This window comes from Phasianus colchicus, chromosome 3, assembly GCF_987193195.1.
Source record: "Phasianus colchicus chromosome 3, bPhaCol1.hap1.1, whole genome shotgun sequence".
Classification (NCBI taxonomy): domain Eukaryota; kingdom Metazoa; phylum Chordata; class Aves; order Galliformes; family Phasianidae; genus Phasianus; species Phasianus colchicus.
The window spans coordinates 38,320,230-38,392,318 of NC_143438.1; the positions used below are offsets into that span (position 1 = coordinate 38,320,230).

A 72,089-nucleotide genomic window follows, 5' to 3' on the forward strand; every position below is an offset into this window, starting at 1 on the left:
GCCTCGTGCACCTTGCAAAATTAATCAAACCTGGTAAACATTGGTCAGAAAGTGCTCCTTTCTGACAAAGCTGCTTTCCTTTTGCCTTAGCAAAGATGTAAAAAATAACCAGCTGGCTCAGGTGGGTGCTGCTGAATGTCCTGCCTGCTGTTGGGCCCTGGCTGTTTCCCTACTTCATCTCTGCATCCTGGTTATGATGTTAATGTGGGCTGTAGTGGTTTCTGCTTGGTTTCTCACTTTCATTTATCTCCAGAGCTGCTACTCCTCCAGATAAAAAATGATTCCTTTTATATAGGTTCACTAATAGCATTTGACTGTACTGGAAATGACCACTTAACCCAACAATTCTGTTCCCTTTAAGTTGATCTCAGCCCCATTTCTATGCCTGGCCAGTCTGTTCCTGAATCCTTTTCTCCCTATAAAAGTAGCACTACCTTTTGATTTATTTCTACCTCTTGCTGTACTCATGCCTTACTCAGCAGCTTTCTACCAACATTTATGGCTCTCTGTGAAAGAGGAATGACATTAAGTCATTGTTTATTCCTTCTTTGCATCTTGGTTAACAGCAGGTGTTTCAACTCTGCAATAATTTAAATACATTTATCTGTTTCTGTAGTTTACAAGAGGTGAATTCAGCTGGAAGCTCATTTCATAATCTTTAGGAAAAATAAATTCAGCCCTTTTCTCAAGGTTTTCATGCAAGACTTCTTCCTCAATGCAGATTTTTGTTCTTCTGGTATAGTATCCTTTCCAAAAACATCTGCAAGCCATAGACATGCACTAGGGTGATATGAAACAAAGCAAAACATGCCCCAAAGGATTTTCCTGTTCTCCTTTGTGCTTCTGGGGTTGACATAATGGTGACTAACCCAGAGCAGCAGGTCATTACTGTAGCCGCAGTTTTTCACACAGAGCCTACCAAAACCCTAATGGGAGTTTGCTGGACCCCTTTCACTAAAAGCATTCAGATGCATTGCTTGAGGCAGCAGTAGGTGCTAAACCACTTGTCTGGGACAGGGAAGAAGGGAGCAAAGGCTCCTTTCAACTAGAAACATGGACTGAACAAAATGCTTCCAAGTGGTGAAAAATGGGATCAGGATGCAGAAGCAGGTAGGGACTCTGCACTGATATTTATTTTTTTCTGAGGTGAAAAAACATGGCCACAACATGCTCTTTTAATTTCTTTTGTTGTAATTTTCAGAAAAAGAATTGAAGTCATATACCATGCTACCTACCTTTCAGCAGATCATATTGTGGTATGTAATTGGGTTGGAAGGTGACGAATTTCAGCTTGTAACGAGTATCAGACTGTGACATCAGAACCTGTTGCTTCTAGTATCAGTTTCTACATCTGGACAAGCAACTGTAAGAAAAACCATAATCACTATCAATGGAAGCGTGCAATCAGCTTAGCAATCCTGGCAAGTGCTCTCAGAAGCCCAGAACAGATGAAAGATGAAATCCACCTGTAGAAGTGCTTTTCTGAATAAAAGTGTTACATGTTTAAAAAAAGACAATACAGTGAAATGATAAATCCCTAGGAAGGTCACGATCCATGATCTTATGGGGTTCTTTCAAGTTTGATAAACAAATACCCTGCCAGCCAGGCCCCCTGAGCAGCTGTGATTGCTGAGCTCCTTGAAAACTCTAGGGTTTTGTCCTTCTGAAATATACTTTGAGCTTTTTTTTTTTTTTTTTTTTTTTTAAATACAAACTGCCAGGGTTTTCTACTACGAATGTGCAGAAGTGGTGATGACAGCCAGGAGGACATACATATGACTAAGTACATAATCATTTCCACAAGCATCTGCTGCTAGTGCTTTCAAGATACATGTAATCCAAGCTGGAGACTATTATGAATAGCATTCATTTTCCCTTGCTAGTTCCTTAGCAGTTTGCAGGTAGGTAGAAAAAGAAACCCCCATTCCACTTAAATTGGTCATAATCTCTCCAAGATTTATGCTACAGAACAAAGAGAATAAACTCCATTGAGTTCAGAATGGATTCACTCTCTTAAAAGTATGAGATGTAAAGTTATAGGAAGGAATAAGATGACTTTTTTCTTTAGAATAAGAGGTAAGTTTAAGTATCTAAAAAAAGTAGATGTCTCAAACAGTATTCCAAATTAATATTCGCATTCATAGAATCTGAAGTGCTCTTCTTCTTTTCCATTCAAAAGAACAAAGCAAAACATATTTCCTACTCCAAATTTTAAATACATTTAAATTATTTTTTCTCCATTTCTCTGGAAGACATTTCAGGCCTTATCACTATAGATAAATAGATTTTGTCCTCTACACCAAGAAAGTTTATACCTGAAAAAATAGTTTCCAAAAGTTAAAGTTTTCTCTAGTACAAGGATTATTAAGTATCATTCTAATCTTGCAGATGATAGTTGTCAGCAGCTAAATATTTATTATATGAAACAAGGGCCTGATTGATAGACTGATATATAATCAATGAATATACAGCTGTCATCATTATAAAATAAACAAGAGAACTTGGCTAAGCAGGTTATTATACCAAAAAGAGAATAGAGCACTTACCCTTATTCTGGGCTTGCTGTAAAACTCCAAAGGAGAGATCTCCAGAAAGAGATCCTTTTCCCGTGGTAGTCAGCTCTTAAATGGGTCTAGGAGAGGTGAAGCCAGGCTCCACCCCTTCCTGCAGCACAGGTGAATTGCCTTCACCTGTGCTCCCAGGGCTGACTCATTGCTCACCTCAGGTGATCAATCAGAGGTTCAGGCCATGATTCAGCGTTCCCATACAACTGAATATATAGCAAATGAGTAAATATCCATGTCATTACGCCAGTATTCAAAATCTAGCTTTTCTTGTGGAATCATAGTTTCATTTGAGCTGGAAGGTGCACTTAAAGATCATCTAGTCCAACTCGCATACAGTGAACAGGGACACCTACAGCTACATCTGGTTGCTCAGAGCCCTGTCCAGCCTGACCTTGAGTGTCTCCAGGGATGGGGCACCCACCACCTCTGTGGGCAACCTGTGCCAGTGCTTCACTACCCTTACTGTAAAACTTCTTCCTTACATTCAGTCTAAATCTCCCTTCTTTTAGTTCGAAACCATTTCCCCTTGTCCTATCACCACAGACCCTGCTAAAGATTCTGTCCCCTTCTATCTTACAGCCTCCGTTTAGATACTGAAAGGCCCCTATCAGGTCTCCCCTGGAGCTTTGTCTTCAGACTGAGCAAATGTAATTATACAAATAGTATTTGATTCTAGATTACAAATAAATGCCAAACTCAGGTTCACATATGCTTTCACATAGATTAAGACTATAGCTAAACCTTGGCAAAACTGTGTATGCAAGCTGGAGCATGGAAAAAGAAAAAATAACCCTTGCAAACATACATCCAGAGCCTTTCCTTTAGTCATCCTATTAAACTGTGGAATAAACGCAGCAGGTGTGCATATAGATGTTCATGCATCTGCTTGATGAACTGTAACTTTATGTAACATGTTCACTGAATAATGGAATCATAGATTATCCTACGTTGGAAAAGACCCATAAGGATCAAGTTCAAGTACACAGAATTTTTATTTTTCCTACTATATTCTGTAAAAATTGGGCTAATGCAAGATGAATTAAAAATATGAATGAACATCACACACTGTGCAGGAATAATGAAGAATTAATGGAACGCTTAATCAAATTCCGCATTTTTACCCATTGATTTCACTAAAATTTCTTATGTGATTGAAGAGTTAAATTTGATGGATCAAACTCACATCTCCAGCTCTTAGAAAACGTCAGATGAACAGTAATGTATCAGCCAAAGCAATATTGCTGAAGAAGCATTAGTTAATGCAAGTATACTGCATCAACTGCCATTTCAGTAGATATCTCTCTAAACCAAAGAAGTGAAGCCAAGACTCAGCCAACAAAGTGATGAGTACCACTGAAATGTCTGCAGTAGGAATCTGCTAAATAGCAGGGACCCGCCTCATTCTTTTTGTGTTTGTTTTCCCTTGCATATGTACTTAGATTAATTCACACGTGATATTAGGCATGCTTTAGGGCTCTGGCTGGATCACACTTTACAACAGCCTGACTCACTGACATTTTGGTGTACACTCTTGATTCATGTCAGCGGGACAGCAGAAGCTCCTGGCATTTTGAGTAGGCAGAGGGAGGAGTAATGTGAGCTATATATTCATTTAATGTGAGAACACAGACTTTTCATTGTAGCCCAAGCTCAGCTGCACTGACTCAGAAGCAGTCCAAAGGTGCTCTCTGAGGACATCAGCAACATCCATCACAGTCACTGCAATGCACACTGGCTCAGCATTGGCAGCAGGCATGTTGGCAACAGGGCTGCAGATCCACCCACACTGTAGCTACTTCCTCCCAGTTCTAGGAAGAGGCAGGGAACAACAGGACACAGCTTCTTCTTCTCTTCACTACTTGAAGCAATGAGCAGGTAGATAAGACACTCCTGATAGTTCAGGACAGTAGCTCAGCCCATCTCCTCCTCTTCTGTCACTCAGTGCCAGGTAGAGCTGCTGAAGTTGAGTACCCTGTCATTTTGTCACCCACTTGGTAAGAGAATGGTCCTTGGCTTGGTGATCTATTAAGTTAGAAGAAAGCTGTGCACTGGTGTTTGGGATGTGGAGTACAGCTCCTTCTCTCAGGCTGACTCCCCTCAAGGCTTTCTTGGTATCATTTCCCAGAGTCACCCCAAGGCACTAATAAATCTTGAAAAAGCTTTGAATGTAGAAGAGGTAAAATGAAGAATACAAAGTCAAAGTATTTAAAGTCTTTGACTCAAAGCGAAAAGAATGTCTGGATAGTGCTGGCAGGCAAGAAATTATGAGTACTAACTCTCCCAGTTCTTAAGAGCAAGTTTGCTAGGAAATATGACCTTCTTTGGGGTCTTAGCAGGATGCTAATGCGTGAGTCTTTAACACAGTTCTCAGTCCTGAGGTGTATCCACTGGGAGTTGGAGTGGATGATCCTTGTTGGTCCTTTCCAACTCAGGATATTTCACAATTCTATGATTTTCTGATGATAGTTTCTTTCAGAACTTTCACCAATTGGCACTCTTATATGCCCATGGAAGAAGGCAGAGCAGAGGCTGAAAGGACCCCTCCTGGCTGTAGGCCCCATCCAAGCCCTGGCACTATGGTGGGGCACTTGGCTCATGCCATTGCCATCATTCCCTGTCCTGCTCCTCCAATGCAGATTGCCTGGCTGAAGATGACGTCTCAGGGCAACACTATATTTATGTCCAGAAGAGCAGTGAAATAAAACAAATATTAGTTCCTTGTAGGTTGATTTCACCCTGTTCCCATAGCTCTGGGATTTTGGAAGTCTGATATGGATATTGTTGAAAAAGGCCTGCTGTCCCAGTATAGCCTACTGCAGGAAGTTTGTAAAAGTAAATTTAATACCATCTGCTTTTCAATGTAGGAAACAGATAAGAGTTGTCTGAATACTCTCTATGAAATAAGGCATGTTTTTTCTCTGGAAGGTGTGAAGGAAGTGAAAGGATCTGTTGGGCTCCCTCCTTTCATGTTTCAGGCAGCAAAGCACCATAGCACTGTCTCATTTGCAGTCCAGGACCTCACAAAGCTGTTGGCCAGATAAGTGTTGACTCTCAATGGAAGAAGGATTTCATCACAGGCACACACACAGAATCATAGAGTCACAGAATCACAGAATCATAGGGGTTGGAAGGGACCTCCAGAGATCATCGAGTCCAACCCCTCTGCCAAAGCAAGTTCCCTACATCTGCCTGGGCATCTGGATACAGGTCTGATAGCAGCTCCACAGCTCTAAATACTTAAGCTGGCTTCCCTGAGGATGTGTTCTCAAGTAGCACTTATGCTGGAGTGCAGAGCAGAGTTGGAGCAATGCTGAATATATAGGTGTAGGTTTTTAATTGGTGTTTGTATGCATCTGTGGACACTTCTGGAACTATGAAGGGCTATTAAAAGAAGATAACAACATCTTTTCATCATCAGAAGAAAGTTGTACAAAACAAATCCAGCTTTGCTCTTGCTTAAGAATGGAGAATATTTTTATGAGAGAATTGGGCTTCTTTAGCCTTCAGAAGAGTCTTCAGTCTGCAGTTAAGTGGAACATGTAAAGGAAACGGAGCCAAATTCTTCTCAGAAGCATGTGCTGAGGGAAAAAAGGCAATAACACAATGCAGAACATGGGAAATTCCAGCCTAACATGAAGAAAAATATTTTGAAGAAGTTCAAGTACTGCAACAGGGTCCCAAAGAAGTCATGGGTTCTCTGTCTTTGGAGGACAGGAATTCTGCTCTAAATGGGCCCTATTTGAGTGAGAGGTTGGATCAGGTCATCTCCTCGCCCCAGTGCCTGCATACACCCTTTTCTACAATGTTGATCACACAGTTTAAAATCAGAAAAAACACAATGGCCTTTCTTAACTACTATTACTCAAAAAAACTAAATGTTTCTTGCATCTGTGGATGTGGCTTATGTGGGGGGGAGCAAAAAGCACATATTTGGTCTCTATCTAATAACTTCTCCATCTGAACTTCTAAGACAACAAACACTTTTTTAAAACACTTTCTTGTTTTGGGCTAAGTGGATAAAGGCTTTGTTGTGATAGGTGCTGTGCAAGGCAGGAGTAAAACACAACGCTTGAATTCATTCTCACATTTAGATCCTTTTTCACTGCTCTATAAAAGACCTACAGGGTCAGAAGTGGGAGTCAATATAATCTACATTTACAGCAAGACTTCAGCATACAAAAAAAATCAGAATCAAGCCTAGGAGTTTGGTGCCCTTTGGTGTCACTTAAATACATCCTCCCAAAGAGAACCTCACCACTGAGAGAGTCCCACCACTCATTGTCTATTCTAGATTAAACTGAAAGCTAAAGGGAAAAAAAAAAAGGGACCAGACAAACAGTGGAGGTGCATTGATTTTAAAAGATAGCTGCCATGTAGCTAGCAGAGAATTATGAAATAAAGTCTGTGGATATTATAAAATAAATGTCTTATAGCTGTTGAGATGAATAAGAAAAAGAAGGATTCTAAATATTGTATCACTAGTGTTAGAAGTTTGAATGTTATAACTTTATCTCCCAAACAATTATTTTAAAAGGCAGATATATATATATTTAAGCATTATACCAAGTTGCTGTTTTCAATCTCAGATCAGGGTGGGAAGAAATGGGCATGTATCCATCTTGCCTTCGGGCCAAACTATTTATTCAGAACTGGGAATACAGACAAACTTTCTCAGCCTCCCTCTCTACAGTGTCATTGTATAAAGCCACACTTTGCAGCTCACTCCATGAAAATGACCAGTAAAAATATCATGCTGTATGACTCCGTTTATCAAGTGGAAAATTATTTTTAATGTACTCCAGAAGAAAGGTAGCAGGTACGTACCAAGCGTTCTTGCCGTCATTATACAGGGGGATATGTCAGTCCATAAATCAATAGTTGGCCCAATGCCATTCACTTCTGAATGGAAACCTGCTATTTTTGCAGAGTTCTGCTCGTAGCAGCTGAGCAAAAACGCTAAGTAGTGTGTAGCTATCAGGAAAAAAAAACAGGCATGACAACACAAATCATGGAGCCCCTGATGAACATCTCTGCACATGGCTGCTTCTTCTAATCACCAGCAGAATTTAATGAGACACCTGCAGTTTATAGACGCTCTTGTTCCAACATAAATTACCCTGAGAGCACAATGTCTTCTTTTAAAAATATTCTTCATTAAACCGTAAGCCACAAAGAGTCCATTGTCACTAGTAACATACTCCTCATTAATTTATAATTGCATGAAACAATATTCTCCCATACATGACATACCACAGATCTGAAGATTAAGTCAAAGCCTGTTAAGATTTCCTAATGGCACAGTTTTGAACTTTTTGGTTTTCATTAATAAAACGATGTTGGAGACCTAGAAACTGATTCCTTGCAATGCTGCAAAGAGAGTGGTTCTTCGTAGCCTGACCCACAGAAGGTGAGTTAGACTGCTGAATGCCATGTGTGCTCCCAGCTTCCCTTCCACTCCCGCATCACTCAGGGCAGTCTCAGCCTTCAGAAAACTAAGAGGTAGCTGGTTAGAAAGCAAGAAATTATGAAGGCAACAGTTACAAAGGTCTGGGGGGTTAGTTTTTCAATCAATGGAATGACATTTGCTTTGTGGCAGAAGATACAGAGAATGGCATCCCCCTAAAAAGAAAAAAGCTACAAAAACGAGCTCATCTGAGTCAGAGAGTTCAGGGAGAAAGAAAAGGCTTGTTGCCAAGAACTAGGGACGCTGTCATCTACCAGGCAAGCAGCTGGCAGTCACTGGCATGGATTGCTGCCCCTACAACATGCCCTCGGCTTTGTCACCTCAGACCAGACCATGGTACAGTCATGACCAAAATCCCATCAGACCTCTCTGATGCTCTGATGCTCTTCAGGATCCTTGGCCTAATTTTGTTGTAACCTGTGAATATATGGAATACTGTAAGACTTTCCTAAGAAGGGTCCTCAGAAATTATTAGCACGCTGTAAATTGTGATCTGTGTGAGCACATATCTACTGCTTGTAGGAGGACACAGAGCAACAGATTTGTGGCATTAGTAGAAGAGCAGTTAATTGCAGCATTAAAAAAGTAATGGAGACTTTGTTCCACTTCTCTTTTGCTGCTAAATATAAGCTGTTTGTCAGGACCTGCCTCTTTGACATTTCATACCTCCTTCCCTCTACAGACAACAACTGCATTTCACACTGTGCCACCTGCTATAAGCAGACCCACCTCCAATGCAGTTAATGGGGCTGTAGCTTTTTACTATGTCTGAGAATCTGGCATAGGCCAGATAAGCTGGCCTGAAAATGCTGTGCCTCCTCTTGGTTTATCAAATGGGCTGTGTGAGGAGCTGCTCCATGTCAGACCACCTGATTCCTTATGAGTCCTGGCCATCAGCACTCCATACAGAAAAGAAAGGAAGGAAGGAAGGAAGGAAGGGAGGGAGGGAGAGGAGAGGAGAGGAGAGGAGAGGAGAGGAGAGGAGAGGAGAGGAGAGGAGAGGAGAGGAGAGGAGAGGAGAGGAGAGGAGAGGAGAGGAGAGGAGAGGAGAGGAGAGGAGAGGAGAGGAGAGGAGAGGAGAGGAGAGGAGAGGAGAGGAGAGGAGAGGAGAGGAGAGGAGAGGAGAGGAGAGGAGAGGAGAGGAGAGGAGAGGAGAGGAGAGGAGAGGAGAGGAGAGGAGAGGAGACGCAGCAATTTTTTTCCCTCCAGCATTATTCAGATCCTCATCTTCAGAACACAAATCTGCTGGAATAAGTTTATTTGAAAAATTATTTTTAATAAAGGAGATAGAACTTTCTCAGCCAAATGTAGTGTGAGGAAATCACACTGATGGAATGCTTGCTAGAGGAAATTTTAAAATAATACAGACCACTGGGAGGGGAAAATTAACATTCAGGTCCCCACTGGTCACAGTCTAGCATCGCTCTAATGACGGACCAACATCTCTCTGAGGGTTTCAAGTGAGTTTTATTTGGACATCTGTTATCTGCTATCTCAGGCTTGTTCCTATTACCTCAGGGCAGCCAGGCATGAAGACAATACTTTAGCATTCCCTCTTGTAGAGAAGGAAACTTATTTTTAATAAGGAGAAACAAGCAAGTGACATCCAACACTAAATTTCTTGGAGTTCTGGCCTTTCTTATAAGACAATACCAAAGTAGCCTACAAAAATGCATGTTTCCATTGTAATAAAGTCTCAGCAGTTCAAAACCTTATTCCTATGGTTAGCGATGCCCTTGCTTGCTCAGTTCGTGCCAAGCAGGGTCATCTCTGCACCTCCTGCACCCAGGGCCAGCCCCATGGCTGCCCTTTGCCGCCACAACTGGGTTGTGCAAGCACGAAGTTGTAAGCTAGGCCATGAGAGCCTCATAAAACCTGACAGGCAACATCTAAGAGACAAGACAAGCCTCGCATCTCCAAATTACCTGAAGGTAACCTATTGACTTTGATATTTTTCAGGTATTTTATTTCCCTTTGCTTGAATTGACAGCTGCCTGTCACTGCCATGACCTCCAAAACATGGAGGCTGAGAATCCCACAGACATTGGTGCATTTATCCTCAAGCAATACCTCAACAAAGTTAAGCTTTACTACTATTCCTTTTCTTACGTGTTTTGAATAGCTTTCGTTTACACCAATTTTTAGAGAGAAAATGGAGGAAAAAATTTTTCTTTGGGTTACTAATGCTTAGAGGCATAGCTCACCTCCTGGCATGCAGCAGTGGGGAAATCCAGGGGATTCCTGGGTTGGAGAGGTGTCCAACTCCTCCTTCCTTCAGGGCGAGGTGCTCCTGCCACAACTCGGAACCTCTAAGCAGGTTCCAAAAGATTGGCTCAGGAAGCTGAGATCAGGTTTGGTGCCAGTTTACTGACTTCCCTTTCAGGCTATAAAGGTGAAGTGGCATCTGGCAGTGTTTCAGGAAAAAGAGCATGATGAAATGTGGTAACACATAGCTACAGTGGGTACAGGTGGGGAGTCAGGTGAACAAACATCAATGGCAGCGTCCAGGGAGCAGGAATCTTTCTTCCTATTGGGAGGCCAAAAGCGGCTCCATCAGGAAACTCAGAATACCTGAGAAGCACAAGAAAAATACGAAGCTTAGCAGGAAATCTGCTCATGATGAAGCCACCGAGTGAGCTAGGGAGGTTAATCACTCAAAGGCATGGACCAGATCCAAGGTAAAGAGGCAATGACCCACCAGTTATTAGGGAAGGCTCTGGTGGTAAACTGCTCTAAAGAAGTGCACTGCTTCAAGCATTATTTTCTGTGGAGAGTTTCCACAGTTGGCTGCTTGGGAATTCTCTAGCAACTCTGTAAAGAATCACAGAATCATAGGGGTTGGAAGAGAACTGGAGATCATCAAGATCAACCCCTTGCTAAAGCAGGATCCCTACAAGAGATTGCACAGGGAACTTCCAGGAAAGTCTCCAGAATATCTCCAGAGAAGGAGACTGTCCCTCTGGGCAGCCTGTTCCAGTGCTCTGTAAACCTCAAAGTAAAGAAATTCTTCTTCACGTTTGTATGGAACTTGCTACGTTGCCCTTTTTCCTGCTTGTCCATGCCACTGAAAAGAGCCTATCCCCATCCATTTGACTTCTGCCATTTAGATTTTTGTAAACATTTATAAGATCTCCCCTCAGTCTTCTCCAGGATGAATGGTCCCGGGTCTCTCAGCCTTCCTCTCGAGCAAGCCAGCCTCTAACCTCTGCTGATGTTATTCCTCCCTAGGTGTAAGACTCTGCACTTGCTCTTGTTGAACCTCACCTGGTTCCTCTCTGCCCATCTCTCCAGCTTGTCCAGGTCTCACTGAATGGCAGCATAGAGCAAAAACTTTTGCAAAAAAAAAAAAAAAAAAGTATCTGCTTTGTGAAATACTCCAGTTTCCCCGTGTAATTTACTGGGAGTACCTGGCTGCCTGGGAGCAGGTAGGAGGCTCTGCACATTCTCTGCAAGGCTGTAAGCATTCCAAAGGATGCAAACCCTGAGGTCCAGCCCATGAGCAACCTGATTCCCAGCAGCCCCATGCCACCACTACCTCCTCCCTTCCAAAAAAACTCATCAGGCCACTTAGAATATTAACATGATGTAATTTTGTTTCACAAGATGAGGTAATACTTTTTTCCTACATTTACAATCAGATAGGGACTGCATTTGCTGATTCAGAGCCTTTCTATTTCGCTGTGGTGCTTGATCCCATGGAAGCCTTGTTCTGCTTTGACTCTGAAACAGATACAAATCTGCAAGGCCACATCCAGAAGCAATTGCTAATCAGACCCTTAATTTGTACTTGATAACGTTCAGCACATACGCACAGCAGGTGGGTGCAGGATTCTGGTGGCTTTGGATTGTGCGAGGAAAAGAAAAAATACTCTTGTTCTGTATTTGGCATGAAAATGATTAATCTTCTTCACATTCTTTTAAGTTAATACATGGGGTATGGAATGTGAGAGACTAACATTTTAATCTTTTCACTGGAGTAAAATAATTAAAAGAATTTCACAAACTCATTTATTTCCACATGAAATATTCTATTTCAGGCATACTTGAAAAAGAATTTCAGAAGTTGGCAATTCAAAGCAGGAGGCTGCATACTGATAACGGGAAATATCTTAGTGCAGCTTCAGATCACAGGAACCCACTAAGCAAAGGAGCCAATTTTTCTTTCTACTTTTGAAGAAAATACCCCTGGTTAGAATGCCAGTCTGAAATCAAAGCACATGCACACTTGTTTTGCAAGAGAGACTCTATAAAAATGGATTGAAAGAGCTGTAGCTTATTTGGTATCTCACAATTATTTACTGTGAAAAGAAAAGCTACCAAGTCCTTCCTTTCCTAATTACCTTTCATTTATTGTATACAAACAGGAGATGTAATGCTGGGCATTTTAAAAACTGTCTGAAGGTGAACTTTCTGCTGACTGTCAAAGTGTTTGATATTCTAGGCCTAAGAGCACCAGAGGCAGGCAGACCTTCTCTCCATGGGGCATCAGAGCAGGAAAAGCTTCTCTCTGTGATGAGTTTTCACCCACAAACATCTCCTGGGACACAACAGCCCATGATTTCCTTGGCAGCTCTTTCAAGATTGTTTCCACACTCACTCAGTTCTTGGACATTTGGAGTTTGGCAGAAATGGAGAAAAAATCTGCAAGGGAATTTGGGGTTCAGAAAGTCATATTCACACCATCAGCATTCTAATTTGCCCTCAACTCAGACTTAAGCCCAGAAGGAACTATTAAATGCTACAATCTTCTGCAGATCACAGAGCACTGACTTTCATAGAGTTGCCCTTTGTAGAGGACCCATAAAAGTTTGTTTGGTTATTTATTTTGTCCACATGCGATTTGATTGTTGATTTGAAGACATCCAGGCATGGAAAGTCCTCTGCTTCTCTTCGTAGCTTATTTCAATAGCTAGTCACTCTCACTTGCTCCTCAATTAAATCTTCCTGATTCTGGCTTCCAGCCATCCATTCCCACTATGCATTTCTCATTAAGTAAGACAGCTAAGAGCAAGTCAGGGTCAGTTACTGGCAAACTATGTCCTCTCTGCAAGAATGTGTGTCAGCATTTTTTTTTAATTGTGAACTCTTTGTACATTTATTTAAATGAATTCAAAATAAAACAAAAACCCACTGACACCACCAGCAACAACAAAAACACAGTGAATTTAATTGGTAGCATTTCATTTCAAAAGGCATCAAGACCTATGTGAGCGTATGGTTTTAATATTTCTCTAGGCAGGCATTATCAAGAATTGGCAAAATACAAAAAGGTATGTATTTTTCTTCTGCTTTGTATATCGAACATCTGCATTCTTTTCTACCTCAAGTGTCTGCTTATGAAATTAGAGAAATCTGCTGACTAAGGAGGAGGCCAGAACAGCATAGGAAATTCAAAAGCTGTTATCAGCCAACCATGTGAAGGGAATGACTGAAGCGAATGAAACAGGACTCAAAGCTTCACCTGTCTCTAGCAAAACTCATAGGGAAAAAAACTCGAAGTCCTAACTATGGCATTCAGCAGCTCTATTTTCTTCTCTGTAGTTGTTTCTTCTTGTCAACTCTACCCTAAAATCAAGATGGACAGAAAAATGCAGGCCTCAGAGTCTGTAAGAAACAGGAATTACCCAAAAATGCAGGGGGGAAAAAAAAAACAAAAAAAAAACAAGCCAGCAGAGAGAAGGAAAAGAAATCTGAGCTTGCCTCCATTGAAATCAGTGGTAGTTTTGATCCCAATGCTAATGTGCACTTTACTACATTGATTGAATTATTTCTTCTACCCATTCCTTTCAGAGCCAATACCTGTCAATGTCTCTCAGCATTTCAGTGTCTCTGCACTGCGGTAGGTCCATCTGGGTTTGGAGGTACGCAAGGACAAAATGAAAACCTGAGGTGAGCTCAAGAATGATTTGTAAATCCACCAGACCCTGAAGTTCACAGAGAAGCAAAATTAGGCCAACAGCCCTAGGGCAAGGGCAGCAAGAGAGAGCAAATATTAAAAAGAAACAAAAACAAAACGAAAAAAAAGTCTCATGTGAATTTCAAAGCAGACCCCTATAAAACAAGCCAGATAAGATATGTTTTAATAACTGAGACATTGGTCTAACTTGATATCATTGTCCTTCAGCAGGCACAGGCAACGCTGTGTGTAAGCAGTCATCCCAGATGAGTGGGTCCCACAAATACCATTACTGCGGTTATGTGGCTGCGCCCTTTCAAACAACTGAATGAAATCGAAGACAACCTACATACATTAATATGTTGTACCTTTTCTGCAAGATGTTCTGGCATCGCATTAAGTGCTATTTCTAGAGATTGCCTGCAGCAGATTTAAATTCCGCTTGGGTTGAATAAAGGAAAGATAATGTTACTTCAATCTCTTCAAGTCATCTGGGTTTTGTTTTGATCATATTTCAGGAATATTCACATGCTTTCCATACAGTCTGTACAAGTATTTTTGTAACATAAAGTTCTCTTTTCTAAGGTCACAGGAGATGAAAGGGCATGAGAACTTATTTCCCCATTTTATCACAAGCTCCAAGCAACAAAACGTACTCCCCAGGTACTAAAAATAGTTTGGGGCCAAATCTTACGTATGGAAATTCCCATGACTTTTAATAAGCAGAGTCAAGAACTACAGGTCTGGTATCTCAGCCACCTCCATACCCCCTTATTAGATTATTCCCGGGGGCAGCTGAGGCTGAAGAACTCCTGGATCCATATCACAGCTCATTGGCGCGCTCTGCCTGATCCTGAGCACGGAGGCTACCCCTAAAGCTGTTCAACTCTCAGCTGGTTGTTTGCATTTACATGCAGCACTATTTGCTCCCATACAGATGGCTCTGCTTGCTTTATATTATTAGTTATCACTGCCACTCAAGTTAAAAAAAGGGAAAGGGGGAAACCAAGTCCTGAGCTATCTAGGCTCCAGCAGCTGGAATTGAATGGCACCATCAGGTTCCCCTGAGCATCTATGCGGGCATATATGATACTCTCTGGCTAAGGCCAAAATCCATTGATGTCATCTAGGATAGAAATGCTCTACCCCTCAATCCTGAGCCCATTTAATCCTAATTCCTTACATTGCTAAATCCACTGGTACCTTTGTTCCCTCCACCTCCACCTCCTAGGATGCTACAGGACTGCTTCCCAAATATCACAGTATATCCTGAGTTGGACCCACAAAGATCATCAAGTCCAACTCCTGGCTCCACATGGCAACACTCACAATTCAAGTGAGAGTGGTGTCGAAACACTCCTTGAACTCCAGCACTTGCCCACTGCCCTTGGCAGCCTGTTCCATGCCCACCACCCTCTGGTGAAGAATCTTTCCCTAACTCTCACCTGATCCTCCCCTGATGCATGCCGTTCCCTCGGGCCCTGTTGCTGCCCTTCTGCTGCCTGTGAGGAGCTGCAGCTGACATCAGGCCTCCCCTCAGCTCCTCTGCGCTGGGCTGAACTACCCAGGGACCTTAGCTGCCCCTCATATGTTTTCCCCTCTATCCATATACACAGTTGAAGGAATTCTCTTTTCAGCAGCAACCACTGAGCTTTGAGCATAAAAGGATAGAGGAGATGATAGAAGTGCTTATGCAGCCAAAGGAACAGCATTACCTATCTGAAATCAGCAGCAGTTTCCCTCACACTTGCATCGTGGAAAAGCCACTGCTCTGGAAGACAACTCCCAGGGTCCCTCTTTTAGAGGTCCCTTCAAATCAAATTATGCATGCATAGCATACTGGCTAACTTCTTGGTTCTTCCTCGGCCAGCACTTGGGGCGATTCATGTGTGGAAGCTAAGGTAGGAGTGTGTAAAATTTATAAGGAGAAGGTGAGGGAAACTAAACATTTATGACTAAGAATTAATTACCTTGATCTCAAAAGACCAAAATGGTGAAAAGAAAGGTTACTTCAGTTCTTGCCAGATTCTCTTTTCAAACGACACCTGGCTCCACACTTAGTCACATCTCTCCTCTGAAGTAACAGAGTGAACAACCTAAGCTGTATAAAAATCATTGCTGGCCCAAACATGACTCACTAGGAATGAAAGCCAGGCTCATTAATTACTTTCTGCAGAGCATTCCCCAAAGTGCATTATTCATGCTGAACTCTTGTGCTGTAGTTTCTGAGGCAGAGGTGGGAAGACCGTCACTGGACTGCAGGCTCCGAGCCTTTGGACTGAGTGTGCACCAACCTGAAGGAGAGGAGGGACGTATACAACGCAGAGCTCAACATGACTGATTAACTGGTGCTAATAGAAGTGCCATCATAACCCTAAAGTGAGACATAATTCCATGTGCAAAGAACTCAGTGGGAAGCAGGCAACCGAGGTGCAGTTATAAATTGTGATGCTCACCTGCTCTCTGCTCTTATCAGAAGCCGGAGCCTCTGACCACATGTTTCCCTAGCCAAGTGCAAGCAGCACTTCATGGCACCATGCTGCCTTCATGTTTGTACAGATCTCCTGAGCTTACCAGACTGAAGCAGTCAAAGGTGATAATAACATTATTTATATCATGTATTATATTTACAAGTAATAGTGAATTACTGCATAAATATCTTAGCCTATGTTCACAAAATAAAATAAAAAAATACTCAGTGCTAAACCTTTGGCAATGAGCATATTAAAAGACTGCTGCATTATTATTCTGAAGCCCTCTCCCTGATGGTACAGAGAGGCATTTTCAGCTGATGTGAAAGAGCCACACTTTGCATCAGATTTCCCTTGGGTACTGCATGAAACTGCACAATAAATGAGCATCACTGTAACTTAAACAGATACCAGCTCTTCAGAGACATGAAAATAAGAACGTTGTGCTGATAAAACATAGCCCTGGCAAGTCTATTACACTCTTCACAAAGTGTAATAGTTTCTTTCTAACAGGAGCTGTCTTAAAAATTAATGATGCATACTTTCAACGTTATGCCATTACTGATGCACAGCTAAGCGAGCTCAGTTGAGATTGCAGCTGGGCATGTGAGTGGGAATGTCCTTGATGTACTGGGGGGTGGGCTCAGCAAAAAGCTTTCCTGCTGCACCTTTGTTTGCCTATTTTGTCTATGGTGATGTTTTATCAGATCTCCCTACCTGTGTTCTCCTGCTCAGTTGCCAGCAAGGCTGCTTCAGGTCTCCATCTTTAGTCAAAAATTGTATATGATAGAACACAAACGCATCTTTTTGACTGAAGTTCGGGAAAAATGCACAAGTAATTTCAGTTGCAAAGCAGAAAAAAACCTTCCATAGCACCTTCCAAACTTTCCAGTTTGAACACTGAATGCAATACTTAAAAAGATGCAATCAGATGTCAACTTTTTTCTTTGAAGATGCAAAGTCATACAGCATTAAGTATTGAACTTCCCATTGTATTATTGCCCCTGACTTACAATGCAGAAAGTAAGTAACTTTTAATTTGGGTTTACTTAAAATTTTTTATCTCTGCAATCACACATCAGACATGTACACCAGTTTTCTAGAGGGCTCGGCAATTTAGTAGAGCATGGTGCCCATTTCCACTCCTCCAGACCAGTAGCAGTCTGGGAGAGGCAGTGAGAACCACGCTCAGAGCCACAGGTTGCAGGTTTGGCTCTGCAGGACGCGAGGGTCAGCATCCCACACCCTGCTGTGACCTCAGCACTAACCAGACACTGGCATTTCAATGGCCAGAGAGTGCAAGCATACCTAGTACTAACAGGCTTAAATCCTGAAACTAATTTTTCTCCTCTACCTCTGAAGGGTGGCTTACACTATTTGAGTTTACACTGCTAGCATCAATCGATTCCTCTCTAAATGAGAATTAATGAAGATGTATACTTATACCATGCTGGGCTGGCCCAGTGCCCAGGGAGCCACACATTTTCCATTACTGGATGCATTCAGTTTCACTGATGGGCAGAATCCTGATTTCATTGTTACTCTTTCCAAATTACAAAATCTACAGAGGCAGAATATCCAATTAGCACTAGAAGACTGAAAAATAATAATCCAGGTTTGGCCCACTGGACCAATTGCTTGGCTTCTCTGGTGGCATTTTGGTGAGGGCATTCCTACAGGAACTGTGAAGTTTGATACAAAATGAAATGCTTTTCATAGAGTCGCTGAATGGCTTAGGTTGGAAGGGACCTCAAAGCCCACCCATCTCCAGTCCCCTGCTGTGGGCAGGGCTGCCCCCAACCAGCTCAGGGCCCCATCCAACCCGGCCTTGAGCACCTCCAGGAAGGGGGAATACAGACTTTTGTCAGCCTTTGAAGTCTGATCTTTCAGGAAATAAAACTTTTGGAACTGAGTCTTACTTCAGTCTTTCTTTCAATGAAAAGAGCACTACTAAGGTATATGGTTAAAAAATGTTCGAGTTTACACAAATTCCAGCTCTTTACAATGCTGGTCATATATGCTACAAGATGCACAATGAGCTCCAGGAGGATATTTAATTTATAGAATGTCCGTTTTTCTTTTTTCCTTATTATTTTCCACTGAATGAATGGCAGAAAAGGAAATGAAATTCACTTTACAGTATTTTTTTTTTCTTTTGAAGATAAAAAGTACACAGTATCAGTTTGAATTATGACATCTCACTCTTTTCTGCTCTTCAGCAAAGGCTGAATTCTGCTTCATGTTCCTCCTCCAAAGTATCTCACAGCTGTGTAGCTCTGCTTACAATAAAAACATAGAATCATAGAATCAGCAAGATCGAAAAAATCCTCCAAGACTGTCCAGTCCAACCATCCACCTTCTACCAATATTTGCCCACTAACCCATATCCCTCAGTAGCATACCTACAGGTTTTTTGAGCACCTCCAGGGACAGTGACTCAACCACCTCTCCAGGCAGCCTGTTCCAGCACTTCACCACTCTTTAGAAGTTTTTCCTAACATCCAACCTGAAATATCAATGCTGCATAGTAGAATCCCAAATGTAACATAAAAAGTTAAATAGGTATATCTTCATCTATTTTGACTGTGTGGGGACAGGTACCTTTTGTAGCATCTCACCATGGGATAGCTTTCTTTCATTCTGGAAGGTGCTGGGGAACATGAGCAACTTGAGCCAATTCTGCTGGAGCTCACTCTTAGCACTTGCTTAAACCTGCTGCAACATCTAATTAAGGTAATTAAGGAAAATGCATTTCACTGGGCCAGCGTGTGCTAGTTAGTTACAGTAAAGTTCAACTGCAGCACTTCTACCCAGATGGCCACTTCAAATAGTTTAATAAGTAAATTCATACACTGATATGCAGTTGAAGCCAGCTGAGCTGGGCTGCACTCACACTGTCTGTCAAAGGTATTATACAACAAGGAGACGCAGAGTAAGCTTAAATCTTTTTTACATAGAGCCTAAAAATAAATTTGTCACTCTTTTGAAAGAAAAAAAAAAAAAGTAAGATCATTGCAAGAAGCTACGTGTGTTCCTGATAGAATTGGGAACAATTTGCACATATTTTCCAGCAAAGTAAGGCTGATTTGTCCGGGAATCTAATGCTGCCCTGGGGGGATTAAGCTACTCAGAGTTTGCATCCAGTTCTGTGCAGATCCCAGTGAAAACATTTATGCTCATCCTGGCTGCAAATTTTTAGGTGAGAGGTTGAGCTGCTGCTCAGCATTGTGCAGACTAGCAAAACTACAGCATTGCAACAAGATAGAACAGTGAATCTTTTTCACAGCTGCAACACATCGTTTTCCTGAACAAATAGGAGAGATGCCATGAAATTCTTCATGGTTCTCTAAGAAGTGAGGACCAGCATGCTGATCAGCATGCAGCCCGAAGTCTTTGAATTACCCCATTCACTCCACTACTCTGTGATACAGAGAGAGGAGGCTTCAACCTGGCTGTTTTAAAACCAACTTTTAACACAAGCTGGTACAAACTCTGCACCAAGGGAACTAAATAGCAAGCTTCCCTGCCTAAATAATTTGTAACTTTCTAAGTTTAGATTTGACATGGAGTTTGAGCACAAGCCAGTTTAAAGAACTTAAGAAGTCCCTTTGGCTTACATCTGTTACATCTGTGGAAAAAAAGAATACTGTCAATTTATGAAAATATGCATAATACACCAGATTGCTCTCTGGAAGTGGGTATTTACTAAATAATGTAAACTCATTACAAATAGTTCAGCTGGAGTACTCTGAATTCTCCAATACTGAAGTCAGAGAAAGCTTTGTCAAATGGAAGTCTGAGTTGACTTGGACATAGAAAAACTGATGAAAGAGCCATGCAAAATGATAAAACCCAGCAGCCATCAAAGGGTGGGCAATATTTTCTGCCTTTTAACCTCTGACCATTTTCTGACTCCCAAGGATTTCTTTAACTTTTTACATTTCCACCTGTTACTGATGCACAACAGGATATTTTGGGGCAGGTGAGTGAGACTGTCTGTTCCTTCCCCCTGAGAAATCCAACCTGCAGACATCACAGACAGAGGCCCTGGGTGAGCCCAGGCAGTGAGGGCACTGCCCAGCTAGTGAGAATTCATTACAGGAGGAACTGAGAGAAGCTTTTAACACTTCTCCATGTACAGCATAAGGCAGCAGTGAAGATCCCTTCAGCATCGATAAACCCCCACAAAGGCAGCCCCAGCACTAACCCGCCTCCCCAAGAGCAGCATTTCCACCACCACTCCTGCACCCCGTGCATTTTCACTCTGTACCAAACATGTTGCTGCATACTTACAAGGGCTGGGAGGGCTAGAGTAACAGGTTCCCACCCACAGCACAGGCTAGAAAGGATTTGGCCATTTAGCACATATGAATTATTCAGTAGTTTATTTGAAGTGGAACAAATTGAATATACAATAATTGTATTTTCTCTTTGGAGTATTATAATAGATAACAAAGTGATGCAAACATTTTAAAACATGAGAATGATGCAGAATGACTTCTGTTAATAAGGAGATATCAGGCAAATGCTGGAAACAGGCAGCACTTAAATAGCTACTATGACAGACAGACCAGATGAAGCACAAGTTTATATAGCATAGCAGAAAGGCAACCTTTCCATGAACTTTTCCATATTTTGAGAAAGAAAAAGATAGATTACATCTAAACAAACCTATGAAAGAATAACTAATCCACAGCATTTGAAAAGTGGCTTTGTATACCAGTTTCCAAACGATGTAAATATGGTTTGGTTTCTTGATGAGTATATTGCTCTTTTTTGTGTTGTGTGTGATGTAGTTTTCTTTTTTATTGTATGCAATAAATTTACAAGTCTGAAGTGCTCACTTTCTTTTAAATGCTGGCACCATCAAATCAGAGCTATGCTAACATTTTCCATTTGAAATAAATAACGATAAACAAAACTTGTTATTGCAGGAGAGAAAAATCCTAACATGAAACATGAGGCAAATAAAAACACAACCATGGCAATATCCAAAGTTCTCATAAAGCATGTGAAGTCTCACTGTATGAATTCCTTTAGGAAAAAAAGATATTGGCAATATATTACCAAAGCAATTGTTATACTACAGTTTTATATTGTTTGAGTTTAGAAATTGGTGTTTGCCTCTTAATTTTCATGTAACACAATAATATTCGCTTACAAACAACAATAATGGGACCAAAATAATTCATATGTAAATTTTTAGCTACATTTATTTTGATAAAATTACTTAAATGCCAGCATGCATTGCTCAAGAATGGTGTTGTGAATTGGACTTTAAAAATCCTTTATATCCAGTAGTTTTATCTGTGGGAATGGAAATTCACTAAAAGATATAATAGGAGCTAAAGAAGATGTAATCAAATCCAGCCTTGAGATTGTTCCCTGACTAAGAAAAACTGCAGTGTTTATTTTCTAACTAACAAGGAGAAGTTATTTAGGAATGTTTTACTGGTGAAACAAAGAGATGCAGATAATATATCAAATAATTGTATCATCAAATATAATTATGACATAAAAATATAAACTTGACACTTCAAAATAACTTGGAACAGCAGTCAGGCATGTATGCAAGTGCTAGGATAGACATAATGTGATTAAAGAATTCCAAACAATTAGCTGAATTTCCAAAACCACTTGAGGATTATTAACCTAAACTGTCTGGGGTAGGTGGTGACACATGGATTCACGTGACTGTATGTATTTAACCTTCAATTTTTCATCCAGAAACAGGTAGCAGTGACATGACATAAACAGAGTAAAGATCACAAAGCTCAGAGATCCTCAAGTACATTAATGGCCTCTTGGAAGCCTGAATGAGGAAAACAGAAAAAGCTGAGATCACAAAAGAAATCAAAAGGCAACTCAGAACAGTACAGCTAATATGCAAACAAAAGTTGTGTAGCTCTGTATTTGTGTTTTCCTTACAGAGTTTGTATCTAGAACATACAAGTTCTTTTTTTTCTTTTTAAAAAATTTTTTACACAGAACAAATGAAAAAGCTATCCTTGATACATACTCAACTTTATCTTTCCTCTAACATTTGAGTTTTTAAATTTAAATCCCTCAAAAAATTGTTTTTTTGTGGTTCTGGAGGCAGCAATTTCCATTGCAGAAGTGTGTTCACAGCTTTTTAACCAGCTGAGATGAAGTCTTAGCTCTACAGAAATGTAAGAGACAGAATCTGAAGAAACCATTCTCCAGCATTTTAAAATAGTTGACCATGCAGTAAATTGGATTAACCGCAATTTGGAACAAGCCTGCAGCAATGAAAAATAGACAGGATAACAGCAGTAATGTGATAACATCTACTCTTTGGAGCAAGGCTCTAACAATTTACTAATACATACAGACCAAAGGTTATTTCCGATCTGATTTGGAAATAAGCTTTCTGGCATTATAAAATAAATTGCTTTGAGTGATTAAAAATGTTCAGAATCTTTTTTTCAATGAAAACACAAATATTTTCACCACATATAATTTCCATGTAAATGTTTTCAAAATTATGTTATGTGTTCCTTCCATAAACAGATCATGCTACGTTTATATAACAAAAAGTTATTACTTCAACTCTATATTTTACATCAAGAAAGCAGATGAAAGATGGCTTTGTTTAAATTTCATACTATATCGTTTCAATTATAAGAGAAATTCTTAAATGTTGGCTTGGGGCAATCCACATTTTAGAAGAAACAATATAATAGTGATCCAGCTCTCATATACAAAACTGCTGAGAATTTTTACTTAATTCCAGTTGTGTGAATCCCCCACGTTCATTGTGTGTACAGTATCCTTACATCAATGGTAGAAATTAATTTCATGTAAAATATTAGTATTATTACTCTCTCAGATGAGTTTTTAGCTTCTCATTTGCTAAATGGAATTTGGCAACCATAACCAAAGGTCAGTATCCTATAACAAAACAAGAGAAGAGCTACAGGAAGAGTTCTGTAGATGAGTGGCTTGGGAACTTCAGCTCTGCTATTTTGAGTATGTTCTTCCCCAGAGAGGGGGGGGGATTGTCTACATACAGATACAAACAGAATGAACAAGAATGTTTTAGTGTTAGAATTAGATGTTAAGGATCTTAAAATATTACATGCTTCTTTCAATGACACTTTACTTGATTTATCAACATATCCCCTTTATTTGATCCAGTAAAATTGGGAAGAAAATTAGAATCACTCTGAATTCCTCAAGCAGTTAACAGGCTGTGAATGTGACACATTAGTAACAAACCAACCCTTTTCAGAAGATAACTGTAAAAAAAATAATAAATGTTTTTACTGTCATGAATTACAAGATCCAAGTCATTTTTGTCAACTACATCAACTGAATTCCATTCTAGGACCTCCTCACCTACAGCTGTTGCTGCACAGTAAATTTGAAAACTTAAAAGTAATTCTCAAGTGTTGAAGAAAAAACATATATTCTGAATGCAAGTGCAGTAATACATCATAAAGAAAAATCAAAGCAAAATTTTTCAGAAATGAAATTGTAGGCAGTGATCCAACAGCAGAAGTTATTTTAGCTCTAGTTTTGTTTTTAAATCACCAATGCCGATGATGAATCCATGCCAATGGTATTCTTAGACATCATATATTAAATATGTGATAAAAGGAATGGTTTCAAACTAAAAGAGGGAGGATTTAGACTGGATATAAGGAAAAAAGTTGTTCTACCATGAGAGTAGTGAAGCACTGAGAGATGGCAGATGCCCTGTGCCTGGAGACACTCAAGGTCAGGCTGGATGGGATTCTGAGCAATGTGATGTAGCTGTAGGTGTCCTGGTTCATTGCATGGGACTTGAACTAGGAGACTTTTAAAGGTCCATTCCAACTCAAACGATTCTATGATAAACAATCCATGGATGGCAATTTGTTCTCCACTGTTTATGCTTTATCTACAATAATCAACTTGGCCATTTGGTGTCTAATCCATAAATAAGAAGAAAGTTGTAATTTAACGTACGTTAAGAAGTTAAAGTTCTGGCCATTCTCAGGAACACGATCTCTGTCAATTCTCAAAAAGTCAGATATCTATGCTCAATATGCTGAAACAGATCACATCCGTATAAGGGTCATGCCTCAAGTGTCTGGCTTTGAAACTAAAGCAGGGCAGATGAAACACTAGATACAGAAACAGATTCGCTGAATAGCAGAATACAAAGGCCCCATATGAAAATCTTCTATGCATACAACAGACTTCCTTCAGGAAGAAAGACAATTGATAGTATCACCTCAGGGAATTTATCTACACTAAGAATAGAAGGACATAAAGTATACCTCTGAGACAACATGCGTATTTGGCTAACTTGTTAGCATTTATGTTGAAGCCAAAAGCTGGATTAAAAGACATACAGTTTGTATTTTGCTTTTTTAAAATTTTTGTATTTTCTATTTAATTTGTATAATGCTTATATTTTTGTACTGTTCTGTCTATGAGACCATTGTTCACACACCAATGTTTTTCTCTGAATAAATATACTTCTACTTACCTCTAAAACAGTGAACTGGAAGGGCTTGCTCCTTCCTGCATATTTTTCTCCTAATTATGTGCAATATGCTACTACAGCAATAAAATTAGTGGTTTTCATACATTATATGTATCCTTAATATTCATAGGGAAAATTTATTCTATTCTGCAAGACAGTTATCAATAACAATCCATGCTGTGGGTTCAAATATCTGGCCATAAAACTAATTTTTTTCATTTTGTATGACAGGCCAGTTTGTCCTTGGATTAGATCTTGGCACCACAAAAGCATTTAGCTACCCTATTTCATGTAGTGGTATTAAATAACATAGATAGTCCCACTGTAATGGTTTATGATTTTTGCTTTCGCTGAGGTTCAAATGAAACTCAGCAGCAGCAAAAAAAAAAGTTTATTTTAGTCTAAAAGAAAAAGAGCAAAGATACAAATTTAAAGCCACGTTCTCAGTAGTAGAATATGCTTTTGTCTGTAACAAAAAGAAAAAAAATAAAGCAATGCTTTATTTGCTAGTGTCCAAAGAAACCAAGGACTTTGGCTTCTTGTTCCAGTTAACCTTGGCTTCTACTACCTCCGTATTTTGTTCTAGAAGCCAGTTGTTTAGTAAAAGTGATTCCTTTGGAGACAGTTGATATCATAATCCATAAAATACAAATATTATCATAGACATGTAATATTATTTGAATAATGAGAAAAAATGAGAGAAATCCTTTAACTTTGTAATGAACATACCCAGAATTTTCTTCAGTACTCCATTATATCCTAAATAAATGGCTTACTTCTTTTGACTTTCTTCAATTTTGAGTAGCCTTCTTCTTCCTGTTGACAAAACAAACAAGCAAAAAAAATCAGGAAAACAAAGCAGTAATACAAGCTAACAGCTCAATTAAAAAAAAAAATCTTCTGAGTGTTCCCAAGCCTCCAGCCGAGGCTCCCCTTCATCTGTGCATCCAATTCACTGGTGCCAGCAGTAGTGTTGCTGCAGCCAACAAGAACTTGCTGCCACCTCCCTAAAGCAGCTTGCAGGGTTCAGGTTGACATACAAAAGTGCAAAGACTCTTCATACTGTGTATGGGTAATGAGACCTCAAATGGTCATTGATTGCTTGAGATAAAATATAAAAGGCAAGGGAACCTGGGTGGAAACAGAGAAAAGTGTGTGCAAAATATGCGCCTTCTGACTTATTTTATGGAGGGATTGCACAGTATGTTCTGCTGGCTAGCACGGATAATACATATCTGTGTAACAAAATACAACTGTACTGAGCTTTAGAGGCTTTAGACTTGATCCTTAGTGATCAGCCTAATCTCTAGATAGTAAAAGCATTAAGAATGTGACTGTAAAGGGAATGAAATGGAAGATATAACTGAGTTTTGAAGGACTGAAATTGAGAAGCAGAAGTGTAGCCTAGAGATAAATACAAGTAATAATTAAGAATAATGAGAAAATTAAGAGGATTTTAACTTACACACTATTGTCATTAGAACAGAATTTAGAGAAAAAGGTCAAAAAACAATTGGTATTAGGAACCTATTTAAATGCTGCTGCCCTTTCTAGTAATGAAACATCTGAAATACATTAAATAACTGAGAAAATATACCTTTTAAAATTCCACATTGATTCATAAATAGCCTTTAGGAGTTCATTTCTACCCAAGTAATGCTGAATTCAAGCATGTAACATGCAGGTAACATTTACACAGCCAATAAGAATACCCATAGTTAAGTAAGAGGATAGAATTTTTGTCTGTACAATTCTACTTCAGAAACGTATTTACATTATGTAACATTATAAAGATTTCATTCTAGTACTAACTTGTGCAGCAAACAAGAGTGTTAAATGCACATTTGAAGTAATACCAGCATAACTGATCATTTTTGCCAAGAGTGAGCTCAGTAATATTTATTTATTTCCCTGTTTTAAATGGAACATGATAAGATGATAAAACTTCATTTTCTTTTTATTTCTTGAGTTCTTGTAGATTGGCTAAGGGTGTATGTGTGTAGGCCTTTTACCTGTCTTTTTCTGGCAGAGCCTTTCTTTTCAGATGCTTCCCTGTTGCTCTCCTTCATTGAATGAGTCAGTTTTGAGGTCACTGTTTCATCACATGTCAGATATTTGTTCCCTGTAGACATCTTAAAGTATAGAAGTTTGTGTTCATTGGAAAAAACAAACAAACACAGTATTTTGTCAATCAGATCTCACCAACACAATGCATTGTGATCTGTAATGTCTATCACTACCAGTGTGAATTGTAATCTCGCTACTCCTCAAACCAGGTTTCATCTTCATATCCTGACTTACCCTGTTCAGCAATTGCTGCATATCTTGTCACCCTAGAAGCTAAAATATGTCTGTTAGATGGCAAAAATCTTATGCCCCTTAATTCCCAGTGGTTTGGCATTTAGAAACTAATAAATCTAAAACACAGTGCACATGGAATGGCAAAAAATGCCAGGACATAACACATCACATTTTACAGGTGAAAACAGAAGCACAACACATTTCATCCATGTGTCCTACCTGCAGGACATCATTCCCATAAAAACTGCACTGAAATCAGCTCAGCTACTTGTATTATCAAAATGCAGTAAGAATCACAGAAAGTTTGGATTGTAGAGAATGCCTTGAAATCGTCTAGTTGCAACTTTTATTTAAAGCAGTGATAACTTCAAAGTTTGATCACATTACTTTGGGCCTCACCCAGTCATGTTTTAAGAATCTGAACAGATAATAGTTCTACTTTTTCATGCAACTTGTTCCAGTGTTTAACTACTTTCACTCTGGAGATGATTTTCCTTATACCAAGGAGGAATCTTTTGTGTTGACTTGTACTTTTAGCAAAATTCAGATTAAACTTGTATTTGCAAAACCTTCCGTGTTTGTCTAACAGAGCACTGCTTCATACACACTGCAGTCAGCACCACACAATCAATGAGGTTTGAGATTCCTTCCAGAGACTGCTCACTAAGATGGTTTTACAGCACTGAAAAGTTCACCCTTAAACAAATCTTGATAGACTGATAGAACAAACTGTTTTAAAGAAATTAGAACTAGTTATTTCACCTTAGAAGTCTGAAATAAAAAAATCTGTCTACCTCAGAGGACAAAGTAAATCTTCCCTTCCAGAACAACATTGGTTCAAAACATTAATACATGTGATAGAAATTTTAGGCAATTATATTAAGAATGATGGTAGAACATGACAAAAATCATCCTCTTTATCGCTCATTGTTATTTCAGAACATGCTGATTTTATGAGAACCAGTGATAGTGACTGTTCTTTACTGTACCTGTTCACAGACAGAGTTGGAATGAAGACAGGTTGTCTTAGCAATACAGTTCTCAGAACAGTAGGATGCTTTGCTCTCATCATTTTTGGCAATGCACACTGTATCATTTAAGACGGATTCATGAATATTTAACCCTCGTCCTTCATTTGATTTCTTTGTTTGTTGCTGTGATAAACTGGAATTTGTCATTTCATCCTCTAATTTACAAACCTGCAAATGTACTTTCTTTGACTGGTGTTGTTTCCTGAGAACTTGTGTGGTATTTTGACTTGCAAAGTTTTTCCCCGCTCTTGAATTGGAAGATGCAAATGTATTTAGTTTTGGACTGATATCAGATTTCTGAAGCACTGGCCCAACATTCTTACGCAGGGAAGGAGAATTTGCCTTATTGTGATTGACTTCACTCAAATTCCAACCTGCAGCTGAGTTACTGGAAGAGTTAGAATTAATCATTTGTCCACTAGACTCTGTCTTCCACTGAAATACAGATGCATCTTGTTTTATATATGCTTGCTCAGTAATTATCTGAAGTGAGCTGCTGTGAGTAGCAGGTTTATAAACTTGAGTTAAGCTGGACTTGCAAACAGTCAACGTAGAAGATTTAACATGTTTTACCGGTGATCGTCTTTCAACATTTTTTCTTTCCTTCCCATCAGTTTGATTTGTGGTGTTTCCATTCATCTGCATCAACCTTCCTTTGAAAATTGGTATAATCTTGCTGATCTTTTTTGGAGAGAGATCAAAGGCGGAGCTTCCAGGCACTCCTAAGGACTTCCGAAGTGGTAGCTCTGATATTCTTGGCCTATTTATTAATTTCTCAGTTACTTCAACACTAATCTCTTCTGCACTTTTATTGCTACTTGAAAAAGTGTGCAGCTTTGGCTCTTTGATCAAATGCTCCATCCAGTGGCTGTTCTCCTTACTGCATGAGGAAGAAATACTAGCCAAAGTCTGTTTCCTTGGAGGTGTCTGAGTCAGGGATACTACACAAACCATCTCACCAGCCAATTTCATAGACTCAGACTGTAACTCAGACTGTATTTCCTGCAATACAAGGAGAGCTACTAAACTCATTTAACTGGGTTTAAAAATCTGATCACCTAATGCATCTCTACAATATATATGATACACACCACAATATATAACCATACAAAATCCTGTTTTGAATTATAATTGTCTGTATCTTTAAACAATATTTCCTTGTAACCATAACTGAAGATTCATTTTCTCCTTTCCCAGTTTTTTTCTTGTTTATAAACTATGCTGGAATATTATATTTCTCAGAAGACTTAAATTACAGATATTATCATAGAACCATTGTCTCAGAATCAAAAGAATGGGTTGAAGGGAACTAAGGAAACTCAAAGCCCACCCAGCCCCACCCCATGGGCAGGGCTGCCCCCCACCAGCTCAGCTGCCCAGGGCCCCATCCAACCTGGCCTTGAGCACCTCCAGGGATGGGGCACCACAGCTTCTCTGGGCAGCTGTGCCAGCACCTGAGTGAAAAATTTCCCACTCAAATATAGATCTCTCCTCTTGTAGTTTAAAATCATTCTTCCTTGTCCTGTCACTACCAGACCATGCAAAGTATGTGTTATTTTGGTTTAGGCGATTCCCAATTAGGCAATGTGCTTTTAAAGGTTCTGCAGGGAGTTTGTCTGATAGGCTCTTAAGACTAATAATGGCATCTGTACTCTGAACAAAAGATGTCTAGGTGCCTATAAAAACTGTAGATGACAAGGAGGAACCATCCTAGCTTTGATCATTGAAGAGACATAAATAGGAACTGTGTTCTGAAAGAGGATTATAGTATTTTAGAATCTCTGCAATTTCTGTCAGCATCCTTTGTTGAGAATTAATTACTTCACTTCTTTTACATACTGCTACCCAAGAAATTTGAGTCTCAGTCTTTGTTAAAGCTCCAATTAAGGGTGTTGTGCCTCCTCTCCATCACCAGCCAGAGTACATCTAACAGCTGGAGTGCTTTTGAATGCCTAAGTTTATATAATTTAATTTTCCTTAGTTTGTTATTTAAAAATAATTTGCAGAATATTTTTAGAACTGTTATTATTCTGGAAGGAGTGTGGGAAAGTTCTGGAAACTTGGCTGTAAAATAAGGATGATAGAACAGCAAATACTGATGGCAACAAATTAATAGTATAATGCTAATTCTAATGCTAATTTCTTTTTTAATGTATTTTTCAACTGAACAGCAATAGAACAATGTAAAGTAATGACACATTGCACATTTTTTAAAAAGTTTATCACTGTGATAAGTATGCATTCATGCTGTCACTGAGTTCTGAATATGACAAAGCTTACTTCAAATCAGGAACAGAATACATGCCATTAGTATTTTTATTAAGAAAAAATAAAAAACCTTACACACGCTGGGGTCCGGGAGAGTTGCTGTGTAGCATAAAGTGCTTTACTTGTCATCCTTACTGGACATCCACACAGATGTGAAAATTTAGCCTTCACATCAGAAATAAAAGAGTTCAACACGCTTCCTGAGTCTGTTCTAGGGAAATACTGCACTGGCTGACTTCGAATGCACCTTAGAGGGTACCTGAATATTGTTCAGGGATGCATAACAAGGTTCTTTGTATTTTCACAATTATGAATCACTTTCCTTTAGAAAAAATAAAGGAAGTATGTCTACAGATTCTTTCCCAAAAAGGTGAAGAAAAACATCTACTTTAAGTGACCAAAGCTTACAAAGTTACAAGACTACAAACATTCTACCCTACCGCAATAATGTTAATAACCTTTAGTCCAGTCTTTCCTAGCAAGAAAAACCTCTTTAAAATAAATATTTGCTCACCAGTTTTACAGAAAAAACACAGTATTAATTTAACTGTTCCTCTTAAGTCACCATTTAGATTGACAGTATCATGTTTACAGAAGCTGAGAAGCAAACTGATCTGACTTTCTATCATTCAATTCTAGCACAAACAGATGTAATATTTTGTTTCAGTTTGACTAATGAAACATTACACTGATTTCTATGAAGTTGTAGAAGAAAATGTGGTGCATTCAGTAATGAAAATTTAGGTCTTAGCTAGGGGAGTGGTAGAGAACATGGAACAAAATTATTCTCAAAGGATACGTAAATAACCTTTCCCCTATTGGCTTGAAGTAAACACTCAAGTATATTTCTCTCTCCTCAGTATCTTCTGGAAGAATATATCCATACTAAAAAACAAACCAACCAAACAGAAAACCTCCACAAATATGCATTACAAATACAAGTTTAATATAAACACAAGGAAGAGAGGGAAAATACAAGAACAGCACTTTTTACCAGATTCTTCCAGTGCATCTGAAATTCTTCATATGAGTGGAAAGGAGATTCTGGAGGAATTCTACGGCTGATGTTTATGATCTGACCCATTTTCATGCTGTGCACAGATGAAAAAAAGATGCTTACAAAGGATGTCATAAAGCTCATTTGAAAATAATTGGACTTTCAAAAAGTCAAGTACTGGAATGGGCCCAGGGAGGTGGTGGCATCACCAACCCTGGAGATGTTCAAGGTATGTTTGGACTTTGTGTTGAGGGACACAGGTTAAGTGGGAACTACTGGTTGGACTGGGTGATCTTGTAGGTCTTTTCCAACCTTGGTGATTCTATGATTATTTAGCATTTAAAGCATGTATATATTATTCTCAAGTTTTGAGAACTAACATCTTTAGTTCATAAGATTGCAACAGAGCAATAGCAATGTTTGCTGAAATACAGAAAGAGGTTGGAACCTATAAGGCTGATTGCTCTCATCTGTAATACCCAATACCACAAAGTGTAGAGCAAATGAAAATGTATCATTACTTCTGACACTTATGATGAAAATCATAGGTGAGGATTGAAACAGTCTGTGACAAAGATGAAAATATTTTTCTTTAAATTTACACTTCCTTCTACAATTATACTCAAAGAAAAGTAACATTACAACAGTAGCAAAGAGTACTAAAATTGAAATATGTTTAAACACATAATTTGTGATTCACTAATTTTTTCACATCTTCCATAACACTGAGACCTAAAAGGAAAATTGTCTGGATGTAAAACATGTGCTCTTGTCACTAGCACTGAATTTACAATTTGAATGGCAAATGTTCCAGGAAATATTTGTTTCTGCTGGAATTTAAATAAGTGCCTACCTTGGCAAAACATAGCACCAGTTAGTTAATATGGAATGACTGTCAATAACTGTTTTTTCATTGCTCTCAAACAGCTTTATGGTGTTAGCCGAAATATCAAAATCTTCCAGCTTAAAATAGAAAAAAGTTATTTGCAAATCTCTATAGTAGTACAAAACTTAAATACAAAAACTAATTGTATATCACAATATAATGAGGTTTATACATTATTCATTCATCTCACAGACTCCTTATGAAATAAGCAAATCATAACTAAGCATTAGAGCCAACACTTCCCAAAGCATAGGTAAAAGGCTTAAAGGCAATTAAAGGCAGTGAAATTTAAATGTTAAGTGTGTTAATAAGAATACAGAACAAGTTTCTCAAACTAAGAACTGTCTCACTTTCATGCAGTTTTTTAAAATTAAACTCAGAAACTAATGTTTGACCGCCTAGGAACTTCATATGTCACTCTGCATAATCAAGTGATTTGAGGTGGTGGATGCTCCATCCCTGGAGGCATTCAAGGCCAGACTGGATGTGGCTCCAGGCAGCCTGCTCTGTTGGTTGGTGACCCTGCATATAGCAGGGGTGTTGAAACTAGATGATCTTTGAGGTTCTTTTCAAATCAGGCCATTCTATGATTCTATGAAGTGCCAAGATCCCAGCAACAGAATTAGAACACATTCTCACAAAAGAAAAATTTGGCTGTTTGGGCCAACTTAACACAGATTTATAAAACATTTTCTCTTTCCATGCTCTATCATGGTTTGCATTTCTTAATTGATAAGAAAATAGTCAATTTTTGTTTTAGAAAAGTATTCAAATAGTCAAATTGACAATGAAGCCACACCACAATCCCGTCCATTAATCCAATTTCAAAATGACACAATGACACAACATTTATGCTGTCTAATTAGGTCACAAAAGAAATCTTACTTTTCCTCTTCTTTAAAAGAATACTTTGGATCCAAAATAATTATTTTGGAAAATAATCTGAAAATCTAACAAATATGCCTCTGCATGTGTGGATGTACTGACATGGCCAATTTTTAGCCTCAGCCATTACTTCTTAAGCAATTTATAAAGCTGCATGACACAGGCTGATCCTGTGTTTTGGAAGCTGCATAGGAATCTCAGCAAATTCCAGAAAAAAACAACATCCATTTACCTTATACATAGTGCTGACATATTACCTGCAGCTTCACTTGTAATATGTTACTCAAAACTGGTTATTTATTAGTGAGATTGTGACTGGCTTTTAGGAAAAAACCTGTTAGAAGGAAATTTAGAAAGTAGTCTTGAATCTGTATGATAAAGATGCTTGGTATGCTTGCTAGAATGCCTCAATATAAAAAATACAGGCGTTACACACCTAAATGATTGTATAGAGTTAATCAATGTGGTTACTTCTAAATACATCAGAAATAAGCTGTTCTAATCCCATCATGGGAATTGTAAGTCACCTTGGACAAATGAAGTTAAATATTGGTAAGATAAATACAGCCATAGAAAACAAAACTGTGTTATACCTTGGGGGGTGGTAACCGAACTGAGCAAGCCTCCACACTGATACAAAGCTGTCTCTCTGATACATTGATGTCTAGAACTAAAATAAAAACAAAGTCCAAAGCCCTGTTCTGAACTATAACTCAACTGTTAGATTGCTAAACCAAACGATTACTTAAAGCCATTGTCAGTTAAAGTACTGAATTTAAAAAACAGATCTCAGTATGGAAATAAAAATTAATCGTATTTTAAGAATGAAAATAAACCCAACAGCTAACTGCAATCTATACATCTCCCTGTGAACTCAGGGCCATCTATGCAACTGGGAGCTTGAAACCTATACATTTGATACAAAAATATTAATTTGCAAAGCAAACATATTTAACATAAAAATAACCAGTGGCTGTACTGAGCCATCAAGCTCAACATTATGCATGCAGATATAGTTAATATCAAAGACTATATGATCAGGGCAAGCACTTATTGAATTTTCTCTGGAACATTCACCCACTTGTGGTGCAGAGTCTGAATGTATTACACTTCCAAATATATATTCTTACTGCAAATTGATGTCAAAATAAGTAACTGTTGTAAACTGAGTTCAATATCCCAAAATATAATCTTCCATCTTTATACTAGAGATTTAAAAATAAATTTAGTTTTGTATTTTCTACAATAGTTAAGCATCACACTTATATTTACGCGCACATATTTACACCTTATTCACTTACACAAGCTTACTCCTAACAGAAAACTGTACTTACCAACTGCATTTTGCCTTCCTATTTGAGACAAAAAATCTCTTCCTTAATAAAACAAAATAGATAAACATTATTTTCTAAACCATTAGCATCTTAACCAAAAAGCAAGCCAGATGTAAGTATATTAATAGCTAAAAATTCACAAGTTTCTTTCTTTTCTAAGAAGAAACTTATACATGGAAGTGTTTTTAATTGACTAAAAGGTTAATAAATTTCTGAAATTCAAAATCAAAGCTGCATAGTACTACTATATATTTTAACACCTATCATGAGTTTTGCCAGATTTAGCAATACATACACGATTAAGCAATTTGCATGCAGCAGGAGCATGTTGTTGTTTGTTAAGGTTCTACTGAAGCTGTATTTTGTAAGAGCTACCATTTAGCCTTCTACCTGTTATCACTAAATAAGCTGATTTCATAGGTCTGTACATTTTGAAGACACTGAAAAAGAAAGATACTACTAATACTGTAGCCAGAAATAGGATAACAGCACATAACACTTCTCTCAGTGTATATTTTGAATGATCTGCATTACTGCTCTGCTTAATAAAAGAACACCATAGTATATGAAATACAACTATTTTCCCATAGTTCTGTACAATCTTATTATACAGCATAGATACACCAGGCAACAGAACTTCCATCTAGAATGACAAAAATGAGTAGGATATGGTACAATCAATGAATATACAGATGTTATAAGATACACCAGAGAACTAAGCTATAGTTACTATATTAAAGCAGAATACATATGATACTTACCCACAGCCCAGGCTCTCTACAAAACTCCAGCAGAGAAAATCTCCAAAAGAGATGCTCCCCTGCTGGTAGTCAGCACTTAAATGGGTCTAGGAGAGGTGGAGCCAGGCTCCACCCCTTCCGGCAGCACAGGTGAATTGCCTTCACCTGTGCTCCCATGGCTGATTCATTGCTTGCCTCAGGTGATCAATCAGAGGTTCAGGCTGTGATTCAGCAGTTCCCATACACAGATATGTGATAGAAAAATGCTTCTGTACTAGAAAAACATAATCAAGCACAATAGTTCCATTGATGAAAGCATGAATCTGAAAAACAAAGTTCTTAGAAGACATTTACTGTTGTAGGGGAACTGTTAGGTCACAGCCTGAACTGGTGATTGAGTACCTGGTGAAGGGGTATGGCTGATCCAGGGAACACAGATTGTTTGCATCTGTGCTCCCCACATGATCAGAAAGGGCGGACCCAGGGTGGAGCCATGCTGGGCTCATATAAGGACCAGCCACAGAAGGTAGAGTATCTCTTGGGTTTAGGCTGCTTTCTGAGGAGGTGTGTTGTATGGCTGGAGAGTCTCTTCCCCACCTAGGTGAGGCCAACTTTTTTTTCCCTGTATTTACCTGTTGGTTAATTTGTAAATACTTTGTTTACTATAGCTAAGAATGTGTGAGGAGTGATTTTATTTCTTTGTGAGCAAAACAGCTATGTGATAATATCTGATTTGGAAATGATTAATTTTCTATGTTATGTTCAGTTAAAATAATTGTTTAGTCTGTTAGAGAGAGGAAAAGAGAAAAAAAATTTTTAGGTTTAACATTTGAATAAAGGAGTAAATAAACAATAAAAGTGTAATTAAAATAAAGTTATAGAAATAATAGAGAAGTTAAAATAAGGAAAACAAATGCAATAATAAAAAAACTGAAAACTTAAATGCTCAATTCTTAATTTGAGTGAGTGGAATACCTTGCACCAGGAGATGACCAGCCTTGTTCCATTTAGGGGTGAGTCTGGCTGTAAGTGTATAGGAGAGACAGGTTTGGAGGATGGCTGGATTAACTTCTTGTGGTGCTTCCAGCTAATAACATTAATGAGAAAAGGAGAAAAATACTTAATGTTCCTTTTGTAAAGACTTTAAATCAGAATCTTAGTAAAGATACTGTTACACTAAGATTTAGCTTTAAAGTAATAGTAAGTTACACCTCTTTTCATCTATATAGCTACAAGTTAGCATAATATTTGATGTAAATGTCTAGATTTTGTCTTGTTAGAGTATGGGGCACTACAATTCATTTAATGTTTTCATGGAGATTATAACTCCATTAAGGGGGAAAAAGTGTATAGACTTATCTATTAGATATCTTCCATACAATAGCCATAGCTTCCAAAACTTAGGTGTATTAAGTTTGTGTGAAATTCCTCTTGCAATCACTGAAGTAACATGTGTGCAGAGCTTTGTTCACCTGCCATACTACTTCTGTGTTTGACTGTACTGTATAGCATTCTGAATGAAAATAATACCTACAGCTGGCTGCACCAGAGCTACTGGCTTTGACTGCAATTAGTTTTTGGGAGTTAGTAATTTCAGTACATCCACACATACATTTATAAAACCCACAAACAGTGCATACTAAAGGATAGTAAAGCACATGCAGAATGGCCTGAAACAGCAACTGCTGTTATGCTTCTGGGTTCTGTTTCTTCTCTAGTCTTCAGTTTTGCTTCTGAGCCACCCAATCCTATGTGGGGTGGGGAGATATTCAGCTCTCTGAACACCTCATCAACAGAACCTACAGGACATGTGGGTAGCTTCACACCACCAGAAGGATTCTTTGGTTTGTCTTTGCTTCAAGGTCAAATGTTAATGCTTTTGAGCAGGATTAGGACCCCACTACAACAGAGGAACACAGTGAAATTGCTCAGGGAGTTTCTTAAAACTTTTGACTGATTGAATATACTTACAATACTCAGATTAACGAGAAACATTCTGACAACAAAATGGGCTTTTCTTTTTAAACTTTGAAACTTCTCTTCTGTAGAGCAAATTGCTTGCCCTATGAAAAATACTTGTCTTTATCAACAGTTGTCACAAACAAATGTAATTGTCTGAAGAAGTGAAATATCTTTCAGCACTTACAGTAGCTCCTTGTCTCTCTACATATGCTTCACATAATCCTGATTTGTAGAATGGTATCTTTAAAAAAAAAAAAAAGAAAATTCAAGTGTCTGAAATTGAAGAGAATTTTATCAAATCATACATCTTGGCCCACTGGTATCCCTGCCTTAGGAAAGCATACTGAGGAGTACTTAAAGAAAACAGCATGTCCTATACTTTCAAGGGGAATAACAGCAAAAATATATTTAGGTATTTGCTGTACAGCAGTCTCATTTCTTGGTGAAGGTGCATTACCAAGTGAGCAAAAGACTGCCCAAAACAAAGTGGCAGAACATGGCTCTGCTGTTCTCTTTGTGGCATCTTGCCAAGTCAATTCTGTTCCACAAGAGGTTCACTTCCTGAAAAGATTATTTCATCAAAATCATCAAAAGAAAAAATTAACTAAACAGTCATCTACATTACTAATGCATAGTAGAAGTGTGATTGAAATTATGTAACTTATTCTTGGTGCTCAAACAATCCTTTGTGAAGATGTGTGGTTATATGTAACTACATATACTTATTTATCAATTATTACTGACCGCCATGACAACTGAAACTTGATTTAATGTTCCAATAACAGGTGCAGAAAGGATGTCTTGATACAGGAATATTAGCTGTCTGTAGATTTAAAAAAAATAGGGAAAAATTCAAAAATAAACTTAAAGTGGGAGCTCATTTTTTCTTTATTAAAAAGATAATACATTGATTCTAATTTTTAAAATCAGTTTCCAACGGTTCAGTGTAATGTGTCAAACAAATCCAATTTACTTACTCTTAACCCACCCACAGTGGTCTAAGGCAAACATTACAGGCTACAGGCTTTTGGGAAATTAACAGATCTGCCTCAAAGCATTCCATCTGGCAGAATTTCTCATTTCTTCCCTTTACAGGGAATGGAATAATGCTTTCTGATTGCAAGGAATGTGCACATTCTTTGAGTATTCTGTTCTTTGTCTCAACCTACAAAAAGCATTACAATATCTCAAAAGATGTACCTAAAGCATTCCAAGTTTGTATGTTTATGGAGTAACTTCAAATATTCAGCAATTCCACGTAGGTTGTTCTGTTATGTTTTTAAATGCCATCAGTTAAAAACTAATAGTATATTTTTCTCCAATAGCCAGTACATCACCCATCAAAAACAAATTACTTTGAAAAATGTCATAGTGTTTACTGCTAATAAGAATTGTGCTGATCTTATTACAGCTAACTTTATTTGCACTAATAAAATTGCTGAATAGCAAACATCAGTAGCTTCTGAAAATAACTCTAATTCATTACCTGCAGACTTTTATCTGTGTGCTCCTCATCTCACTTTCTGGTAATTGGGGGCTCAGTGTTACTGTAGCAGCACAGAGTTTCTGCAGATCTGGCAGACTGGCAAAGAATAGTGACTGATGCCTTCTGTCATTCATGTTCTACTGCTGATTTCACTGAAACAGAACCTGGATCTTACAGGAATGAATTACATTCTTTCAAGGTAGGTATTTACAGAACTTTGTAAGGACATGCTATCAGGTAAACCACTAATCATTTAATATCTTCTGACAAGATTAGATAGGTAATATACATATACAGTGAATAGAAGCAGACAACTCAACGCACTTGTAAAAATAATGTATTATACTTCATTTTCTTTTAAGAACCAAAATATTAAGAGTAAACACAAGGGTGAAAATATCCTCGACACCTTGTGATTTTATGTTTAGGCTGGAATCTACCTGGTACCCAAGTGCTGAAGAATTCTTTGGTGAAGTTTGTCCCCTACTGGCTGGCAAGAAAATTAAAATGTCAGGAGTTCAGCAGACAGAGACACCCTCACCAAGTCATACAAAGACCCCTCCTAGTGCTACAGAAGACTTGTGCACTCCCTGTTTAAATCCACTACTCTTTAGGTGACAGGTCAATGCTTGCTTATGTGAAAGGCAGTATTTTCTTAGCGATACTGCAATTTCTACTGATTCAGAATCACGTTAAGCTATGTTGTTTTCCTATTCTCACACTCAAAGCAGCATTTTTGTCTCAGTGGGTATCTTAGTTGCACTCTAACACAGCTATAAAAAGAGAACAGACTTGTTCTTTGGAGTGGAGGGTGATTTGACATATAGTGGTCCTAATGAAGCTGTATCTCACACCCTAAGCTTTGTCTTAAAATAGAAACTGACTACATTTTGTGTGCAAGAGTGTGAGGCAGTTTAGGGCTCAGGCCACAATATTATCTTGAATTACATGTGACTGGATATGGAGAGTTAGAATGCAAAGCATTTGTTTGTTGATTGCTGTAACACAGACCAGGCCTGCTGCAACTCCATCATTTTTGGAATTTTTCTAAAAAAGCATTGAAAAGAAGAACCGAAATAGCCAGAAGTTCAGACAGAGGACAAGATCCTACTATTCCTTCTTGCTATTTCTCCCACAAATGGGCTGAGAGAGCAGTGAGTGTAAACTGTTATCATTCCATAATGGTTCACACAATTGAAATAGCAATAACTATTTCAGGACTATACACTGAGCAGAGATAGGAATTTCTTCCTTGCCCCAAACTTGCTCTTCAGAATGCATTATCAGGAAGAAAGAGTAATGCTAACAAACTTCAAGAGAGTGAATAACAAAATTACAGTTGTTACTGGTTTTCTGTTATATGCCTATTGTATGAGTCTATGTACTGCAGCATAGTCCAGGTGCAATACAAAGGAAATGTTTATGACAACATGTACAATTTCATTATTCAAAGAAAATACAGCTCTTTACTACAGCAGGAATCTCAAAGTGCTCCACAGAGAAAAAGGCAGGTTGAAAATCTACTTTATGTCTAAGGGGAGCCACCAGTGCTATGTACCAAAAGCAACTGTTTTAATGGTTCTCCTACCCACCTCCAAATCAAAAACCCCTTTTTTGGAAATGGCCTTACCAAAGTGGTGAAGTTATCAATAAATAGAAAGCAGTTTTGTTGTCCAAATGTTATGAAGTCACTAGATATTATCTGAAAAGCAGATTGTGTAAATCATAGAATCTTTGAATCCTTAGAGTTGGAAAGGACCTCTAAGGGCCATCTAGTCTAACTTCCCTGCAATGAATATCTGATACTGTATAAATCATAATAAAAAATGATGGACTGGGTGAGCTTTTTGAGGAACTATTACAACAGTTTTTGCTAGCTCTGATAGTTTTGCTGTTCTGATTTTTTTTGCTTTGCATTACCTACAGTGTAACACTAAAACCCTTCATCTCAAATTGTAGAAAAATCCCAAGATTGGTGTTTTGAGACAATTTTTGAGAAAATGGTGTGTCCTTTTTTCTTATCCTTAAAGTAAAACACATCTCAAGTTTCTTCTTGCAGTCATGAAAAGTGACATGGAACTTCATCAGATAATTCCAAAACCTATAGCTTTAAGGCAAAGCACCATTTCAAACAAATGAGGAGAAAAATCAGATTGCGAATGCAGGAAAGAAAGGCTGGGTCCCCTGCTTTCATTGAAGTTTAAAAGTCTTCTGAATGGCCAAATGGGGATTTTTGTGATAAAGATGTTGTAAAGCAGGTTACAGTGTTCCTGGGCTTTGCTTTCTTGCAGAAGACAACTGTCATGTGGGAGCTACTTGCTGTGTTTAGCATAAGCTGTCTTCCCAGTGATCATAAAAACTAATGGGACAGAGTACTGGTAGATGGTTTGTTCCTTCAGGGGAGAGGAAAAAGAGAGAAGTATCCAGAGACACAGATCTGCTAATCAGGAATCACATAAAATCACCCAGTGCCTTCTTTATCAGCAGATCTTGACTGTGCAGGAGGAATTACACCTGTAGATGCAGTGATCTAACACACCATCTTAAAACCAACACAGCTCATGCTAAGGTGACCTTCAGTCAGAGAATGGCTGTCACTGTTCTTCATTCAAAACAGGCAATCACAGAATTGGTAAGCAGTATTTATTATTTTCACACCGGCATGGGCAATGGTATGGAGGGCCTTCCTCATCAGCACTGAAAGCTACACGAAGCTGTAAGGGATTGCAGGGACTTTGGGTTTGCTATCGTAAACTGGGAATAGCACCTGAATCGTGCCATGTAAGTTACGCTGGCAACAAACAAGCAATCCCTCCCCCCCCAAAACAAGCAACCAAACAAAGAAAGAAGACAACCTAAAATCACACTGGAAGCAGTGAAACAGGGCACTGCCGACCTGAAGGAGCTGACACACAGAGACCTGCCCTGGAGCTGGGTTTTACCTCAAATAAAACTGAAGGAAAACAGGGCAACTGTGTGTGGAACACCGCCGCCGAGAGAAGGCAGGGGGAACCGCTCCCGGCCACCTCAGAACGGCGGGGAGGCGCTGAGGAACGCCGTGAGGACGCACCTGCGGCAGGAGGGCGGGGCGGTGCCATGAGGCGCTTCCCCCTCACGGCCACAGCGTGGCGCCAACACCGCCTCACGCCCGAGGAGCCACAGCGGAGCGCGGCCCGAGGGGGAGGAAGGTAGCGGGGTAGAGTTCGCGCGCCTCCGGCTGACTGAGGCGAGGCGGCGCACGTGACCGGGTCACGCGGAGAGCGCCGATCGCGCCCGGGGAGGAGGGGACCGGGAGAGCACACCCCACATCTGTGGCGACATCGCTAGCCCCGCCCTTTACATGAGATCCGCCAATCCGCGGCCGATAGCCTGATAACTTGTTTGAAAGGCATACCCTTCCGCCAATGAGAGAGCAGGAAGTGGAGGGGGGAGGCGGGCATCGATAGGCTGTTGGCGGGGCTGTATTTGGCGTCCGCGCGTGAGAGTGGGGCTGTGCTGAGTCGCGGCGGCGTGCTGTCTGTCAAGCGGGGACATGGTGGGCTCCAGCGAAGCCGGCGGTGAGGCGTGGCGGGGCCGCTACTATCGGCTGGAGGAGGTGCAGAAGCATAACAACAGCCAGAGCACCTGGATCATCGTGCACAACCGCATCTACGACATCACCAAGTTCCTGGATGAGGTGGGTGCCCGCGAGCGGGAAGTGGCCGTAGGGGGCGGCGGGCTCCGGGCGGCTCTCGGGGCGGCGGCTGTCCGCGGGCATCGCCTGGGCAGTGACGGGAGCCAGCTGCTGCTTGCGTTAGGCTTGCGTTGTTTGCAGCGCAGCCCTCTCAGTGCAGCTGCGTTCCCGGGGGAAATTCTTAAGGGTCAGGGTGTTCCACGTGTTGGCGGCTCCGTAGAGTGGTACCCTTGCGTTAGAATGGTCCGTAGTATGCTTTACTCTTTGCCCTCTTTGCGTGCTTTTGGTAGCTGGCTATCTTCAGGAGCGAAGTACTGATTTTTGTAGACCGTCTGAGGCACTCCAAGGTATTTACAGGTGACGGATAAGGAGGAACTCATGCTGGCCTCATGCTGGTGCGTTCTGGGTTATGGTAAATGCTTCTCAGCAAAGCAGGAATTACGTTAGCTGTTCTATAGTATTACTGGTCAAACTCTGCTCCCCCTGGGGCTTTTCCTTGCAGGTTCTAAAAAGCTTAACATATTTCAGTAATTAATTTTAGGCTACTAAAGTAAGGCTACTGGTCTTTCTGAGAGTGCTGCTAAAACAGCATCTCACTCTTTCCTGATAGGGGATTACACATGAGTGTCACAGAATCACAGAATGGCCAGGGTTGGAAGGGACCTCAAGGATCATGAAACTCCAACCCCCCTGCCACATGCAGGGCCACCAACCTCCTCATTTAATGCTAGACCGGGCTGCCCAGGGCTCCATCCAATCTGGCCTTGAACGCTTCTAGGGACAGGGCATTCACAATCTCTCTGCTTGTGTTCAGTTTACCAGGGAGTGAAGAACTGGGAACAGCAGCAAGCTTCACCAGTCTTATTCCTCAGTTCAACAGGAAATCCTTCTAGCTAACGCCTTAACTTTGGAAATATTTTCTTGCTGCTTCTGGAGTTGAACACTTTCCAGTGCTTCACTGTTAAAAGACACCCTGGATGTTCTCATGCTTAAGATGTGAATGATGGTGCTGCCTTTCACTACTTCACAGTACTTTGAGGGTATGTTTTGACTGTGCAGCTGCTATCTCTGCATTAAGGTGGTAGATGCTTAGTGGAACTTGGGCTTGGGGAACCATCAGCCTTTGTCTATACTGGATTGTGTTTAGTAAGTGGTCTGTGGGTGAGGTGTACACAGTGTGACCGCATTGGCTTAGTTTCCTAAGGCCAGGGCTTAATAAAATCCTTTGAAACAAGGATGGAAGTGCTGGAGAAGAAAAGGATTACATACTTTGATGTCTTACTGCAGATAAAGACTCTAGCAACTGCTTTTTTTTTTTCCTTCCTAGTGGAAACTCTCTTAAATTTTATAATTTGAATATGTATCTGAATTTTCTTTGATATCAAGGTATATCCTCTTAAGATGGGTAATCCAAAGAGCTCAGTTTTTGGAGTGTGCTGTTTGAATGTGTTTGACATGATAGACCGTGCCTGAGACTTCGGTATCATCTTTTTCATTTAAAGATTGTTGGAACCCATATTATTGAAAATTTGGGAAACTTTTTCATAGTTTTGGCTCTGACCTCCTCTAGGAAAAATTAGCTATTAGAAGTGATTGTATACTCACAGCAGGATATTATGGCTATATCTGAACTGCATATAATTAATTACATTTATAATATTAAATGTAAATTAATGAGTTAAGCATGGTGGTAATGTTTGATCATGTTTTTAGGTAAGAAAATAAAGCAATCCTGCTGCACAGGCTTTGACAGCAATCTAACAAGCTAAACAAGTAGTTCAATATATTTAAAAAAAAATAAAAACTGAAAAAACAAAATAATCAGTGTCTTGATCTCTGCTTCCTCTTGCAGTAAGAGTCCTCCTAATTTCTTTGATGGGATCTTGATTGGATTACATAAGCTTGGCAGAGAAGCCAATGTGAATGAGAACGCCTCTACCTCAGAGAAATTATGTTCTGGAAGCACGCTATGGAATGTGTTGAATATTCACCTAGTGCTAACTTCATGTTTAAGTTACTTTAGTCATTTCAAACATTGCTTTGGAAACACTGTTCAGAGTGAAAATATTAATGGCCATTTTTCATAAGCTGAGAACTTGTGCTTTCATAGCACTTCCTAAATGGGATGGAGAGCTCTCTCTTTTGGAATGCTGATTGAATTAAGTGCAGAAAAAAGAAATACTATTTTACTGTGCCAGAAAGAAAAATGGTCTCTCTGCTGTGTGGCAGTGAATTCACATTTGTGTGATATGGTGATATTCTGGAAGATGGGGATAAGTTAATGAATAGCTTGCATCAAAAGGTGCCAGTAGTAGCACACTGTTAAGTCTATCGATATACCACGTGAATTCTTACTGCAGGACCTTGCAGTCTAGAGATTAAAGCTACTGTTATGGTGAAATTTGCAGGGGGATTTAAAAATGCTTTGAAAAAGAGCAATTCTTTGCACTCTTCCTGTGAAACGCTGCAGGCTGTAATTGTTTTGGAGAAGTGGGTGCTCAACCAGTGAGTGTTTTCTTTGCGCTGTGTATAAAACCCTAATGATGGCTTTCAAAAATACAACTCACAAGGAGGACTACTCTCCTATGGCCTTAAGTCTTATATGACTTTAAAATTTCTGTTCTGCAACTATAACAGTTGATGGAAGTCATTTGGAGGACTTCTAACTGCATGAAAGTGTCCTTAAAAGACTAACAGCTGTTTTCTTTTCTACACAATAGAACCAAGGGTTCTCAGGGCACTTCTGTCTCTGCTTCTGGTGTGTTTTGTAGAGCACAAAACTGGTGGAGGCTTTCAGTTATCTCCTCAAAACTTAAATTGGACTGAAAACTCAATTCACCTCTCAGTATGGGGGGCGGGATGGGATGATAAGGATTGTGAATTATGGTAGTTAAACTTAAACAATCTTGAACTATGACACTGGGGAAGTTGCGTGACTGTGGCAAGAGGGAGAAGATCTGATAGGTGTTCTGGATGGAGTAACTGCAGACTTTTGACCCAGATGACAACAATGAATTTAACTGCTTGGTTGCTTTAAATCTAAATGTGCTGCTGTAAGGATTTAGTCTATGCTGCCTTTCTACAAACTTCCATTACACGTGCAACTTAGATATCTATGTTGTTAAATTGGGACAGTCTTTGGAATGAGCTGGAGTAGCTTAACTGAGCAGCAAAAACCTTTTCATTTCCACTGAACCACAAATTTATCTGCAAAAATACTTATATCAAAAGAATTTTGGTTTAGGGGTCATTAGTGGTATAGTCCATGAGCTTCTAGTTCCAGAAAGCTTTTCTTATTGCAGTGGAAGTTCTGGTAGCAAGTTTTCACTTATCATGTGGAAGTGTGAGCAAAGGCTGTGCACAGACAAACTTTGAGAGGACTCAAAGGAACTTTTGATAGAGAAGTAATTTCTTGTCATTTGTGAGACTTTACATTTTCCCTTTCTTGTTAGGGGAAGTGAAGTCTTCTCATTAATTGCTCGTTTGCAGGCTTGTAAATTTTCATTTTTAAGCAGAGTTATTGTCAAAACAAGATGTGTGAAGTTTCAAAGTAGTTTTGTCTAATAGGTTACTAGTAATGTCTTCTGCTATTTGGATTAAGTTGGAAACGTGTTTATCTCTAGCGTGGTCCTGCTGATACAAGGGGAAAAGTACCACTGGTCCAGCTTTGGTGGCAGAGGTCAGACTGAATTTGACTCGAGCAGCTGATGTGTGGCAGAGTGTTGGTCATGGTCACGCTTCCTCTATGATGACACTGACTACAGAACCATGGTATTGGAGGAATCAGTTGCTGATCAAACTGAAAACAAATCCATCCGAGGGAGGCCAGAGTGCCTTTTGGAACTGTTCATGTAGCTCCATGTTTATAGCAGTACAAGGGAAGGATTTGGGAACACAGTAATGGATGATTGTACCGCAGTTTGCAGGTGGTTTGTTAAAGTACCCTGTGGAATGGCTTTAACTTAAATGCAGTTGTACTGCTAGGAATCTAGTTGTTTGGCATCTAGCTGAAGTTAATGGTGTTCTATCTATCTACTTCTATGAATGAGTAGGGCTTGGATTCACTTCAGTGCATGAATTTGAATGTAATTGGTATTAGTGCTTTATAAATTGCATAACTGCGCTTCCTTTTTGCTAATTGTTGACGACTTTGTCAGCAAGCATGTTTTCCAAGAAATTTTGCTGCCTTTTTTGCTGAAGGTGTACGTATACTTGACAGTAATCTTTCCACGTGGCTTTTCATGGTCAATACAGTGTGACATGCCTCTGTGAATAGTGTGTTTCTGAGAGCACAGTTCTTAAACATAGTATAAAAACATTGTTGAATGAATTCTGTGAGGACTGAGTTGCAGCAATATCTAGGAGAACCCGTTAGATCTAAGTTCAGCATTTTAGACTTGGACTTGAACAATCTCTAAACTTTTGTTCACTCCTTTCCCTGAATACTTATCAGGCTGCATTCAAGGGCAGGATTTTAGTGAGCATGTGCCATGTTTGCACGCCTGTTTGCGTAATCTTTACTCTGCATGCACTCTCTTAACCTTTTTTGGCGCAGCTACTATGGCTGATATTTCTATCAGTTGCTTAATCTTGCTTTTGCTGAGTCATGCTAGAGATCCTTCGCCATTCTAACTTTTTTCAGGGAAAACAACCCTGCTTTTGAGCAGCTTTCTCAATCTGTAAAAATAAACATGTGCCTTCGTGAAGATGAATTCAAGCTTTGGAGTTCTGGCATAGTTGGAATACTGTCATCTTAATCTATATGAACAAGTCTTCTTTTGTGAAAGAAAGGATTGATAACAAATTAACACGAAGGATTTGAAGTAAATGCTAACTTCAGTTCCTTAGACTAGTATAAATGTTTGTGTCACTTTAATCTCCTGTAAGAATGACTTTTCTGCTCAGTTACACACTAAGCAAGATAACTTTAAATACAAGTTTCGCGTACACTCATCTTCTTAGATTCTGTAGTCAGAAGCCTTAATACTGGAATTAAGGCACCAACGCCTTATTTCCTCTGTCTATTCTCAAGTAGTAGAACTTCATGTTTGCCTTACTCCAAGGCTAAAACAGTCTCAACTTGTTTACCTAACAACTCCTGGTGTTTATGGAATAGCTCCCTGCTTCCAAGTTGAGCAGTGCATCTTTTTGGCATGTTGCTCATCTGATAACTGATGAACTTGTTTGATGCTGAGAACTTGCTGAACTACACAATATGATGTCTTGCTGTATATATGCAGCCGATTAATGGATAAAAATGTAGAACTGCGTGCAATTCCAGTGCATCATGGGGAAGTAGTTAGCAGGGAGTTTGGTTAAGGGAATGGTGATGAGTTGAGGTGAGTGACTTCTTGCCGTCTCACTGCTTTACCAGCAGTGGAGTCTTGGGATTCCATACTCAGCTAGAATGAAACTGCTTTTTTGTGTGTGTCTTGTATGTGCTTCCAGCGCTTCTTAAGCTGCACCAAAGTAGCTGGCTTACTGGATAATTATGGTATAACTTTTTTAGGAAAGAACGCCTGGAGGTTAGGAGAGGAGGCTCCATCCCCAGGCTGAAGCTGGGATTACGTAGGTCAGGTCAGGTTCCTCAGAGCTTTGGAGAGGCAGGCTTAAAAGGTGGAAATTCTGCATGCTCTTTGGCCAGCTTATTCCATGTTTGATTATTCTTTTTATGTGTATCTTCCTTGCTGCAACTTATGTTTGGATAGAAATATTTCTATCCAAATTGTGGAGTTGTGAACACAGAGCGTAACTTTAGATGACAGTTTGGCTGTGAAAATACTGTCTGTTTCTGGTAATGTTCTAAATGCTGCTTTAGCTGCTAGGATTATGCTTCTTGCTGGTCTGTCACTGATGAAGTAGAGACCTTTTTTTCTTTGATTTTGGCCTCTGAGAAAGATAAAGCTTTCTGGTTATTGAGAGAGTCTTATATTTGCTCTAAGAAGTCTAGCAAGGACTTCTGTTTATTTTCAGAAATAAATATATGAAATTCCATATTTAGAATCTGGGATGGTTTTCAATAATGAATTCACACTGGTTAAAAATTGCAGCACCCAGGTGGAGAAGAAGTCCTCAGGGAGCAAGCTGGGGGAGATGCTACTGAGAACTTTGAAGATGTTGGCCACTCTACAGATGCAAGGGCACTGTCGGAAACATTTATTATTGGGGAGCTTCACCCGGTGAGTATGCAAGAATACCAGTACTTGATGTTTTTGTGTGTAGCCATTTTGCTGATATTTTGCTTCAAGATGTGGAGAGTTCCCAGTTTGGTTGGATGCTACTCTGTAGCTCTGGATGGACCTGATCTGGAGAAAGTCCTCCCTTATGAAGTGAATTGACTAGTGCAGAATCAGGATGGTCACATCTCAAACGTGGCTTATTTGGAATATTTCATAGCTTTGTTTTTAAATAAGTTGAGTATGGAATCATGCTGTTTCTGGTGCACCCTTTGAGCTTTATATAATGAGACTCTATAATTCCTGAAAGTTATATATCCAACTGTCGAGAACCTTTCTAATGTCAACATGCTGAGTGCTTACTCAGCCACTCTCATGCATTCATCATTGTAAATGGTGTGCCAGACTTCCATCTCGGCCTTGTATGTATATTTAGAAGCTTTGTATGTATATTTAGAAGACTGCTTCAGCAGAACTGTAGAATCACAGCATGGCTGAGGCTGGATGGGACCTCTCGGTCCATCTGCTCTAGCAGGGTGCCCAGGCCCATGTTTAGGTGGCTATTGGAGATGTCTGAGGAGGAGACTCCACAGCTTCTTCGGACAACTGTAAACTCTCTTGCTCAGTCATCTTCACAGTTAAAGAAGTGCATTCTGATGTTTAGATGGAAAAATAAACCTGATTCTTTGTCTATCTTCCCTGTCTTTGGTTCCTTGTGTCTTGCAGTGTGCTGATGTTGCCTGCTTGTCAGTTTCCACTAGATCATATCACTTTTCTTTTTTTGTACTCTTCATATTTACTGTTCCTACAACAACTTTGCTGCCTCAAGCTTTGAAGGATAATTTCTAGCAACAGAGCTGCTGCCATGGCTGCCTTCTGTATGTTGTTTATAAGCTCTCCAATGGCAGTAGTTGAAAACCACTTACGGGAGATCTAGGCAGATAGCGTGCAGAGAATTGTACTTTCCATCCCTGCCTGTTCTCTTGTCCTCACTGATATTTTTTGTCATGCATTTGGGGCAGATATGTAGTACTCAAGGCAGTGATATCACACTGATCTTGGGATCAGAGTCCTGATCCTGTACCTATCTGAGGTTCTCTCTTGATGAATATTACTAGTGTAAGCCTCTCCTAATATGAAGTAATTCAGGTGTGGTGCATGTTTGCAGTCCTGCAGATTTGCCATCTGTTTCGGGTGGCAGCTGATACCAGTAAAATAATTTGTATCCTGGCTGCCAGTCCAGTTCATTCTTGTTTGACAGGTGCCTGTTTTCATTTGGAACAAGCATTTCAATAGTTTTGTGTACCATACACTTTGAACAGTCACTAAGGTGCTGTTTCTTTTGTAATGAATGTGACTGTGCCATGTAAAGCTTTAAGAGTTTGTGAAAGATCCATAGAACCTGAGACCTTTGCATTGGAGATTATACCAAACTAGTTAGGTAATTGTGCTCAATAATATGAGTAGGCTTGGTAGGAGTAAACTAGTGCTGTTGCAATCCATGTGTTAGCTTAAGGAAATGCGTACTGTACAGAGACAAAAGAAATGCGAAAACACTGGTAGAAGAAATAATTGAGTGCAGAATCAAGTTTTACTACTTTACTGTCTCATGGCAAGTATTATACAAGGAGGTGATCTTGTTTATAGTAGCTGAACAAAATACACTGACATCTCTTTTGCAAGTCTCTTTCATAGTGGAAGAATAGATGCACATTAACGGATGAGAATTGTGAATTGAATTGAGTGATTAAATGTATTTTATTTATTTATTTATTATTTTTACGTCCTGGGTGCTCATCTAGATGTGTTTGTTTTTTTTTTTTTTGCTTTATTTTCCTGCAGGATGACAGACCGAAGCTTCAGAAGCCGGCAGTAAGTGTGTTTCTTGCAATGTCATGTTATTTCTTTTGAGTGTTAGGTGGTGTCTCTCTGTAAAGACTCAGCAGCAAAAATAATTAACTTTATTTAAGTGTGGTGTTTCTGATCATAGGCCTCTTAAACCTGTTGATCTGGCCTTATAATTTATTTTTCCTGTTAGCTTTTCTTTTCTCTAATTTTTGTGGTTTCTAACAAAGAAGTTAAGTCTTATGACATTATACTACAACAAAAAGATGAATCTAGAATCTGTCAGTGGTTTTCTAGTATCAGTTTAAGAAAAATATTTATAGACAGGATAGGTTAAGCTTATGCTTCTAAACAAAAGAGAAGCAAATGACTTAACAACATATTGGCATACTGGTAGATAGACAATTCAGACAGATTTGATAGCTGTAGTATAGATCAGTTAATGAATCCTTTTCAAGATGCTGTTTGCTTCCTGACTACTGCAGCAGACTTTGGTGTCCTGTCAGTGCAATAGTGTATTTGTTCCAACATATTCTTCTGTCATCATTAAAGTTGTGTTGGCATTCAGCTTGTGAACTCCTAAAATTAGTGTCCATTAAAGAAGTAAGTAAATCAGAGATGAAACTGTACAGTTATTGCTGCTGAGCAAATAGAGGCTGGTTGGCTGGGACCATCTTCTGGCCTTGGCACGTCTGTTTATATGAGGTGTTAAACTTAATAGGTGTTCGACCGTGCTCCACGTGGTTTGACTTTAGGGTTAGTTCTTCATAGAGATATAATTACTGAGCCTTTTTTCTTTAAACCTAGCATTTGTTGTGCATCAACCTGTGACAGGCTTCTGAAAAAGTAGCCTGTTTAGACCCGTGGAAAGATGTGAGGAATCTCTTTCACTCTTTGAGAATGTTTATAGTGCAGTCATACTGAAGGAATTCATTTTTCTGTTCAGTTTTAATCTTAGATCTTCAGCGCCATGTGCAATTGCTAATCCAGAAATGAATAAGTAGGCTTAAAAACTGTGCAGCCAGCATTTGATCTTACAGTGATTCTTTTTCTTTGGAAACCAAATTTAAAAAAAAAAAATGCATATCTATATCAAAAGATATAATAACTTGCCTGTTATTCTTACGAAGTCTGAAATGCCACACTAACAGACTGAGCTTAACAAGCCTCATTTGGATGTAAATCAGGACCTTGCTTCTGTGTAAGAGTCTCATGTATTCATTTGGAGTCCGTTCAATTAGATTTTCAGCAAGCAAGTGATCTTTGTCTTTTAGGCCACTAAAACTTTTCGTATGTAATCTGAGGTTGAAGTTTCATGAAAATTGGGCAGCAAAATTTCTTGTGGTGCGTTTTTTTTTGTTTGTTTTTTTTAAATGAATTTTGTTGCAATGTTGACTACAAAAACTGCTGCTATCTAGCTTCTAATTCAACAGTTCTGTTACAGGAAATCTGAGAAACTTTTCTAAAGTCAGAGCATTGAGTTGTTCTCAAAATTAGTCTCCCTTGATCAGTTTTGAGAAATTGAGGGGCTAGTTAAGTATGGACAGGAATATGTGCTTGATGTAAATCTCTCTCTGCTTTGCTTTTTAGGAAACTCTTATTACCACTGTGCAGTCTAATTCCAGGTACAGTATGGCATCTGATATCAAATTTGAAATTCCTCACAGTAATGTTTCCGAAGTTCAAGATATAGCACCTCTCTGTAGGAAACAGATGTGGAAGGATGCTGCATAACAAGTTCCATTGTGTGTGTACTATAGTTTGGCATCTGTGTGCCATTTTACATGCATCTTAGTGTAATGTCTAGATTTTTTTTTTTTCTTGCATTAATCAGGCTCTACCAAATTGCTTACGCTTACAAGCTCTCATTTCTGGATGCTGTTGGCTGAATAGAAGACATTTGATGCTATTAGTGATGTGTCTTCCATTTTTAAGATTTGCCACAGGTGTTGTATCTAAGGGAAAGAAGAGGATTGTCTACAAGAAGGAAAATCTGTCAGTGGTGTGGGGGGTGGGCATATGTTCAAATATCATTAAGTCATTATTTTTAAAGTTATACTTTGCTTACTGTTGCCCATTGCTGAAACCTCAGAATAACTTTCTACACCCCTTGAAATGAGAAGCTGGGTATTTGAAAGTTGTATTTGAATGTTGTTAAGTCCTAAATTTCTATGAAATGGTTTTGGAATGAGTGATATTCTGGGCATGATGCCATGATTTTAAACACATCTGGAGTCTTCCTCTTTTCTAGCAAACAAATTTGTTTTAAGCTTTAGTGCACAGTCTGAAGAGGACAGACTTTTTTTTCTTGGCTAAAGTGTTACTGGCCTAGGTGTTCTGCTCTTGTCTTAACATTCTGTATTTCTTAGGGTGGGAGGGACAGACGCTATTGGAACAGTGACTTTTTGAAACTTGCTGGGTGTCATTTCCTGAAATACTTATTTCAAAAACTTCTTCCTAGTTCATGGTCCAACTGGGTGATCCCGGCAATAGCAGCAATTATTGTGGCCCTGATGTATCGTTCCTACATGTCGGAGTGAGCATCTTACTGAAAACTAATGCAAGAAGAGACTGATCTGGGAGAGAATAGAAGCAATCCTAACCCAATATATTTCCAGACAAAAGCCTGATGTCTGAAGATAAATTCAACTTTTTCAGAAAACTGAACAATTCTTTTCTGCTGTGCACTTTCTTAATGTTGCCTTCTTATTTGCTGCTGAAGTAATAAAAGGCAGCATTTCTTTTCGTATAACGATATATTCTCTAATGAATGATTTGATAACTGTATTAGTTTCTGTATTAAAATAGTTTTGTAAGTAGCATTCTGATTCTGGTTACATCTTTTTAATCTGTAATGGGTCTGTAGGGCTTTCTTTGCATATAAATTTTATAGCTTTAAATTACTACCAAAATTTGTACATGTATTTGTCCATGTACGCAACTTAACTTAAAAATCATGTCTTCTTAAATGTAGAATGTTTGAGAAAGAGGCTAATTAAAATAAACATAATGGAAAAAGTTGGGTATAGTAATGAGTACAGGTGCCTGTAAGTGTGTGGGTCCTGCCAGCTGGGCTATGAGAAGATAACTTTCCTTCCCTCTTGCCATGTGCTCTTAGAGTTGTTACAGGTACTCCCTGCTGGCAAGCTGTTCTGTTTGACTGCCATGGGAAAATTAAAAGTAAAATATGAAATCCACTGGCCCAGTTACGTCCGTGAACTGTTGAACTGTTCTGCAAAAACAGGCAGAAAGTGCTCTGTAAATTCCACTACAGGTAATATAACTGCTACTGATTAATACTGTTCTTGCCAAGCACTCAGGTGACTCTGAAACTTGTTCTGAAACTTCTAGACTTGTATGCAATCTTCAACTTTATCATGGTATGTCGTGAAGGAAAAAAAGTGATGCTCAGAGTCTGTTTCTGACTGTTCTGTTATGTGCTCCTTGGTGCTTTACTACGGAGAGATGACCATTTTCTGTGCTAAATACAGGACAACTGAAAGTCTGCATTTTGTGGTGAATTTTTTTATTTTTATTTTTTAGTCATATATAAATGATCATGAATAAAAGTTTAATTGCTTACTTTTTCCTGGCTGAAATACACTCATTTCAATCTTCTTTGAAGTTTTGGAAGGGATGCTTTTGCCTTTTGGGGCCCTTTTCAGGTGAACCCATTCAATAATGCGTCCTCTAAATGAGATCCTTTATCAAGTAGGGAAGTTGCATGTAAAATGTGTGATAGTGTATCCCAGAACAGTTACTGTGAATAAATGATTCTAACCCCTCTGTAATAAACAGCATGTCCTCAACACCAGCTAGGGACTGTTAGCAGTGGTTTGCCTTTGTAAGCTCTGACAGTCACCAGCACTTGTAGCCCTATTGCAACGACTGCCCCCTGGGAGCACCATGGAAAATGCATTCAGTGTAGGTCTTGTATCAAAATGAGAGATAGGAGTTCTGTGATTTCAGATGATAAACACGTGTCTTACATATGCATAAGACAATAATATGTCAAGGATTCCTTATTGGGGGATTCTTTTTACCTTTGAAGCAACTAAGGATCTATTAAAACTTTTTGCAGAAAACATCTCACAGTTGACCGTGAAAGTGCTTAGTATCTTACTTTGGTATTCTTGAGTTCTCTTCTATCCGACTTGATTTACAACTATAGGCATTTACATTTGAGTAAATCCCATCACTGTATTTGCCTTGGAGACTTGACTTGCACTATAAACATCAGTGGTTGGGATTTTGTGTAGTACTAATTTCTTATTCTGTCCTGTTGCCCCAGCTTTTGCTCTCAGTGTAAGGTGAAGCTGAGTTGAAAGTTCAAACGTTGGCTTGTTATAGATTACCTTTAAAAAGGATATATTAACTCTTAAGTTGATATTTAGACTCATAAACTAAATTTGAAATACTGAAGTTTCTGTTAGTTTTTAAAGTAATGTTTAAATTCACATCTGAGCAAGAAAAAAAGTTTCAGAAAGCTTAACCTTTCAAACAATTTTGCAAGGAAGAATTTTGCAGAAGGGGATTATTATGTCCACATCAGCAAATAGGGTAATGCAATCAAAGTGGATCTATACAGCAAAATGCTTGTTGCAAAAGGTGCTTTTTTTTCCTTTATGCTTCAGGAGCTTTACTATGGTATTGTTCTGTTTGCAGCCCATATAGCAGATGCTTACTGGAGGTTGGGTTTTACTATGTTATACCCTGGAGTATCTATTCAAGCTCAGCAGTGTAAAAGCAGTCCAGCTGGCACAGAGAGTTTCCATTGTGTGAACTAAAAATGCAATGAGTGCAGACAAGTAGCAGATGCAAGTTAAAGTGCTACTGTAGGGCACTCAGCTTATTCCTTGAAGTTAGTGTGTTTGTGTCAGTGCTGGTGTAAGTTGTTCCCAAGAGAAGGGCTTTATTGTAGTGGATTTTTAAATGTAAAATGATGAATGTAAAAAATATATTAATAATCCTTTTTAATATAGTAATGTTAGATGTGCATTCCATAGAGAGTCACATAGGAACTTTGATGTGACTTCAGCTATTAATTTTGAATATGAGAGGAAGAAAAAAATTGGGTGCGGTGAGGAATGAATTACTTTGCTATTGCAAAACTTTTCAGATGAATTAAGGGCAGTTAATATTCTTATGATCTGACAGCAAAGAGTGGGCAAAGATCAATTTATTTTCAGAACGAGAATCCTCATCTTCAAATCCCATCAAAGATACTTGATCTAATTCACTCTATTTGTCTGGTCATGTCCTTTAATACTAATTTTTGTTTGGACAAGCTGGTTTTGGTGATCAGTGTTTTAAATCAGATGTCATCCCATGTTTACTTGTACAGCAGCACTATTTATACTGCTCTTGTGTCCTGAAATCATTTGTTTGTGTACTGCATTTTTGGCCTTAATTTGACTATGTTCTGTTGTTCAAAAGAGTGCATAGTGAGAAGAGAGCTCCTTTCAATGGAGACAGCATTGGCTCCCTCTTGCTTTGTGTGGATTAAAGCCAGCACACTTGTTCTCTTTCTCCCTGTGCTATGTTGGGAAAATAAAATGCTGTCTTTTTCTCTGGCCTACTTGCCTTGGCACAACAGTTTCTCTAGGTTTTGGTGTTATGCTGCATTCAGGATTTTGCAGAATGCTGGAGAGGAACTGGCAAGGGGGTAAAACTAGGCAGGTGGAATACAGTCACAAATCTGTAAGTCAGTACGTTGGCAGAGACAAAAAGAAAAAAAGTCACTACTGTTTTTGTTTTTTGAATATTTGATGTTGAGGGTAAATGAGTATTTTTGAATTCAGAGTCATGCTGACAAACTTGTTGGAATGTTTTCTGCGAGGCTGGCAGTGAGGATTACTATCTGAAGCTGTCAGAATGATTGAGCTAAACATACAAAAGGATTTTAGAAAGCATACAAAAGGAGGAGGAGAAAGTTCATTCTCCTGTAGGACTGATCAGATCTAAGTTGAAGCTGTTAACCAGTAGATCATAAATTTGAGTTTTGCTTTCCTGATTTTACTTTACTTTCATGTTACATTACATTCCTTCTCCTTATTTGTTGAAATATTTCAAATTGTGGGTGAGCAGACGAACACCTGAATTCATGAGAAATGGTGAAATACTACATCTCGTAAGGTGACTAATGCTATATTTTCTGTTCTTTCTGAAAACTAGTTAGGCTTGTTCTTGATCATCTTACAGGTAAGAGCGTGCATAAAGCAATTCTTGAAATTTTTTTTCCCAGGTTGCTAAAACTGGGATATGCAGTGTAGCTACTTGTCATTATTGATGGCTGCTAAAACAGAGCTCAGAATGGACTAGATTGTACTGTGGAGTCTTATATATAAGAAATAGATTTTGACTTCTGTATAGTATAATTTCTGCTCCTGTTTTTTCCAGTCTACTGCGCTTAGGCAGAAAGCATAATGCCAGAAAACCTTAGGGAAACAGTTGTGGTATCCCTGGACAGAACACTACAGAAATCATGTGGGCTCCCAGAGACTGCATCCCAGGAAAATACCCAGTAGCATATTCTCTGCAGAAATCTATCCTTTTTCTGAAGATCCTGGTCCTTGCCTAATGCTTGATGACCAATTCTATTACAGGTAAAAGCACTACACAGTATCTCTGGAGTTCCACCTACTTAGGTCCTGGATAAATGCAGCCTTATATTGTTTGAAATCAAGAGGTTGTTAGCCATCAGCTGTGGGAAAAGGACTGCCTTCAAGTAGAATGTCTTTTGGAAACTGCTTCAGGGGCTAGGAGGCAGGTAGATTGGAAAGTAGTAAGCCAAGCAGGTGGAGTATTTTCCAGTGACATCTTGAAAATAGGGAAGGATTGTTTCTCTTGTTACATCCAGTTGTCACAGACTTCTGAAACTAGTTGATGCTTTAAGCATCACTCATCATGTCTTAACAGGGCTTGCAAGGATTAACTTAAGAGCATGATGAGTATTATTGCCTATTTAGGTATTAAGGGTAGACGTGAGAGAAAAACTCAGCCTGTATCTTAGAAGCCCACAGGTTGGTGGGTTGTAATTTGAAACAAGCAAATATGTCCTTTCATTTGTAAACTGAATGGATTCATGTCTTATGTTTACTTGGATCCATTTTCAGAGTAGGGTTGCAGTGAGTAACAGCCTTTCATAGAATCACTGAGGTTGGAAAAGACGTTCAAAATCATCCAGTCCAACCATGCACCTAGCACCAATATTTCCCAACTAAACCATGTCCCTCTGAATGTTTTTGGAACACGTCTAGGGATGGTGACTTCACCACCTGCCTGGGCAGCATGTTCCAGAGTCTGACCGTACTTTGTGAGAAGAAATTTTTCATAACGTCCAATCTGAATCTCCCCTGGCACAACTTGAGGCCATTCGCTCTAGTCCTATTGCTAGGAGAAAAGGCTGACCCTCACCTCACTACAGTCTCCTTTCAGGGAGTTGTGGAGAGCAGTGGAGTCTCCTCTGAGCGTCTTCTTCTCCAGACTGAGCGATTCCAGTTCCCTCAGCCTCATATGTCTTGTGCTCCTCACCAGCTTCCTTGCCCTGCCCTCGACATGCTCTTGATGTCTGTCTAGTAGTGAGGGGCCCAAACTGAACTCAGTACTCGAGGTGTGGCCTCACCAGAGCTGAGTACAGAGTAATGATCACTTCTTCTGCTGGCAACACTATTTACGATACCAGCTGGAGTGCCATTGTCCTTCATGGCTACCTCTCCACACTGCTGCCTATGTTCAGCTGGGTGTCAACCAACACCCCCAGGTTTATTTCTTCCATGCAACCTTCCAGCCACTCTGCCCCAAGCCTGTAGCATTGCCTGGAATTATTGTGGCAAAAGTGCAGGACCCGGCCACTTGGTCTTGTTGAACTTCATCCCATTGGCCTCTGCCCAGCGATCCAGCCCATCCAGATCCCTCTTTCTACTCCCTGGTAAATTGACGCTTCTTTCCTTGATGTCATCTGTAAACTTACTGAGGGTACACTCAATCCTCTTGTCCAGGTCATCATTAAAGATACTGAATAGGACAGACTGCAGTATCGATCCCTGGGGAACAGCACTTGTGACTGGTTGCTAACTGGATTTAACTCCATTCACCACCGCTCTGGGCTTGGCTCTGCAGCCAGTTCTTTACCCAGTAAAGAGTGTACCTGTCCAATCCATGGACTGTCGGCTTCTCCAGGAGAATACTGTGGGAGACAGGTGGGGTCTTTGCATGGGTCAAAGGAGTACAAGCACTTTACAAATAGTACTGGAAGTTTTGTCAGCAGTTAGAATTAGAAAATCTTATTTTAATTTCAGGTGATTCTGTAGAATTATTTTTTGACCCTATTTAAGTAGCAAAGATACTGGAGTAAGGACACAGGTTTTTGTGTATGTATTTTCTTGCCTTGGTGAGGACATCAGACCGGAGCATACGGATTAACAAGTTACTAGAGTACGAGCTAGAGTGTGTAGATTTAAAGCTAACTAGCTTCATGACAACTCCTGGTGGTGAGTTGCTCCTATTATTGCATGCATATACTTTCACCACCTCAGATAACTTTCACCACCTTCCCTAAGAGATTTATGATCATATGCTTGAGAAGCTTAACATCTAGTCGGTATGAAAATCTATCTGACTGAAAGAGGCTTACCTGTCTCAAAGCCTGATGAGGCCAGCATGTGTCTCAGAGCACACATTCTTAGGATCAACCTCTTCACAACTCTCTTTTTTTTTTTCATACAGAAAATTGTTGTCAGGAAAATAAGTGTCAGCAGGTGAGAAACAAAGGGGATAGTCACTGGAGAAAATGGAAATAGCCTTTGAAGCAAAGAATATCATCCAGGGTTTCCCTTTTGAGCTGTGTAACCTAAGTGCTAAGCTGCAGACAGCCTTACTCTTTTCTCTTTGCCGTCAATCTGGCATTGTGTTTTCTGTCACTGGAACAGATGAACTATTTGAGCACTGTTCGTGGACAAAGTTTTACAGCTTGAGTGAACTCCCAGTGTGGAGTGAGCATGGCTTTGGACGCACCCTTCTCATAGCTGTCACCATGCGGGTGCATTCTGTGCCATGGGTTTGGGCTGCATGAGGCACAGCAGCACAGCTCCAGACTTGTTACAGGTTTCCAGGAGGACATGTTTTAGTTTGTTCTTCAAATCAGCAAAAGCCCATTAGTAATCCCTTAAAAATAGGTGATCTTCCTCCTTGCTCATCTGAATTCAAGAAATAAGGTTAACATCAATAAATCAGCAAACTGTGTACTTCTTGTCCTTTAAAAATCTGTATTTTAAACTCATCAGTGCAACAACTCTGCTTTGTGTGTAAAATGCCCAATACAAACAGACTGTGATCTTGCTTGTAGTGCTTAACTGCTCTAATAACACTACTGGAAAGGGTGTCAGTAGCAGGGCTAGCAGGTAAACTGATGAACCTAAATTCCCTTATAAATACTAATCTCAACACGTGAGAGTTTTCTTTCATTTTGTGAACTACTAGAGCAATAAAAATCTGAAGTACAGAATGGAGACTACAATCATTGTCTTGAAATTGAGAATAAAATGAGCAAATAATTGCAGACATGCTGTGGAGTATTATTTTAAGTAAGCAACGGTGGTATGTATGTCTCCCAACACCAGTCATTCTATCCCTGGGGTAAGACTTCTCTTAATAAGCTGATTTTCAATCCACTCATACAGTGCCATTAGAAGAAGGATAAATTTACTTTCATTTTTCTTTCAGTAACACAACAGAAAAGGACTTCAAAGGTGTTAAAATGTTACACTAGTTTGATGAGTTTTAGTATTCACTGATCATGACCTGGCTGTAGTGTTACCTTTGGAGACCAGTGACCAGGAAATCACAAAGAAAATATGATTTCCAGAAGAATTTGATTGCTACATAAGGAAACTGTGGGGTTTGTTTTCTTTTTAATTAAATAAACTTTAAATTGAAACAATTGCATTTATTTTAGAGGGATCAACCCAGTCCACACAACAAAGTACTGCCCAAATGCTCTGGAATAGGCATAACCTTAATCCAGAAACAAGTTTCCGTAGTTAAACATACTTTTTTTAATGATTTGTTTCATAAATCAGCCATATGTAGATGCCAAATCCATTCAAGCAGCTGCTCAGCACATGACAAAATTTCTCTCCTAGGAGTATAACAAAATAGGCATTATCATCATCTGTGTGTTGCACCATAAACAATGTAAACAGAAAATACTATCAAAACTAAATATCAAAACAAGTTTTTTTGGCTTCTTAGTGGCTAACACTTTATTCAGAGATACACCATATACCCTAGCTGCCAGCCTCCTCTAGATTTCTCCATTTCGCAAAGTAGTTTGAGTCTTATTTTTACAAAGAATGGCTCCAAGCAGGTCTGCAGGCATTTCATTTCTCTGCCCTATTGGTAAAAATGTCATCAGGTACATTCAGAGATTTCACAAGTTCATGACTTGATTTCTACTCTGACTCACAAAGTAGATCAGAGATTACGAGTGTAAAATACAATTTGTGTAAGGCACTCATCAGAGGTCTTTAAATTACTAGCAATATACAAGTTTACTGAAATGAAGTGCAAGATAGTATGCCTCTAGCATCCTTCCTGTTGCAGAGGTAGCTGCACCTCAGCAGCACAGCCATGAAGGAGACACAGTCTTTATTAGAAATACTTCAGCAAAGTAAACAGATTTACTGAGCTAAGGCATCAAGGTCTTTATGTTTGCTTAATGACGAGAACTAGTTGGACTCTAGTTACTCCGTGCTGCTGAAAGGACCTACATATCTTACTAATTGCTTATGTAGCTGCGGATATATAGATGTGTGTTAATAGTTGAAACTGGAAAGCTGGTATAGAGAAATCAACTACCAAGCTTATCTGCTCACCCATGAGAAAGAGGCTCTGGAAAAAACTTTTCTCCTTGAACATTTCTGTTCACAGTTTTACCTAAGAATGAATAGCTCTCTTCCACCTTTTCTCTCAAGCCCTCAAAGCCTTCTTCTGGGGGGTGAAATTTGTGTCTGCATTTTGTAGCTGTACAAAAAAGACAGCATTCAACCAGGCCAAGGTCTCAGCCCAAACAGTGCTGCGTTGCTGTCAGACAACACGACCAGCAAGGAACAAAAGGTTTTCTAAGAGGTTGAAGTGATCTATTTTTTTTCCTTGTCAAGATAAAATTACAGAAATGTGTGCTGTGCAGCCTTACGTGGCTTTTGTCAGCTCTGCTGCTGCATTCTCTTCCTTCAATGCCAACTCATCCCACTGCATGCACAGCATGCCATAGCCAGAGGCTGCAGGGGATTTGTACAGGTCCTGTACTCAGGCCCTGGTATGCACTATACCTTTAATTCAAAGATAGGCAGAGGCAGATGAAAACTCAGTGCCTTTAAAACATTATGGAGCCAAGTGCTTCTGGAACACGAGTTCAAACTAACACTCTCTGGCCTTCCTGAAATGAAAGGACTCTGGGTCACACAGGAGCTTGGTCTGCTCCTAGGGGAGTTTTTGCATGATTCTCTAGAACTTGGCAGAACTTTTCTTTTTTGTTTTCACTATTCAGGATTCAGTGGAAGAAGAAATACTGCACACCCACTTCAGAAAAGGGAATTTTGTATTTGTTTTTAGTGAATACTTGCCAATGCCGCCAGCATGTTGGCTTAAGGCAATTGCTGACTCACTCTGAGGCCAAGTGTTTAATTAACTACAGCTGAATTTTTTAAAACAGATGTCTAGCTGTAGAAGACTTGGGTTGTAAAGGTGAAGTTTCAGGGCTGCTTATTGTGTTTTTTTATTTTCTGTGAAACTATGCATATTTGATTTGCAAGACTATGTTCACAGGCACCCTTGAATGCCACTAACCTCTCAGCACACACATTTTCTATGACTTACGAGAGTTGCTACAGGAGTTTCAGGTGTGCCAGGATCAGCTGTGTCAAATGAGTGCATGTTTGTGAAATGAAATCTGTGACCTTAGAGGTGTGGCTTTGTGAAGCAAGGATTGTAGGGATCTTCTTAAGTTGAAAAATTGTAAAAAAAAAATAATAAAAACAATGCCAGGATGTGGGTGGAGAGTCATAAAAAAGCTGATGAGTTGAATGAGAGTAATGGGGGGGAGGTTCTTTGTTTGTTTGTTTCCTGTAAAAATTACCATTTACAGAAACATCTAAAGCTGAAAGAAGGTGAGAAGGAAAAAATCCTTCAGGTTTATTTTTAGGGTGATGGTATGTCAAAATATCTCTTGGTCTTAGTAAGCTATTTGTAAATATGAAGTGGGTAAACAGAAAAGTAAGGTTTTAAATAAACAAGATTTTCAAAACACTTGGGTTTTGATCTCTTTTAAAAGGAAGAGATTATAAGAAAGTTTTTCCACTTACCCACAGAGTATATTTTCTCACTGATGATGTGTAGAATAATTTTGATAGGAATATAAATGGTTATGGCTTTGGAGTTATTTTGTTGGTTTTTTTGTTTGTTTGTTTTTGGGGGTTTTTGTTGTTTTTTTTTTGGTCACTGGCAAACTTGATTAAACCTTTCAGTCTCTATCAGTGCCCTGCAATAGTAACACCAATCAATCTTTACATGGTTATCCAAGCAGTTTACTTTATTGCTCCTCCTCCTCCCAGTTGCCCTAATGGTCCAATAATCTTTTGTTTGCTTGAACTTCGCCTGTCCTTCTGGGTATTGTAGAGGCAACAGTCCTGGGACAAGAGTTCAAGGCAAAAGAGTTAAATCGACTCTGTTGCGTGACAGTTCCACTCAGTGGCTGACTGCTTAATTAACTGTTTTTGTTGCCTGAGAGCTATTGCTGTTGTCTCCTATCCGAATTGCATAGAAAAGCATCCAAAGCAGTTTGTGCCCAAAGGCCTAAGTCCTGGTCCAGAGAGACACTAGAGAGCAGGAGCAATAGGGAAATATGGGACTTTACAGGGAATAGTGAACTGATCCAGCCTCTTCACACACAGTGTCTCTCTTTTTCCCCTGCTCATTGACAACCTGACTAAGCCTCAGCCCCCTAAATGCAGGCAACCATAGCAGAGGAGGCTGTCAGAGAACTGACGGGACCAGCAAGGCTCACCTGTGGCCTTCTCCTTCTCGCAAGTGTCTGCAAGCTCAAGCCATCACCCACTGCCAGGATTTGGGATTGCACTGAGGCAACTGGTGGTTTGAGAGAGACAGTAGCAGGATGAAGTGCTAGCTGATGTCTGTATGGGTCACTGAGCTTTGCCCTGCACTAGGTCAGGGAATGAAGATCAGTGCTTTTGTTGGAATTAGGAAATACAGCTACAGATGCAAAAGGATCACAGTAGATGACCTGTTTAGCTCAGCCACACCTGATGGACCTTCTGGAGACCAGGCTTTGCATTTTGTGAGAGAGTCCTGCAAACGTGAGCTTTGACCCTAACCTTAAACCGAACTGACTCCAGCCTTAGCCAGAGTCCAGCCACCCTCATTGTTCTTTGTCCAAATACTTCCATGCTTATGCAAGCTCAGTCACAGACAGAATCTGATTATATGAGGAGAGCAGGGAAAGCTGAGAACTTAGCATTAGCATAAATGATGTCTTGTCAGTCAAAAAAAAAAAAAATTAAAGCAATGATATATATATATATATATATATCTCCAAATAATATATTTCTTTTCTTTTTGAACAGAAAAGGAAGAAGGAAAAGGAAGGAGCTATTTATGGAAAAAACCTCAATAAACAATATGGTTGAAACTGTTATGCATGCGAGTGTAGGATCTACCCCTTTCCTTTGGTGTCCTTCCACTACTTGTCTGAGTAGAGTGGGTATGGTGAGATGTCAGCATCCCAAGTACTTTGCTGGAATGAGTTTGGTGCTGGCTGTTTCTTCCTCCTGTTGTAGGAACCTCTGAAGGTCATTTCCATGTTTGCTAACAACCCTTGTGCTTTGCTCTTTCTTCATAGAGCTGCATTTCTGTTACATCTGAATTCCCTATACATGGTACATTTTACCTATGTTAAATATTTGTTCTTTATTATTTTTGTTACTACTAAAATGGGTGTTTGGCTCCCAAGCCTGTGTTTCATTATTTGATCACTGCTGTGCTGGCTATGGTCCTGCAGCCCTCAGCACTAGCGTGTGCTCCTCATCTCAAATTTTGGGCCTGCTCTGCAAGCCCTGCAGTCATACCCAGCCTGTTCTTCTCTGCATTGCATCATCATGTTAAGGTCATAAATATTTTGTCAGACGCACAGAAGCTACGTATTACTACTCTGTATATACAAGCTATGGCTGTGCCATGTGAAGACAAGCAAAGCAAGTTAGGTGTTGCTACCTGGTCCTTACAAATGCTGTCACAGATACAAATAAAACCAAACAAAGGGAAATCTCCAGGCAGGTCTAAGCAAAGTAGACCTGAGAAACCACAGTACTGAGGCTCTGCAAAGTCAACACGGAGTCCATGCCCTGTAACCTGCAAGAATTGCAGGTTAGACAATATGCTGTCTTCACAGGGATGCAGCCCCCAGAGTACCTTGGACTTATTTTTTGAACGTGGGGACGCATAGCATCATGAGAAGTTACCCCCAACCTGACCCTACCCTGTGCATCCTGTGTGGCCTGAAATGCTGATACATTGTGTCAAACAAGGAAAGAAGCCTTTGGTTCAGCCTGGCTAACCCTTACCAGCTCGGTTACCTTCCTGCTTTGGGCATGGCAGGTTCTGATCCCTTATCTCAAAATCACAGGCAAGTGTGCGTCTTGAAATTCATCCTCTTCCTTTTTCTTTATATGATCCCATGCTCTGTGGAGTGCTGGTAGATATATGAGAAAGCAAGCTCGGGTTTCCATCCACAGCACTCTCCTTGGCCGGGACCACCTGTGGTGGCAGGGACCTTGCCTGAAGCTAGGCCTTTACCTCAGCTGAAGGTCCATGGAGGAAGCCCTGAAAACTTGGGCTGGTGCTGGGTCTACCGCTTCACAGTAGCCTCAAAGAGGGCTGAAGGTTGTTGTTAAAATGCTAGGCTTGGTTGGAGGTAGCAAAGTGAATTTTGACTGGGCCATAACAGAGGAGGCTTCTTTCTCTCCCTCTTGGCCTTTAAATTAACCTGGGTCATGCTCTAGACTCCCCTTGCCACATAAGCTTTGCAAAGATCCAGCTTTGAGATCCTTAATGGACTCAGTGGCCACATTTTGCAGATGCTACTTTTTAATCCTGTTAGGTGAATGCATTTATTTCATAATTGAATTGCAAAGCACTTGGCTGTATTTTCAGTAAAGTACTCCTAACTTTATTCCAAGTCTTGTTCCTTGATCAGCCTCATTTCTAAGTGAAGGATATTTTGGAGATCATTTATGCTTTAGAACTAGTTAGAATAAATAGGACTTACTATGGAGCTTGTATGGGAATTACACAATTTTTAAGGGGAGAGGAGGATAATGCTGGTAGAAATAGTTTTTATGTTAGAGCTCTGGCTTGAGCTGTAGATTGTATGTTTTAGACTTTGGGTTTTCTGAAATGAGGCTTGATAGAGTGCTTCCAATACACGTCAGCTGCCTTTTTAAAAATGGCTATCTGAACCATGAGTCCATGGTAATTCTTGGAAGATTCCTGTCCTCAGAGTCTCTTCTGGAAGTATTACACCTTTCTTCAGGGGAGCTGGTTGCTATAAAGGACAGCTACACCAGGTTGTAGGTGTACACTAGTGTGCCCAAAAGGCAATGTTTTTTTTAAGTCTTCACCTTCAGAAGGCCCTTTATCCAGGGCTCAGGTTAACACTTGTGCATTTTGGGTTGCAATGATGGAACAATAGATCAGAAAAAGGGCAAACAGGGAGCTGATTCATAAATCAGTACAGGTTGATTTTGTTTGTGTGTGCGAAAGATGCATGCTTGAGTTCACTGAAGAAAAATAAGGTCTCACTTAGAAAAAGCCCCAAGGAATTAGATATAGCACTTCTTGCCATGTTCTGTCCTACAGTTGACTGGATAAGATTATGGCTGCATTTGTTTTAACTTTTGGAGGCTGGAGAATGAGCACAGGTCAAGTGCTATGGCCAGTCATGGTAGCTTTATGATGTCCAAACATAAAAATTGGCTAGGGCTTGGGTTAGTCTCTGAGTAAGGGCTGCCCTTGCTCAAATAATGAAAATGCTTTGTTAATGCATGTATTTTAGGTGATGCTTCTCAACTTACTGACACATTGATGTGTCAGTGTCTCTGGACAAGAGGAGCTGACGGCAATCCTAATTGACAAGAAGATCAGGCTAGCAGAAGTAAGTTGGCTGGGGTTGTTAAAGCAAGTCCTGGTTTGTGGTCTTCTTTGCATGATCATGTCTCATATACCTGCTGCTCTGTGGTGCCATGCTGGCAAGCAGAGACCAACCTCCTTGGGCATTCTCATCCTCTGCATGGGATCTGCCTACTGCTGTGTGTGATGTACCACCCACAGCCCCTTAGCTGTGGAGGGCTGCCTGAACTAGATCTAAGCAGTGGAGATCGGTGCCTTGGTCATGTTTTATTTCCAACTTAATGTAATGTTAATGTAGTTGCAAGAATAATGGTGCTGGAAGCTAGATGAAAATATTGCTTTATGTCCAAAATTAAAGATCCTTAAAGTCATTCTTGAGATTTGTTTAATTCTTGAGGCTTTTAGTATCCAGCAAAGAACCTTTGTCTGAGTTAAATTTCCCAATGAGTAGAATAGCATGATGTTCAGAGATGTCCTGTTGTTAAATAGGCTGAGCAAATTGGTACCCTTGATCACATGAACCATAACATAGATTTCCTTCTGCTTAAGGTCCCTGAGGACTTGATCTGAGAGGAATGGCTTTGGAATCCTCCGAGTGCACAAGCAGGCTGAGTGAGGCTCAGCACGCTATGCAGGTGCGGCTAAGCTTTTCTTCTAAGACATGAGGAGAGGGTAAAGGGTTAGAAGGAGCCTGAAGTCTGTTCCTCGTGTGAGGAGAAATGCTTTAATGTTTTGTGGTGCTGAGTTCAGTAGCTCTGACAACCATGTACTGGTGGATGTAGGCCTGTTCAGCTGAAAGCTGCTGCTTTGTGCCACTGGTAGCTGGTGTATAGCCTAGTCTGTAACTCAGTGTACTAGTGCAGTGATGTTTTCTTAAGTGGCAGGTTTGCACTGTCCATGATTGTAATGGAAGAAGAATGGAGATAGATGAGCTCAGCAAACATCACCAGCAAAAACAGCCCTTCCGTATGGTCAAGATCATCTGTAATGACTTTTGCTTAAGCAACAGCAACCCTTTTTTTCTTGTTTCCGATCCTTTGTTTCACTTCGGTCCCACCTAGCTGAGAAATTTCATGTTGCTATTCAGTGTGTTGAGTATTTAAAGCATTGTGTTAGTGTTTTCTGAAACAAGTGATATTTTTGAGCAATTATACTTTATGATGCAAAACATTGACATTTTGCACTGCCTTTCAAAGTACATGTGTAACACTTCAAATACTGCAACATGTTGAAACTTATCTTGAAATGGACATAGATTTTTGCCGATTGATTTTATTATTTTGCTTACAGTCAATTCTGAGCTGCTGAAAAGGAACATTTTCCCCTCAGACAATTTATTAAAACAATAACAACAACAACAAACCAATTACTTTTACAGCTCTTTGAAAAAGTTGTCTGTTGAACAAATGCAAAAGAGTTCAGTACTTCCAGTCAAACTTTGGACTGTTTGATTACCAAATGTCTATTAATCAGTAAAGGAAGTTTTTCAAACTGTGTGGGTGAGAACTTAAAAGGAAACATCTTGATACGATTTTAATGTTAGCCCTTTAATTACATAATGTAATGCAATTAATGTTTTCATCCACAGGAAGAAAATGCACCATTTGATGATATGAAGGTGAAAGTAAAACATTTGGAATAGAAAAGAAATAATCAGACAATAGTAGATTGTAATCCAAACAGTAGATTATAATCCAAGACTAGATCTGATTCTGGTGAATAGGGTAAAGTTTTTACTTTTACATAATCCCTTCAGTTAGTTTTTGTTATTTCATTTTGTTGATAAACTCTGAAAGTCCTTGTGCATGTGCTCTAGACCTATGCCACTATGTTTGTTATAGAAAGAGCATGCATTTCTATCCTTGAAAATATTAGGAGCTTGACTAGATGTGACCCTGAGCATCTGATCTAATTCTGAAGTTGAATCTAATTTCAAGGTTGGTACTGCTTTGAACAGGGATCAGGCTAGATGGGATCAGGAGGATCTTTCTAACTGAGGTTCTTCTGTGATTTTGTGTGTGTGTGTGTGTGTATATATGTGTACACAAGCAAGTAGTGAAAGAAGGTAACCTCTCAATCCAACACATCTTTTTCACTGACAAAATCAGTATGAAGTTTGTTTAGTACTCTTGCTGTATTATTGAGTAAAAAAATGATAGTCTGTTATATTGGTCTTCCAAAGCATAGAAGTATAAAAAATTAGCTATATAGCAACCAGGCCATTTGAATAAGGGGCTCCTGCAAGTTAATTTTCCATTAGATACTGATTTCTTGGAGGAAAAGATTCTGGAAACAAGCTCGAAGCCCTGCTTCTGTGCACAGCAAAAAGTGACCTGCAGTAGTGGGCAGAGGTAGTGGCCTAAAGCAGGGCAGAGGCAGGACGCGGGTGTCTCCACCATCCTATCTTGATCAGTCTTTGCCAATAAACCTCTGCTATTTACACAGTATTTCTTTTCCTCTCTCTCTGTCTGTTTTACTTCATCTTCTCCTTTTCTCTTCTAGTTGCTGTTGTTTAGGAAAGACGTTTAAATTCTATCCAAATCCTTTCTCAATGGCCAGAATTTATGTTCTGAAATATATAGTCATCAGAAAAGAAAATATTGTTTGGAGAGAAAGCCTCCTAGAAGACGTGATGTATTACTCTATCTTGGTTTTTCTGCTGTTCAGTATGCAATCACAAGACTACTTCAGCTTTTGAAACAGACTTAAGAAGCTTTGAAAGTTAAGTGGATTTTGACAGCAGTTCAAAACTGAAATTATAGCTGGTATTTCTTCAGTGCAATCTCCGAGGGTTTGATGATTCTTAGATTCAGGCATTCATCTGTGAAGCCTGGAAATGTTGCAATCTAATGCTCACCCACGATGAGAAAAAGTTGTGCAAGCGGATGAAAATGGCTTTGTAATGGGTTAAAGGAACAATGTAATTGGGAAATGTATTACGTAGAGATCAGAGTTTAGGCTGTTGCTGGTATAAATGAGCATAACCCTGTGCTAACCTACAGATTTACTCCATCTTTCAGCATCTGTGCATGGGACATTGGAGCAGTGAGGGAGTTACTAGTTATACTCCTGGAGATGAAAATAAATGCAGAAAGCATGGATGGCAAAATGAGGGTCTGTCTGCCAAGAAACTCAAGTTCTGGCCTGCTGACTAAAGTACCTTCATTTTTCCTTCCTTCAGATCCCGGAGCTCAGGGTTTAAAGTAGCCTGGTACTTAGGTGTAATATTTGAATGGTAAGGAGCATAACACTAAAACAGAAAATAAAAATTCTGGCAATTATATTTCATTACAAAGGAGCTTTCAATTAAAAGGAACATAATTAATAGCAGCTATACACAAGATTTCCTCAGTTCTTCACCACAGAAGGTCGCTGTAAAGCAGCCTGAAATAGTGTTTCTGGAGGTGGTTTTCATTTGAAATGAAAATGAAATGTTTATACTCAAAATGGACAAAGAGTCATGCAGAATAATAAAACAGCAGTGGCTCATGCAACCCTTTTCTATTCAGTGGCTTCAGTAGCTTCCCCTGACTTTTCTGCCAAATGAGGTCAAAGATAAAATATACCACGAAATTCCTAAAAGCCAGGATTAAAAATTGAGTTGGCTCCATTTTTAGCTAATCTCCTTTATTTCTTCCTTTCTCTTAGCAGTACAGCCAGGTCTGGAGATCATCCCTAATGATATGACTGCAGTGGAGAGGTACACGTACATACATGATGTATTCATGTCATTTATGAGCATTAACTTGCAAATTGGCTTGATTGATGGTCAACAGCCAAGTGAACACTGATGTAAGATGGAGACCACCTAGGGGAAGAGCATCAAGAAGTGGTTTTTACAAATGTCTCCAAATGCTGTTGTTTCTTCCAAATGCCTATAGTTTGAGGACTGGTGGTACAAATAGGCCTTTTTGCCTCCTTTCTTGTACTCCCTTGCTGAGATAGCTTTCTGTCCTGGTTTTGGTTTGCAGACACCTATAGTGTCTGCAAACCAAAACTATATAGACGCCTATATAGACTAGTGCTATAGTGCTATATAGACACCAGAGATGATTTATGTGGGCATCCTCAGAAAGGAAAGGAACAGTCTTCTTTCTCTACATCCTACTTAGCTGTTACAACTTTTGCATCCAAACTCAAGTCTGTTGCTCATTTTGCAGCTCTGGAAAATAGTCTGCCTACTTGTGTTACTGAGGAGTGCTGTGATGGATTTCCCTCTAGTGATGAAATATGTCAACTACAGATTATTCCACAAATCTAAGGTTCTGGTACAGTAAAAGTACATGTTTCTTCTCTCCTTTCAGAGATGTTTTGAGAGGGGAGGAAAAGAGAATCAGATATTTATTGGATCTGGAATACTATGAGATCAAAGCATAAATAACAGGACTCTTTACTATTGGGAAAAAAAACAAAAACATCCAACCCTTTCCAGATTTAACACAGTTGTACATTAAGTACACATTCTGACTAGATTTGTTTACTCTGGAGAAAATCAATATTTCTGAAAGAAAAATGAGTAGTATTATGCATTTTCTTGTAGAATGGATAACTCTAGTCCTTTTCTTAGGGTTATGAAAATACCTTGTCTTCTCTAGTCCTGGCCCTATTTTCAGAATTCGCACTTTGTACCAAGATTTTAAAATTGTATCAGAAATAGAACCTCCAGGGCTCAAAACCTGCATATTGTATTTGGTGTGGATTCATCTAATTTTGCTCAGCCAATGAAGGAATTATTTACTTAATCTGAGTGCAAAATCCAATAAACTATCTTTTGCTGTTATTACTTTCTATACAACTGTCACTTTTAAGATCTGGAGTGTGTGTTATTGAATAATTTTGAAGTTATTGGTTATTTTCAAATAAGCTCAGCAGTAAAAATAAGCTTTGGAGTTGCTAGAATTTGACTCTGCCTGTAAAAACAGGGCCAGCCACTAAACTCAGCCACTAATGCTGCTCTGAGGCAGCAGTGTGTGAGCAGCGTCCATAGGGACACAGAGTGCTGTGAGAGGCTGATGTGCCTTCTGCCCAGCTACACCTCTGCTCATGCAATATTAGAAAGTGGGTATTCTACACCTTGCTCGAGGTGTCTGTTATGTGGATTTTCTTGGATGGAATAAAGGGAACAGGGTTAGAAGTCACAGTTTTTGAGAAACTGGAGATAGGGATGAGTTTTATCACGTAGACAAAAGAAAGGTGCTATGGTTGGGCAGCAATCATCGACTACCATCACTGCATAGGGTGCAGCCTTTTCTCTACTGAGAGAAGAGATCAAAGTACATTAGGGAGTGGCAGGCCAAACAGTGCTGCACTAATGTAACTAGGACAGGATGCAATGGAGGAGGCTGTGCGAGTTGTTATGGAGCTGCCATAGCCAAAGCTCTTCAGGCTCAGACGAATGCCTATTTTTAGGTGT

General features: G+C 39.4%; 2 protein-coding genes across 11 annotated transcripts; one reads left to right on the top strand and one right to left on the bottom strand.

The window, feature by feature from the left end:
* Window positions 1–20,768: 20,768 nt before the first annotated feature.
* On the bottom strand, window positions 20,769–42,019 carry C3H18orf63 (chromosome 3 C18orf63 homolog). 10 transcript variants are annotated; one of them, XM_090137313.1, is made up of 15 exons: window positions 41,853–42,019; window positions 38,783–38,934; window positions 38,041–38,119; window positions 37,481–37,537; window positions 36,310–36,421; window positions 34,595–34,636; window positions 33,854–33,930; window positions 32,343–32,452; window positions 31,487–31,583; window positions 31,292–31,377; window positions 30,568–30,751; window positions 28,393–29,226; window positions 26,905–27,024; window positions 25,622–25,708; window positions 20,769–22,210 (listed from the first exon to the last, which is right to left on the bottom strand). In XM_090137313.1, the coding sequence occupies exons 2-14, from the start codon at window positions 38,914–38,916 to the stop codon at window positions 25,652–25,654; spliced, it is 1,989 nt and encodes a 662-aa protein (XP_089993439.1). In that variant the 5' UTR covers window positions 38,917–38,934; window positions 41,853–42,019; the 3' UTR covers window positions 20,769–22,210; window positions 25,622–25,651. The 10 variants fall into 10 exon arrangements, with proteins under 10 accessions (XP_089993439.1, XP_031444889.2, XP_089993436.1 ...); XM_031589029.2 differs by having other exon boundaries at window positions 28,183–29,226; XM_090137310.1 differs by having other exon boundaries at window positions 28,183–29,226; window positions 38,783–38,946.
* A 203-nt stretch (window positions 42,020–42,222) lies between these two features.
* Window positions 42,223–53,296, top strand: CYB5A (cytochrome b5 type A). The gene is made up of 5 exons (XM_031589036.2): window positions 42,223–42,458; window positions 48,506–48,634; window positions 50,474–50,503; window positions 52,067–52,101; window positions 52,938–53,296. Exons 1-5 carry the CDS (start codon window positions 42,315–42,317, stop codon window positions 53,014–53,016), a joined length of 417 nt encoding a protein of 138 aa, XP_031444896.1. The 5' UTR covers window positions 42,223–42,314; the 3' UTR covers window positions 53,017–53,296.
* Window positions 53,297–72,089: the final 18,793 nt, after the last annotated feature.

Coding starts and splice junctions, on each gene's coding strand:
- C3H18orf63 (XM_031589029.2), bottom strand. CDS start 38,916: ATGAATGACAGAAGGCATCAGTCACTATTCTTTGCCAGTCTGCCAGAT. Junction 33,931..34,594: donor AGGAAGGCAAAATGCAGTTG/GTAAGTACAGTT, acceptor TTTTTATTTTAG/TTCTAGACATCAATGTATCA. Junction 30,752..31,291: donor ATAGGGGAAAGGTTATTTAC/GTATCCTTTGAG, acceptor AACAATATTCAG/GTACCCTCTAAGGTGCATTC.
- CYB5A (XM_031589036.2), top strand. CDS start 42,315: ATGGTGGGCTCCAGCGAAGCCGGCGGTGAGGCGTGGCGGGGCCGCTAC. Junction 48,635..50,473: donor TTATTGGGGAGCTTCACCCG/GTGAGTATGCAA, acceptor ATTTTCCTGCAG/GATGACAGACCGAAGCTTCA. Junction 52,102..52,937: donor ACTGTGCAGTCTAATTCCAG/GTACAGTATGGC, acceptor ACTTCTTCCTAG/TTCATGGTCCAACTGGGTGA.